Source organism: Peromyscus leucopus, chromosome 2, assembly GCF_004664715.2.
Source record: "Peromyscus leucopus breed LL Stock chromosome 2, UCI_PerLeu_2.1, whole genome shotgun sequence".
Lineage (NCBI taxonomy): Eukaryota > Metazoa > Chordata > Mammalia > Rodentia > Cricetidae > Peromyscus > Peromyscus leucopus.
The window spans coordinates 443,081-515,169 of NC_051064.1; the positions used below are offsets into that span (position 1 = coordinate 443,081).

At 37.9% G+C, this 72,089-nt stretch overlaps 1 protein-coding gene across 1 annotated transcript; it reads left to right on the top strand.

Moving 5' to 3' along the window:
• The first annotated feature begins 34,424 nt into the window (after positions 1–34,424).
• On the top strand, positions 34,425–58,854 carry Pi15 (peptidase inhibitor 15). The gene is made up of 6 exons (XM_028874032.2): positions 34,425–34,588; positions 35,260–35,563; positions 49,684–49,802; positions 50,396–50,528; positions 50,639–50,754; positions 52,841–58,854. Exons 2-6 carry the CDS (start codon positions 35,297–35,299, stop codon positions 52,974–52,976), a joined length of 771 nt encoding a protein of 256 aa, XP_028729865.1. The 5' UTR covers positions 34,425–34,588; positions 35,260–35,296; the 3' UTR covers positions 52,977–58,854.
• The last annotated feature ends 13,235 nt before the right edge of the window (positions 58,855–72,089 follow it).

Below are 72,089 nucleotides of genomic sequence, written 5' to 3' on the forward strand. Positions count from 1 at the left end.
CACATAGAGATGGGAACTACATAGGGAGTCCGGATCCTGTATGTTCTATTGACTAAATTTTTTGATTGCTGATGAGCAAACAATAGCTGCTAAGAGACACTGGATTATAAAAACTACTAAATTAAACCAAACTATACATACTTAAAATGTCTTAACTTCAGAATGGAAGTAAAAAAATATATTACATTGGGGAAGAGATTATGCTTTTGTTTTCACAGAAAATGAAAGGCTGTGGATTCATTCAAGGTTGATAGAGATCACATTTGGTAGGGGATACCCCCTGAAAATCCTGGCTACAGACAAAGAAATAAGCCTAGAAAATTTGTAAGACACATGACATATATTTTAGATGCTCAAACATAAAACAAAAAAATAATCTTTGACTGGCTTATGTACAATACACAGTCCATATTTATGTTAATGAAAATGTGTATATTACTTTTTTATTTTATTTTATTTTTTTCCATCACAGGCAATTTATTCTGTTCTATTCATTCACAGTTAATACAGAAAATACTTGGAAACATTTCCATATAATGTTTAACACAGAAATCATCAAATAGAAGTATACAATGTTGACAGGAGGCAGTACATTTATAATTTATAACCCCAAATGTACTTATAAATTAGAAATGGAAAGATCTACAAATGAAATTATGAAGGTTCACCAAAGTCTTAATCTGTCAGTTTCTCATTCGTTTTTATGTCTTAATAATATTCTATTGTATGAATAAGCCACATTTTATTTCTCTCCAGTATTTGATAGCTATTTGAGTTGTTTTAACTTTTTTACTATTAGCAACACACTGCTGTAAACCTTCATGTACATGTTTCATAGGTGCACATTTTCAGTAGTTTGAGGATATATTCCTAAGGATAGAATTGTTGAGTAACAGAGTAACAATGTTTTGCATTTTGACCAACCACCAAACTGTTTTGCCAAAGTGGCACACCATTTTACAATCTCACCAAATCCTTGTTTTTAAGGCTCTGATTTTTGTACAAAAGCATTCAATCATTCTGTCAGACCAAACCAGGAAAAGTAAGCTATAGTTCAGAGCTGTTCTATTCCATTTACTATGCAAAGCCATTCTTGGCGTTTGCAACTTTCAGCCCTTTTGAGTATTCTTGCAGTGTTCACCTTTTGTCCACCACTTTTTTTTTCTTCTTTTTTTCTGGTTTATTTCTATCTATTACAAATGTATAAAAAAATCCTCCATCAACGCTGCTGATAGCAGCAGAACCTTGAGAAATATACCTTTGGTTTGCCTCAGAAAAGGAACACATATTGCACTGTAAAGTTTATAAAATTGGCGCAAAACATTGTGATAATGTTACAATACCAGTTTTAAGAGTTCAGTGACTAATGGGGAGCCGATGGCATACATGCAGAACTGTGAAAGCAATCTCACTTAGTCAGCTGTACGCGTAGACTGTAAATCTACATTCAGATCATTTCTGAACTAAGACTATCATCTCAGTTTATCTGTTGAGGTCAACCAGGAAACCTAGAATATACTTTGATTTTTGCAAAAAACAAAATAGGGGGAGGGGTTTCTTCAGCATTTCAGTCCACGAGTAACAGTATCCTAACAGGCAAAGTGTTCTCTCACTGTCAACATAGAATGAACTGCTGCTGGAGGTCAACTTGGGCTTTAATTTGCATTAGCACTTACATGCATAGTAGTCCAAGTTGTTGATCTCATGACTTTAAAAAGTAGCTCTAAAAAAGTAAAATGGCCCTTCTTGGAAGACCAAAGAAAGACATCCAGCCACAGTTGTAAAAAGTCTCATCAAAACAATATACCCTCTTATGAATTACGCCTCAATTAAAAAAAAAAAGTGGCCCCAAATAAGAAGCAGCTCTGAAAAAGAAAATATAACTTAAGATATTTGAAAAAAACAAGGTGAATACAGGTTCAAAAATAATTAAGATACATTTTCTTAAGGCTACCTAGAATTAGGCTTTAAAGAATTCTACCATTTCAAGTTTACCACTAGTTACTAGATACCTATTTACAAACAAGATGTCCACTTTTTTTGTTCCTTTATCAAGAGAAAAATCTACCTTCAGACTATGAGGGTGGTGATGGGGAGGGACTAGAAAACAAGATTCAAACAATCCCATGCAAATATCACATTTTTCAAATGGAAGAACTCCAAACTGCACTAGAAGTTCCAATCACTAAGACACTTTCCATTGAAATGATTTTAAATACAACTACATGGCACCAAGGTTTAGGCCTAATATAGGCCTGACAACCAAGTCCTTGTTTTCTGGAAGAAAGGCCTCAAAAGTCCCACTCAATTCCACATAACAATACTTCAAAGATCAATTAGGTTTTCCTTTCCTTAATATTTTTGTTTTTGACTTCTAATCTTAAAGACTAGATTAAAACTTAGCTCATTTCCCAGAAGGCATTGCTTCCCTTTGCTCTATGAAAGAGTCCACCAAGACCTCTTCCTCAAAACCATCTAGCCCCCAGCCTCCAGCCTGTGCTTGTGATGCATCTTTCTCAACATCCTGAAAAGGTAATGTAGGTAAAATATGCTCATAAACATTAAAACTAGTTGTTAGAAAGACGTAACTAGCTTTATAATTTAAGTTTTAAAACATAAATACTTACAGCTTGATCTGCACTGACAATGATTGTCGAAGCCTAGAATTCAACATTTACAAATTGTCATTCACACACACAATACACACTATTATCACACAACTTGTGTCTTGAGAGAATCTTCTGCTTTTTAAATCTTTGGCCTCCCAGTCAATCCCAAGTTCAACCAACTTTAACTAAAACTTCACTCAGAATTTCACCAAGCTTTTCACCCACACATTAATGCTTTCATCAACTGTCAAAATCTGAAGCCTGCTCAGAGATCGCCAGGTATAGGTGAGTTGAGACTATTGATATTGATGGATATTAATGACCAGTGATTGTTAATTCCTGTTATTTTTTGTGGTTGTGTTGTGTTGTCCTTCTGTGGTGTATGTTGGTGTGGGATTATCTATTGCTTGATTTTTCATGGATGTGTTTAGCTTCTTTGGGTTGAATTTTCCCTTCTAGTGCTTTCTGTAGGGCTGGGTTTGTGGACAGGGATTGATTAAATCTGGTTTTATCCTGGAATATTTTGTTTACTCCGCCTATGGTGATTAAGAGTTTTGCTGGGTATAATAGTCTGGGTTGGCATCCGTGGTCTCTTAGTGTCTGCATGAGATTTGTCCATGATCTTCTAGCTTTCATAGTCTCTATTGAGTAGTCTGGTGTTATTCTGATGGGTTTACCTTTATATGTTACTTGGTCTTTTTCCTTTGCGGCTCTTAATATTTTTTCTTTGTTCTGTGTGTTTAGTGTTTTGATTATTATGTGGCGAGGGGACTTTTTTTTTGGATCCAGCCTATTCGGTGTTCTGTAAGCTTCTTGTATCTTCATAGGTATTTCTTTCTTTAGGTTAGGAAAGTTTTCTTCTATGATTTTGTTGAATATATTTTCTGTGCCTTTGAGTTGGTATTCTTCTCCTTCTTCTATCCCTATTATTCTTAGGTTTGGTCTTTTCATGGTGTCCCAAATTTCCTGGACGTTTTGTGTTACGACTTTTTTGTCTTTAGTGTTTTCTTTGACTGAAGAATCTATTTTCTCTATCGTGTCTTCAGTGTCAGAGATTCTCTGTTCCATCTCTTGCAATCAGTTGGTTATGCTTGTTTCTGTAGTTCCTGTTCGTTTTGTCAGGATTTCTATTTCCAGCATTCCCTCAGCATGTGTTTTCTTTATTGTCTCAAATTCATTTTTCAAATCTTGGAATGTTTCTTTCATCTGTTTAATTGCTTTTTCTTGGCTTGATTTGATTTCTTCCCATTTTTTGTTCGTTTTTTCTTCCATTTCTTTAAGGGAGTTTTTTATTTCCTCTTTAATGGAGTTTTTCATTTCCTCTTTAAGGGAAGTTTTTATTTCCTCTTTAAGAGAGTTTTTCATTTCCTCTTTAAGGAAAGTTTTTATTTCCTCTTTAAGGTAGTTTTTCATTTCCTCTTTAAGGAAAGTTTTTATTTCCTCATTGAGGGAATGTTTTATTTCTTCTTTAAGGGCCTCTATCATCTTCTTAAAGTCATTTTTAGGGTTGATTCCTTCTGTTTCTTCTGTCATGGTATGTTTAGGTCTTGCAGGTGTAGAATCACTAGGTTCTGATGTTGCCATATAGGTCTTTATGTTGTTGCCTGTATTTTTTGCACTGGTGTCTACTCATCTTTTCCTCTGTGCGGTGCAGGTGGTGTCTGTGTCTGAGAGTGCCTCTCTTGCTCTAATTTTTAGTCTTGGTTTAGTAGGGGTTCTTGGTTAAATTGGTGCTATTGGGCTGTTTCTTCAGGACAGCTGATTTCAGTCGGTGGATTATATACTTATGATTCTGGTGATCTGGTTTAGTGGCTGGGTAGTGCCTTCTTCTGTGTTCCCAGGTCACGTTTTGTTCATTTGTCAACTCCTCACCTGATCTTGTTTCTTCAGACTTCCAACTGTAGGCATCTGAATCCTCTCCCAGATGGGTTTCAGCTGAGCAGGGTAGTCTCACCAACACCTCCAAGTTGTTGGGTTTCACAGGATCAGCAGTTGGGCCCTGGGTTGTCCCCAGACGGAGTGCCCAGACTTGCCCTGGTTCTGACCCATGGAGACAGCCTCCTCCCCAGGTGTTGGGGCTAGGGGTGTCCCCGTTCCAAGCTGTGTCCGCCCCTCTCTGTCCCCAGGCCTGTCCACCCCTGAGGCCCGCCGCCACAGGCCCACCTGCGTCCACTTGTCTCTGCCACCAGGCCTGTATGTCCCTGTCAGCTGCCGCTGGGTCTGTCTGCCTCTGCGGGCCACCAACGGGCCTGTATGTCTCTGCCGGCTGCCACCGCGGGCCTACCTACCTCTGCTTGTCACTGCTGCCGGGCCCATCCACCTCTGCGGGCTGCCACCGGGCCTGTATGTCTCTGCTGGTTGCCGCTGGGCCTGTATGTCCCTGTCGGCTGCTTCCACCGGGCCCGTCCACCTCCACGGGTCGCTGACCTGCCCTGCATCCGCCTGTCTCCGCCGTGTGGCCTGTCCACTTCTGTGGGCCGCCGCCGCCGGGCCTGAATGTCTCTGTGGGCTGCCGCCACCGGGCCTGTCCACCTCCATCTGCTTATCTTCGCCACAGGGCCTGTCCACCTCTGTGGGCCACCGCTGGGCCTGAATGTCTCCACCAGCTGCCCCCGGGCCTAAATGTCCCTGTCGGCCACTGCTGCCGGGCTCGTCTACATCCGTGGGCCGCTGCCACAGGCCTACCTGCATCTGCTTGTCTCCGCAATCTTGAATCTCCTCCAGCTGTATATTACTTTTGAAAGTGTATGTGTTTCAAGAGAAAGGGGACCAGACACCAATAAAATGGATAGCCCAGGTAACCCAGCCTCTCAGAATGCCTGTGTTGCATTTTCCTCAGAGTTCTATGTCCAGAACAGCTTCAAGGCTGCTGGCTGAGATGGTCTATCCTCCATAGACTATCCTAGCCAGGAGTACAGGTAAGCCTGGCACTTTCCCATTGCACTGAGACTAGACAATAAATGTTATGGCTAGCTTTCCCAGAACTTGGCTATTGTCTCTATTTTCTCAGGGTCCCTTGAATATGCCATTGCCCCAGACAACAAGAAGCAGCCTGGGAAGTGACATTCACATTCCCAAGAGATGGGGTGAATGAGGTTTGCTCATTCAGTGGGTTATGGATAGTTATCATCACTTAGAGGGGCTGGTTACAAGTTGTTATTGGTCATGGTCAGTAAAAAAGCTGAACAAAGGAGATTAGATTGAGGGATCTCATTGTGAAAAGAAAATGGGGAGATATAGAAATAATAGGATAAAAGTGTAGATTATTGAATCTACTTTCACACTAAAAAAAACACTACTAGTCTCAAAAATTTTATATTGGTATGGATTTTTGTATATTGATACAGATTTAAGTTTATTTTTATTAGTCTGTATATATATGCTTCTGTTCTTTTTTAAATATTGGTATTTTTAAATATTGATACAAATTTAAGGTTATTATTGTTTGAATATGTTATACATATTTTTCTACTCTTCTTTAAGGTATTGTACTTATGCAGCTCATTTAACAATGTAATATAAAATTCTAGTCTTGAAAGTTTTTATTACAAACTATTTAGGATAATAAAGAAATGCAGGTTAGTAGTTAATCATCTGTAACAATCAAACTTGTAGTCATGTTAGGTATGCTTTCAAGATCAAGCATAATAATTTAGATAAACAAGTGGTCTTCAGATACTTCAGAGACCTTCAGAATATGACATTTAAGATATTTTTGTAACATAAGGCTTTTCATGACCATGTGGTATGTCTGCTCTTGGCAGCTCCAATCTACTTAATAAGACAATTGGCATTGAAGAACCTCCATATGGAGTTTGCTTTCTTAGTGGCAAAAGTTAGCTACTGTACAAAAATTGCCCTTGCCTCAACAGCTGACAGTATGCTGTTAAAATTGGACAAGCAGGACACACACAAAAAGTGACTGCTGAACTTTGCCAAGACAAGGTAGGAAAACTCTTCAAAATTCCTGCTTCATAGAAAAGTCCGACAGATATTCTAGGTCAATAGGCTGAAGATGAGTGCCTCAACATTGCAGAGAATGGGTTCCAGATAGCCAGTTGTTTCTGTAATTTCTCATAGCTTTGGAAGTTGTTCGCTCGTACTTCCTGATTACTCAAGTAATATTTTATCCTTCTTGGGTCTCTGATGGAGATTGAAGACTAGATAGTAATAGTTCTACAGTTTTCCTTGTTATTAAATTCAGAAAATAAACTTACATAAGAGAGGTAAAATTTACAGAGTTGAGAGACAAAAGCTTAAATTGTTTATCTAAAAATGTTTTGAGGTCTAAAAAGATAGGTTTAAGATAATAATACAAATTATAATGAAAATGATTTAGTTATAAAACTTTAAATTCATCAAGATAAGATAGATAATAGAGTATTTTTTCCAAATATGCCAAATACAAATGGACTGGACATTGTGAATGTAATTCTTACTTGATAATTGTTCTTATTGGGTATAGTTTTACTATGTCAGAGCTAAAACCTTTCCTTTTTGTTTAGACAAAAATGGGGAAATGTTATTAAATATTGCTTTACACTGTGTGAAGATGTGTCACTGTGATTGGTTTAATAAAGAGCTGAATGGTCATTAGCTATTCAGGAAGAGGTTAGGCAGGACTTCTGGAGACAGAGAGCTCTGGGAAGAAGAAAGGAGGAGTCAGCAGCCAGATGGAGAGAGAGTAGCATGGTTAGTACAGAGTAAAGGTAACTGAGCCACATAAAAGCATGTAGATTAAAAGATATGGTTAATTTAAGTAATAAGAGCTAGTTAGAAAGAAGCCTAAGCCCCTGACTTCCCTTCTGGACCAGAGGTGAGTGTTCTGGCTCAGCCCTGACCCCATCCCTGGGCACCAGCCACTCTGGGGAAGACCTGCCCAACTTGGCCCCAGGTTCTGGCCACCTGGCAAGTTCCCTTCTAGCCCCACCATGAAGGATTTCCTTCTCCAAGGCCCCTGGCAAACCCTGCAATCTCCATGCCCCACCCCATGCCCATCCACCTGAGACGCCAGCCAATTCCTGAGACTTAGAGACCAGCCCCCAGCTCCCATCCTGCCCTGGACTTCCCTTCTGGTCCAGAGAGAGAGCTCCCATCCTGCCCCGGACTTCCCTTCTGGACAAGAGCTCCCATCCTGCCCTGGACTTCCCTTCTGGACAAGAGCTCCCATCCTGCCACAGGACTTCCTGTCTAGATAAGAGCTTCCATCCTGCCCCAGAGTTCCCATTTGGACAAGAGAGCTCCCATCTGGACAAGAGAGAGAGACCTCCTGAATCTGTCAGCTCTGTTGAACCAAGTGCGCTGATAAGACCAAAAACGAACCACAAGGAGATGGCCAGACGTCAAGGCAGAAGTACATAAAACAAAATGAAGAGCAATATAGCATCACCATAACCTAGCCTGCCTCCAACATCTAGACCTGAACATCAAAAATTGGAAGAAATAGAAGAAAACAGCCTTATGAATAACATCATGAAGAGGTAGAGGCTTGTGTAGGGGAAAAGACAAAAAATTGGGAAGAATGCTATAAACAACTAGAGGAAAGGGCAAACAAATTAGAAGAAAACAATAAAGTCCTAGAATAAAACAATAAAGTTCTGAGAGAAAATCATGAAAAAGCAATGAAACAAATAAAGGAAACAGTCCAAGACCTGAAAAGGGAAATAGAAAAAATGATGAAGACACAAACAAAGGGAATGCTTGAAATAAAAAATCTGACTAAACAATCAGGAACTTCAGATGCAAGTATAACTAACCGAATGCAAGAGATGGAAGAGAGGATCTCTGGAGTTGAAGATACAGTAGAAGAAATAGATTCATCAGTAAAAGAAAACACTAAAGCCAACAAAGTCATGAACCAAAATGTCCAAGAAATTTGGGACACCATGAAAAGACCAAACCTACGAATAATAGGGATAGATGAAGGAGAAGAATACCAATTCAAAGGCACAGAAAATATATTCAACAAAATCATAGAAGAAAACTTTCCCAACTTAAAGAAGGAAATGCCTATGAAGATACAAGAAGCCTATAGAACACCAAACAGAGTAGACCCCCCAAAAAAGTCCCCTGCCACATAATAATTAAACAACTAAATGTACTGAATAAAGAAAGAATATTAAAAGCAGCAAAGGAAAATGGCCAAGTGACCTATAAAGGCAAACCAATCAGAATAACACCCGATTTCTCAATGGAGACTTTGAAAGCCAGAAGGACCTGGACAGATGTAATGCAGACACTAAGAGACCATGGATGTCAGCCCAGACTAATATATCCAGCAAAACTTTCAATCATCATAGACAGAATGAACAAGACATTCCAAGACAAAGCCAGATTTAAACAATACTTATCCATAAACCCAGCCCTACAGAAAGCACTAGAAAGAAAATTCCAACCTAAGGAAGTCAGATACACCCTCGAAAACACAGGCAATAGATAAAGCCACAGCAGTAAACCTCAAAGAAGAGAAGTACACACACACTACCACCAAAAAATAACGGGGATGAACAATGACTGGTCATTAATATCCCTTAATATCAATGGACTTAATTCACCTATAAAAAGACATAGGCTTACAGAATGGATATGTTTCTGCTCCATACAAGAAACACATCTCAAATTCAAAGACAGATACTACCTAAGAATAAAAGGCTGGGGAAAGACTTTCCAATCAAACGGTTTTAAGAAACAAGAGGGTGAAGCCATCCTGATATCCAGCAAAATAGACTTCAAACTGAAATCAATCAAAAGAGATCAAGAAGGGCATTACATACTCATCACAGGAAAGATCCACCAAGATGAAGTTTCAATTCTGAACATTTATGCCCCAAACACAAGGGCACCCACATATGTAAAAGAAACATTACTAAAGGTTAAACCACATATAAAACCCCACACATTAATAGTGGGAGATCTCAACACTCCACTTTCACCACTGGACAGATCTCCCAAATCGAAACTTAACAGAGAAATAAAGGACTTAACTGATGTCATGACCCAAATGGACCTAATAGATATCTGCAGAACATTCCATCCTAACAAAAAAGAATATACTTTCTCTCAGCACCCCATGGAACTTTCTCTAAAATCAACCACATACTTGGCCACAAAGCAAATCTCAACAGATACAAAACAATTGGAATAACCTCCTGTGTTCTATCAGACCACCATGGTTTAAAGTTAGATTTCCACAACAACAAAAACTACAGAAAACCTACAATCTCATGGAAACTGAAAAATGCTCAACTGAATCACCAATGGATTAAGGAAGAAATAAAGAAAGAAATTAAAGACTTCCTAGAGATCAACGAAAATGAAGACAACACATACCCAAACTTATGGTACACTATGAAAGCAGTGCTAAGAGGGAAATTCAAAGCACTAAATGCCCACATAAAGAAGTTGGAGAAATCTCACACTAGTGACTTAACAGCACACCTGAAAGCTCTAGAACAAAAAGAAGCAAAGTCTCCCAGGAAGAATAGACGCCACGAAGTTATCAAAGTGATAGATGAAATCAATAAAATAGAAACTAAGAGAACAATACAAAAATTAATGAAACAAAGAGTTGGTTCTTTGAGAAAATCAACAAGATAGACAAGCCCTTATCCAAGCTAACCAAAAGACAGAGAGAGAGAATCCAAATCAACAAAATCAGAAATGAAAAGGAGGACATAACAGACAATAAGAAAATCCAGAGAATTATCAGGTCATATTTCAAAAACCTCTATTCCACAAAACTGGAAAACCTAAAAGAAATGGACAATTTTCTGAATAGGTACCACATACCTAAGTTAAATCAAGACCAGATAAACTATTTAAATACTCCAATAACCCCTAAGGAAATAGAAACAGTCATTAAAAATCTCCCAACCAAAAAAAAAAAAAAAAACCACACACACACAAAACCCAGGACCAGATGATTTCAGAACAGAATTCTACCAGATCTTCAAAGAAGAGTTAATACCAATACTCTCTAAATTGTTCCACACAATAGAAACAGAAGGAACATTACCAAACTCCTTCTATGAGACTATAATTACCCTGATTCCTAAACCAAACAAGGATACAACAAAGAAAGAGAACTACAGACCGATCTCCCTCATGAACATTGATGCAAAAATACTTAATGAAATACTGGCAAACAGTCTCCTAGAACACATCAAAACAATTATCTACCATGATCAAGTAGGCTTCATCTCAGGGATGCAAGGGTGGTTCAATATACGAAAGTCCGTCAATGTAATACATCATATAAACAAACTCAAAGAAAAAAACCACATGATCATCTCACTAGATGCAAAAAAGGCATTTGAGAAAATCCAACACCCCTTCATGATAAAAGTCCTGCAGCGATCAGGAATACAGGGAACATACCTAAACATAATAAAGGCAATTTACAGCAAGCCAACAGCCAACATCAAATTAAATGGAGAGAAACTCAGAGATTCCACTAAAATCAGGAATGAGACAAGGCTGTCCACTCTCCCCATGCTTATTCAATATAGTACTTGAAGTTCTAGCCAGAGCAATAAGACAACATAAGGAGATTAAGGGGATACAAATTGGAAAGGAAGAAGTTAAGCTTTCCCTATTTGCAGATGACATGATAGTATACTTGAGTGACCCCAAAGATTCCACCAAGGAACTGATACAGCTTATAAACACCTTCAGCAACATAGCAGGATACAAGATCAACTCAAAAAAATCAGTAGCCCTCCTATATGCAAATGACAAACAGGCTGAGAAGGAAATCAGAGATACATCACCCTTTACAATAGCCACAAATTATATAAAATACCTTGGGGTAACTCTAACTAAGCAAGCAAGGACTTGTATAACAAGAACTTTAAGTCCCTGAAAAAAGAAATTGAAGAAGATGTCAGAAAATGGAAAGATCTTCCATGCTCATGGATAGGTAGGATTAATATAGTAAAAATGGCAATCTTACCAAAAGCAATCTACAGATTCAATGCAGTCCCCATCAAAATCCCAACACAATTCTTCACAGACCTGGAAAGAACAATATTCAACTTCATATGAAAAAACAAAAAAACCCTGGATAGCCAAAAGAATCCTGTACAATAAAACAACCTCTAGAGGCATCACGATCCCCAACTTCAAGCTCTAGTATAGAGCTACAGTAATAAAAATAGCTTGTTATTGGCATAAAAACCGACATGTGGACCAATGGAATTGAATTGAAGACCCTGACATTAACCTGCACACCTATGAACATATAATTTTTGACATAGAAGCCAAAAGTGTACAATGGAAAAAAGAAAGCATCTTCAACAAATGGTGCTGGCACAACTGGATATCAACATGTAGAAGGCTGCAAATAGATCCATATCTCTCAGCATGCACAAAACAAGTCCAAGTGGATCAAGGACCTCAACATAAATCCAGCTACTCTGAACCTGCTAGAAGAGAAAGTAGGATGTAGTCTTGAACGCATTGGCATAGGAGATCACTTCCTAAATATAACACCAGTAGCACAGACACTGAGAGATACGATCTATATCAATGGGACCTCTTGAAACTGAGAAGCTTTTGTGGAGCAAAGGATACAGTCAACAAGGCAAAGTGACAGCCTACATAATGGGAAAAGGTCTTCACCAACCCCACATCTGACAGAGGACTGATATCCAGAATATATAAGGAACTAAAGAAATTAGACATCAAAATGACCAGCAGTCCAATTAAGAAATAGGCTATAGAACTAAACAGAGAATTCTCAACAGAGGAAACACAAATGGCTGAAAGACATTTAAGGAATTGCTCAACATCCCTAATCATCAGGGAAATGCAAATCAAAACAACTCTGAGATACCACCTTATGCCTGTCAGAATGGCTAAGTTCAAAAACACTGAAGACACCTTATGCTCGAGAGGATGTGGAACTAGGGGAACTCTCCTCCACTGCTGGTGGGAATGCAAGCTTGTACAGCTACTTTGGAAATCAATATGGCACTTTCTTAGAAAATTGGGAATCAATCTCCTCCAAGATCCAGCTGTACCACTCTTGGGCATATACCCAAGAAATGCTCAATTATACCACAAGAGCCCTTGCTCAGCTATGTTCATATCAGCATTGTTTGTAATAGCCAAAACCTGGAAACAACCTACATGCCCTTCAACTGAAGAATGGATAAATAAATTGTGGCACATATATACAATGGAGTACTACTCAGCAGAGAAAAACAATGATATCATGAGCTTTGCAGGCAAATGGATGGATCTAGAAAAAATCTTCCTGAGTGAGGAAACCCAGACTCAGAAAGACAAATATAGTATGTACTCACTCATAGGAGGATACTAGAGGTGGAACAAGGATGACTGTGTTGCTACTCACATCACCAGGGCGGCTACCTGGAAAACAGGACCCCAAGAAAGACAAGAGGATCACCCAATGACAGGGAAATGGCTGAGATCTACATGAACAACCTGGACATGAGTGGGGGTAATGAAGTTGAGGGTCGAGGGAAAGAGAGCCTGTGGGAGCAAGAGATCCCAGCTGGATCAAGAACAGAGAGGGAGAACAAGGAATAGGAGACCATGGTAAATGAAGACCACATGAAAATAGGAAGAAACAAAGAAGCCCACAGAAATCCACAAAGATACCCCCACAATAGACTGTTGGCAATGGTCCAGAGACAGCCCGAACTGACCTACTCTGGTGATGGGATGGCCAAACACCCTAATAGTCGTACCAGAAACCCCATCCAATGACTGAGGGATCTGGATGCAGAGATCCACACCTAGGCCCTGGGTGGAGCTCCAGGAGGCTAATTGGTGAGAAAGAGGAGGGTTTATATGAGCGAAAATTGTTGAAACCAAGGTTGGATAAACACAGGGACAAATAGCCAAACGAATGGAAGCACATGAGCTATGAACCAAAGGCCGAGGGGCCCCCAACTGGATCAGGCCCTCTGAATAGGTGAGACAGTTGATTGGCTTGATCTGTTTGGGAGGCATCCAGGCAGTGGTACCGGGTCCTGTGCTCATTGCATGAGTTGGCTGTTTGAAACCTGGGGCTTATGCAGGGACGCTTGGCTCAGTCTGGGAGGAGGGGACTGGACCTGCCTGGACTGAGTCTACTAGGTTGATCTCAGTCCTGGGGGAGGCTTTGCCCTGGAGGACGTGGGAATGGGTTGTGGACTAGGTGGGAGGGGAGGGGGACAGGAGGGAGGAGAACAAGGGAATTTGTGGCTGATATGTAGAACTGAATGGTATTGTGAAATAAAATAAAAGGGGAAAAATAAAGACAGTTCCTTAATTTAGAAAAAAAAGAAGCCTAAGTTATCAGCCAAGTTTCCATAATTAATAAGTCTCCATGTCATTATTCGGGAGCTTGTGGCCCAAAAGAAATTTTGCCTACATTATCTTTCTACCACACATTTATCCATTTGTTTGTCTGTCTGTCTGTCTGTCTGTCTGTCTATCTGTCTGTCTAATTTTTTGAAATAGGGTTTTAGCCATGGCTGTTCTGGAAACTGGCTCTGTAGAGCAGGATAGACTAGAACTCAGAGATCTGCCTGCCTTTGCCTCCTGATTGCTGGGATAAAAAGTGTGTACCAGCACCACCTGGCTCTTTAATTCTAATTGTATGTGAATTATCACGGTTTCTAAAATTTTTCTATACACTAACATCCTAGCATAACAAACCAATTTTTGTCAATTTATTTCAATTACTTTTTACCTTATTCTCCCATTCCTCACATTCCTGTATTTTTCCTGAAGCTGCTTTCTTTGAAATGAGTGGTTTGACTCTGAGTCTTAGATTTCACTTTTTCTTTTCTTATGTAATGTGTATGATTGCCTTTATAATTAATCTGTCATCCATATATACAAAAGGAATACACCTTCAGAAGGATTTACCATTACTTTTTCTAGTTGTTATTATTTGTGGAACATGCAGTCATCAGAGTCTACCACAAAAATAAATTGAAACTGAACTTTGTAAAGATGTTTGTCTGTCTTAGTTTTCACAAGGAAATTAAGATGGAGAAACATGAACATACCTGACAGTGCTTACATATGTCTAGGATGAATGGGAACTAGCCTCTTCATATCTTCTGAAAATACAATGGTTTTGTTCTTAGCGCGATAAAGACTCAATGACGTCAGCTAACAATAATTGTTCTGCTATTGTGGCTCCCTATGCTCGATGCCATCTAGACTGACTTTGCCAGTTACCTTCAGCTGTTCAGCTCCACACAGTATTAGAATACCTTTTGAATAAAACATTCCCAATAAAAATATTTCTCATTTAGATGAAAGAAGATAAAAAGTACAGCTGAGTAGTCCAAGAATTCATGACTAGCCCAGTAGGCTATAACTCTCTCACCAACAGCCTCCATCTATTGCTTTTATATCCTTCATTTCTTGAACACTGAGAACTGGGCTTTGTCCCCCCAATTAACTGATGGTGTTTCCAGAAGATTGTAAAAAGAGTTGCTCTTAGAGGTATGATTATCCCTTTTCAAATATCTTTCAACATGATCCAAGTTAAGTTAAGAACCCCGTCAGCTTTCCCATTTCATCTCATCTAGAAATACAACCTTGTAAGCCAGCTGTTGCCTGAAATAGTCCCTACCTTTCTTCCCTTGATTCAGGTTCTATTATTCATGATTTCTCATCTGGACCATTTCAACATCACTTTAAAACATGTTCTTAGGTTTTCTTTTTCTGTCAATCCAATGTTTATGTTACCAGTACTTATCTTCTTGGATGCAAATGCTGTACCCTTTACCTGATTAGGACTTCTCTAGATCCTCATGTGCTAGGAAATAAAGGTTAACTTTCTTAGGACAACACTGATCTTCTCTAATTTGGGCCTGATATAACCTTTTTGCCTCAACTCTCTATCTCCCTCGGTATGCATTAGCTTTAATAAGATCATTATGCTTTCTGTATAATGTGTTGTTGACTTCCACAGGTATTTTTCCATCCTTTCTACTTTGAATCCATATCCTATCTCTGTTCAAAACTGGCATTTATCTTATGATTCATATAAAAATGCTTCCTTTCTATGATGCTGTCCTTGTTGTACTTGCTGGAAAAACTTCTCAAGAGTTTTTTAGTACTTTTTCTGTTTCATTTACTAGGGTCTGCATGCCTCATGACTTCAGTGTGTATATGTCCTTAATTTTTCTGGAGTCTCTTTATGGAAATGACTTGAGTAATAGCAATAGTCAGGATTCATTTCTAAGTCAGAAGGGAGTTTTTAAATACTCTTGAAATTTCCTGTTGCTATAGTTATTTCTATGATATTTTTCAAAGGTAAATTGTTAAAAATAAATATTTAACATTTTATGTAGTAGTGTATTAAAGAATATCGTACCAACAAGAACAGCCACAATAATGGTCTTAACTTTACTCAGAGTCTATAAAGAACAGGTCAGCATCCACATTATTATAGTTGAAACAATGGCTTTGGGATTTTAACTGAGGATTTTTATTTAGCACTTGCATAAATAAATACTTTTATCAAAAAAAAAGAGAAAAGAAAATTTCATACCCTACAAATCAACACTTAATAGTTAAATTTCTTAACTGGTAATATTTAGAGAAGTTTTTACGACATCAGAAAGAGCAGAAAATTATTATACCTACCTTAATATATCAAAAGTTAAATGCTTGTTTTTGGTTTTTTATTACTTTCCCTCATGGAAGCTGGTAACTTCCTTTCCCCCAAAGGATCATGGGTAGGACAATATATACAAGCACCAAGAATAACTTGCTAGCAACCAATTTCCTTTGGTTGTGGTTCCAGATGGCAAAGCTATCTATACAACAAAATATAGCTCAAATCTTCTTAGAGATCTCTTCTAATGTCCAGCCCAGCCTCAGCCAGGCAGCTGATCTGGGAGCTGTCTGAGGATTATCTTGTCATTGAACACTGGGGAAAGATGGCCTGGGGCCTGGGAACTCCTTGTCATCTTAAAGCTCAGAATCTCAGGGCATCTGCATGAGAACCCCTGCCAGAGTGATGCTGTGGTTCTTTTGGAGACAGGGTCATTGTTGTTATTCTTCCAGTATCCAAGACAAAATACATGGTGTGAGCAGCCATGTAGGTAGTGCCAAAAACCACCTGGAAAAGACCTACAGTTGTCCCAGGGCCAGGTTGAAGTGTGAATCATTGAAATTGCTGACCGCTACAAAACCATGACAGTTTTGTTTTTTACCCTCAGCTGGATCACAGTTAAATAAAAGGACCAAATCAAAGGCACTTAGAGGAAGAATTCAACTTGCTACAGAGACATTTATTTTCTTCTGCCGTACTATGGCCATGATGTTATTCTAACTGACCTATTTAGAAATATTTAAGAGTAATATAACGAGCAGTCGGTGAGGATTGGCAATTTCCTTAAGCTAGTTCATGCGTCACTCTGCTTTTGTTTGTCCAGCTGCCAGGATAAATTATGATCTGTTGAAGTGGGTCTTGCTTGGCGCTCTTTGATGTTGGCTGGAACATTTGGACAGTCACATGTATCTTTCTGAACAAGTGCATCATTTGATGGACTAATGCAGCTCAGATGATGCACAGATATTCTGGAAGCACATAGGAACTCACTATTGGTGGGAAAATGGAGCAAGGGAAAGACCAAAGGACATTTGGAACTGCCCAGTTCTAAATGTTACTCAGTGTGCTAGGACAGTGTGACGTCACCTCCTCACTGATGTGTCTAGCATCTGGGACTTAACAGATGTTACAATTGAATCTCTTTATTTCCCATTATTTCCCATGGCTCTACACATTACTGCTTGTACTCTCTTATGAGTTCCTCCTTCTACCTTCACAAATCTTAAACTTCTTCAGGTTTGGCATATTTACCAAGGAAGCTGGACTGAGCCCTTATGTCCAGGTCAATAAAGACATTTCTGGAAGTTGTGGGAAACTATGTTCCTAATTATAGATAGTCATTTCCTTTTGACCTCTCAGCCTTTCTTTCATCATATGTCATTCATACTTTTCAAAAGTATAGTTCTAGTACTGTCTTTATGATTATCTCCCCAACTTCAAACATTTTTGAATTATAAAATTGTAAGGATTCATTTTTTTGCTTTGTAAAATAATCTGGATATTCTTCATTTCTCTCTCCCCCTTCCTTTCTCTGTATATAATTGCATACTAAATGCTTTTGGTAGATTACTTCTTTTTAATTCTCATAATTACTATTTGAGGTAGATTTCCATTCCTCTTTTAAAGAGAAAAAAATGTTGACTTAATGAGAGCATATAATTGGCTGGTGTGGATGGTTCCGGGGTGCCTAGGAGTCAGACTCACATCATAGTGTGGTTGTGTGTTTCCAGATGACTTCCTCTCATTTCTTCCCAAGATAGAGGGGAATGTGATGCTAAATACAAGCCTGATACTTGAGCAAATTGAAGACATCTCATAGCCAGAAGGAAGGAAGAGTTATAGATCCTATAGATTATTTTTCATTATCTTATGTAAAGAAAAATGTTTTTGTTATGTTTTCGGTTTTTGAGGATCCACTTGTTTCTTTTCAGATCCTTGACAAGTTGGCCTGAAGATGTGGCCTATAGCCAAGCGTACAGCTGTGGAGGAGTTAAAAGATTACATTGCTGATGTCACACTGCTGTGGGAGCATGTACACATCAAATAAAAAAAACATTGCCTAATAAACAACTGAAACTTACAAGAAAAGAGGATAATATTGGGTGACTTCCCACCAAAATGTTGAGAAATTGTTCTCTTTATTTTAATTGGAGATAGCTACTTCAAATCTTGATTTGAGTAGGCCAATTGATTGCAAATGTTCAGGGGAAACAGTCTTTTGTAATAAGGGCTGATGAAGCTTTGTGGTCACTGCTAACCTGGTATGAGTGAGGGCTTATGTTTGAACCCCAATACTATAAATAATAGGTCTTAAGTGTTTCTAATAACCACAGTTCAAATATTTTATATAGGTTTCTTTTGTCCCAAGGGTTGTGGGCAAATACCAGGATCTGATGAATATAGATGACTATAAGAAGCAGTTTATTAAGACAAAATGCACTTCCAAAAGAGGATTGGACCAGAGTTGGAATCTAGGTTGGAAGCTAATTGGCCTCCATGCCAGTGGCCTGGGATCCTTGGCAGTCATTTGTACAGCATGCACATTTTGCACATGCTCTATTGTGGGGCTTGGTTAGTGGAACATTGCATCTTGCTCTCTGCCAACTAATTTCTTTTATATGCTAATTTTGATCTCATCCTTTCTCTAGTCTCCCACCATGATAGTATATAATTATTCCTTCCTATTAATAAATATTCTTTTTAACTTTTAATGTCTGATTACCTCCTCAAATAAAATTGAGTGTTTGCTATGTATGAATTGCTTTTCTTGGTACTATGGAGATATAGAAGATTACAATCTTTGTACTTACATGATATATAGATGTGGCATAGAAGATTCACCCTCATACTGCACAAAATGTGGAGCAAAGTGTTTAACCAGATATAAAGTAAAATAGTGTGAGAGAAGTTAGATAAATATTGATGTGCACTTGCTCACTGTGTTCTGTAGAGGAATTGAAACCACATGTCAGAGTGTTTTAGAAGCCTGAAAAACAGGATCTGCACCCAGAACAGAGGTTGTGACACTGATGTCACATTGCCACCAGAGGTGCTGAGGTTGTACTGAAAAATGAGCATTACTTCATGCTGAGACAAGTGATGTGACTGGCCTGATATCGATGAAAACGAGTTGATAACATGACTGAGAATGAAGGATTTCCATCCATTGAGTGGGATTCTTTCGAAATTTCAGAGGAATCAGAAGCCAGAAGGGCATTTCAGAGATTCTGGTCATGTTTGTTGGTTACACAAGCATTAGAAAAACTAAAGTTGCCTGGCTTCTTATGCATTTATTTGAGCATTCCATATTATCAAGAATGCCCAAGATGACTTGATCTAAGTTCAATTTGAGGGAGATAAATACATAAGCAGCTTTTTGGGGAGAAGTTGGTAGGTTGGGGTATACTGTATTAAAGAGTGAATAGGAGGCCATTGAAGACACAGATATTGAGACACAAGATAAAAACAATTTGTATAGTATGGAATAGATGATTCGTTGTGGTCTTATTCTGTTTGAAGTTATTTATTAAAAGACAGTGTAGGATATAAAGTTGTGATTTGAGTGAGAGATTCATATTGAAGGCAAAGGTGAGACACTCAAGGGCAGAGACTTAAGGTATAGATAAAGTACAACAAGGTGTTAGGAAACGGTGTTTGAAAACTGTTCTAACAAGAGGTCATGTATGTGGGGATTTGAAGGGGAAATGCTCCCCATAGACTCTGATATTTCAATGCCTGGTCCCTAGTTGGGAATATTATTTGGGAAATTTGTGGAATCTTTGCAGGTAGAGCCTTGTTGGAGAAAGTATGTCACTGGGGATGGCTTTGGGTGTTCATAGTCATGCCCCATTTTCTGGTTATGCTTTCTTCTTGCATTTGAAAATGTGAGCTCTCGCTTCCTGTTCCTGTCACCATGAGTGCTGCTTGTTGTCGTGTTTCCCGGCCATGATGAATGTATTCCTCTGGAAGCACTGGTTCAAATCAACTCTTTCCTCTGTAAGTTTCCTCAGTCACAGTGTTTTATCATAGTGACAGAAAAGTAACTGATACAATGAGTAAACTTTTAATTTCTGGAAAACTAAATGTAGTAGAAAAAAAATTCTGAAAACCATGGGAAGAGAAGATATATTTGTGGTAATGATTCAGTGTCACACATCCCCAAGCATACCTTCAAAGTATGCAAGAAATCAACACTGCAAGTTTGAAGATGGATTCTTAAAAGAAAAATAGGTAACACTTCTCAGAATAAGGATGGAGAAATACTCTCTCTCTCTCTCTCTCTCTCTCTCTCTCTCTCTCTCTCTCTCTCTCTCTCTCCCACACACACACACATACACAGATACAGAAACAAATATATAGAGACATACACATACATAGACATACAGTTAAATAAAAAAGTTTTGTGATAAAATGAAGGTAAGTACTTCATTTATTCAGCTCAAGTTTATTATTGTGCCAAATAATGTGTTCCCTTCACTGAGAGATGAACGAGACTCTCCCGACTTTATTACTTAGTTCATAAAACAAGCATGAAATTCATAGCTATAACTATAAAAGGCATTGGCTTCTTTTAATTCAGGTATTCTCATATGCCTCAGACCAACAGGATCGCCAGTATCTACAAAAGTAATAAAAGCAAACCCTGCCAGGCAGTGGTGGCGCACGCCTTTAATCCCAGCACTCAGGAGGCAGAGCCAGGCGGATCTCTGTGAGTTCGAGGCCAGCCTGGGCTACCAAGTGAGCTCCAGGAAAGGTGCAAAGCTACGCAGAGAAACCCTGTCTCGAAAATCCAAAAATAAATAAATAAATAAATAAATAAATAAATAAATAAAGCAAATCCCATAGTCCACCCAAGAATTGAAATGGGTTAATGATTCCTCTTGGTGACTCTTCAAGTGCTTAAGGTTTGAACACCTCTACTTAAAGAGAATTGTGGGGGAAGGTAAGTAAGCTCAAGGTGAGGTGCAGTGAGACATGGGAGACCTTTGGGGACAAATTACCTCAGCCTCTAAGATACAACTAAACAAAATCATCTCATGATGTCAATTTTTTAAAACTTTCATTGATTCTTTACAGATTTCACATCATGTATTCCAATCCCACTTAACTCTCCACCCCCTGTGCATGCCCTCTGCCCTTGTAACCCCTCCAAACAAAACGGAATTTAAAAGAAAAACCAAAAGCCAAACAAAGTGAACAAATAATGAAACAAAACAAAACAAACAGAAGAAGAGGAAGAAGGAGGAGAAAAAGAAAAAGAGGAAGAGGAAGCAGGAGGAGGAGGAGGAGGAGGAGGAGGAGGAGGAGGAGGAGGAGGAACCATCTTGTTGTGGAAGCTGCAGTGTAGTCCAGTGTCATACTGTTCACCCTTTAGTCCTTTCATAATCACTTGCAAGTCTTCATTTCCATGAGTCATTGGTCTGGTTCCATGGTGTCATCTGGGACAAGGCTCCTGCCAAGGGCCATGTCTGGGTCCATGACTCCACAGCAGCCAGGGTCTGAGTTGATGATGTCTGTGGCCCATGTTGCCGCCAAAGGTCACACGGATGCTCAGGGGCTGGTCAGCCTCCTGAGACAATGTTTGTGTCTGAGGGCCATGCTACCAGGGCCATACTGATCTGGGTGGCCTGTCCTGCCACCAGGGCCATGGTGATGCCTGGGCCTGAGCTGCTGCTGTTGCCATGTCTGGGTCTGTGGTTCTGCTGTGGCTGGGGTCTGTGCTGATGCCCATGGCCAGGGGACATAGGAACCTCAAATGTTGTAATTGGAAGGTCATGTTGAGCTGGACCCACCCCTCACTGGCCCAGGGATAGCTCACCCTGCCTCTTACTGGACACTGTATCAGGAGAGCTGGCTCCTGCGACAGGGAAAGATGGCCCCATCACACACTACAAGTGTGCACCTCACCAGGGCAGCACGCTCGAGCTGACCCTGTTGTCAAGGACGCAGATGGGCTGGCCCTGAGGGTGTGAGAGATGGTGTCATGAGTGAAGGAAAGATGTCCCTACCTTGCTACCCGTGGTGAGTGAGAGGGATGGCCCTAGGAGTTGGAGAACCATCCTCACTGGCTGTCCCTCAGTGGCTGCGGCATGCAGGAGAGAAGACCCTGCACCCTTCCTGGGCAGTGCATTAGAGATGAAACTGTTGGCTGTGGCATAGGTGAGCTAGCCCTGAGGACTTGAGAGCACTGACCCAACCATCCTTATGCCATGTGGCGGCATGGGCGAAGGAAAGATGCTCACCCCTCCACTCCACCCCTTGCTACCTGCAGCAGGTGAGAGAGCTGCCCCAGAGGCCATTAGAGTGGGAGACCTAGGCCCTCGCCAGCTGCAGCACACTGGAGAGCAGACCCTACACCCTGCTAGGGCAGCACACCAGAGCTAACCCTTGTGTTGGGAGTGCAGGTGAGTCAGCCCTGAAGAAGTGAGAACAGGAGAACTGACCTTGCCCTCTACTTTGTATGCCCCCTCTCACAATCAAGGGGCAGGGTGGGGGTGTTGCACTTTGCCTGGGCAAGGCCATGGAGCTTGCTCTGGTGGTGTGAGTGTGGGAGGGCCTAAGAGCAAGAGAACTGGCCCCACTCCTTGCTGCAGGCTGTGCTGGGTGAGCTGGCTGAGACAGTGCCAGAGAGCTCACCTGGGTGGTGATGATGGGGGAAAGCTGGTTGGGTGACCAGCCCAGCTACCACCCAGGTCCAGAACCAGAGTTATAAGATAGCTCACCCCAACATCCACCTCATTTATGAACCGTAGAAGCCTGTGAAGGGGATGGAACTACAGATCCAAAACTGCAGGATCTCCATCACACAGGACAACAACAGGATATCTAAGAGGAGCCCCAGTGAGAGTCCATTATCAATGATGTCAGTTTTATTAGGGAAACGAAATATGATGCTGATTTGGGGAATCACAAATGCTTCTTATCACTGATGCTTTGTATGTATGTATTTGATTTGTATTTCTTGTCTATTTTATTAAGATTGTTAGCGTTGAGTATTTGCATCAGCAAAAGTGCAAGGAGCCACAACATAGTAAAAAGGGGGAGATAAAGTAGTGAACAGAATCTTGATGTTTCTTCAAAATGCAGTTAATCTCTATCCTTGAAACACCAGCCTGATACAATAACGTCTTTAAAATAGCTCAGTCACACAGAGCTCAGTATATTGTATTTATTTATTTGATATAATCTTTTAATTTATAAATCTTTAAATGCAAATAATGTGGGGTGAAATGAGATGTGTAGTCCTTCTCCTGTCCCTCCATCATTCAGCCCGAGCTTTCCTTGATCTTCTTTGTTTTTTCCCCAGGTTCTTTTCCTTTATCAAGAACCACTTCTGTATATAATTGCTTTCTGTATCACTGCCTCTTAAATGTCTAGTACACTTTCAAGGATTTTATTAACACTTCTATCTAAAAGATCTATGTTTATTTATAACCTTCCAAGTATATGTTTGGAAGTCTAATGTTTTTTGCTGTAATCATAGCTTACTAAATCTTATGGGATGGCATCTTTGTCCACTTCCAATTATGCATATTTTTCTCCAACCACTCACATAGAGTTGGCAGCAACCACTTCAAATGAGAGATTCCACAGTCTGGTTTTGCACCCCCTCCCGTATTTACTTCATATTCTTCCTTCCATCTGTGCAGACTTAAATTTCATACTTGCTTAGCCTAAGAAGATGTACTGACTTATTCATGTTAACTAATTCTCTGGTGTTGATTGATTGTTGGATAGAACTTAACCTTCAGTGTATTCTCTGCTCTCCCCACATCTGCACTGATGAAGAAAAAATCCTGACCATTACTCAATTCCCAGAACAAAGTCTTTAACTCTCCAACTTGACACTTCCAATTAGAAATCATTTCAAACTCAACACGTACAAATTAAGCTCCTTACTTTGACGACATTTAAATCTCATTATCAACCTCCATGTGAAATTCCATTTTTTTTTACCACACCTACTCCTGTCCCACAAAATTCTAGCTTTAATTTTATTCTTGTTTATTTTCTATGTGCTTTATATGGAGAGCTCCTATTTTGAAATACTAATTGCTTTTATTTTATTTCCTGAGAAGAAAAATTCTAATTATTTTTACATTTGTTCTATTCAAAAATTACAGATGACTTCTTATAGTACTTAATAACTGGCATATTTAGTTGTGAATTCTCTTCTTCAAATTTTAACTGTTCACATTTTATCTTATATTCCTAAAATCAATATATGAACAATTAATAAGGTAATCTTAGGCCTGTGAAATGCCTCAGTGGGTCTTTACTGCCAAGCCTGACACCTCAAGTTTGATTCCTAGAACCCAAATGATAGAAGGAGGGAACTAGTTTTTCCAGGCTATCCTCTAACCACCACACTTGCACCATATCATGCACACACACACACACACACACACACACACACACACACACACCCCAAATGAAAATGTAAACAAAATTTAAAAGAAGACAATCTAATATTTTTAAAATGCTGTTGTCATCTTTAGTACTCAAGAAAGAACTGGAAATCAAGTTTTCATATAATTTTCAGTTGTTTAGTAGTTAATGATATTTACCAGTGTAAACCTCACTTTGCTTCATATGGACAGGATAAATGAAACCAGGATGCAGACTTTGTCTTCTGAAAAGTAGGGCAATGAATTCTAGATTGAACTTACTATGTTTGTAAACCAGAGGACCTATAATCATTTCACTAAATCTCATGATTTCTAAAACAATATAGTAGGGATATAAAAAGTCATAATGTCATATATCATGATGAAGAAACTTTATCTTAGAACAACTTATTATTATAGGAAGTCTCAATATGCCGAAGGACATATTATTTCTATCATTATTTGTTAGTGTTAAGAATACTGGGTAATATGTACAAACAAATAAGAGTACTAGTTGTACAAAGCAATAGCTTAAAAATCATGGCCAGTCAAATCACAAATATATATATATATATATATATATATATATATATATATATATCACAAATGCAGATATATAAAACACTAAGGATATATAAGTATGGTGTCTAAAGATTCAATGTTAAAGAAAAGATGGCACCATTAGCCGTGGCTCCAGGTTTCTCTTGATGGAAGTGGAAAAGGATTTCCATTTACAACGTTTGCAATGTTATAAGAGGAAAAAATATTACACAGACTTTGTAGGAGGAAGGAAGTTCTTTCTATTTCCTTTAGGAAATGAACTCTTCATACTGAGACAGCTGTTAGATAGCAGCAAATGATGTTGACCACACCTTTAATAACATCTCCAGAATGATTAGAGTAGCACCTTTCCCTTTTCAATCATGGTCTTGCATGCTTGGCCCAGAAACAATAAATAAGTCACTGACAGAAATGCTTGAACAGGCTAAAACAAATGAAACCCAAAAGTGGGACACACCGTCATCTAGAGGAAACTCTTGGGCAATTGATGTGTCTTCCAAACAATCTTATGCAAATGTCTATCACATATTTGAAAGTGTGTGCATCACAATTCAAGGTTATTCCCAGACCTTACTCCCCCTAAGCTTTCTCCTACATCCTGGTGGGTAGTGAAGGAAGATCTGGAGGTGAGCATAAGAAAGAATAGCATATATTCACAGATTAATTACATCTCTTTTGATTAAACATTTCGTTTCCCAGGGTTTTTTCTTTCACCCTACATAAGATGGCATCATAAGATACATTAATGGTTTTTCTTAGAACTATAATGGCAGAAAGCCTTTGTGGGAGGGTGGTTTATGGAGAAAATAATCATCATTTTAGTTTATTTTATCATCAAAATATTAACCCATTGTATGTAATTTTGTTTGGTAGTTACAAGAAAAAGCTTACAATTAAATAGATGGATTAAAATATTTTACTGGCATTTAATATTTGTTCATCACTCCACCACAGCCACTAGATGTCACACCTCTAGCCTTGGTATTAGTGGATAATGGGTGATGGATTTTGTGACACTCAATGTGCCTGCCTAAAGGCATGAGGTAGCATACCATGTGTGCACTTCTAAGTTTTGGGGGGCAGCTAGTCAGACTTTCCCACAAAGTTTGTCCAGACTTTATTCACAGTGAAGGCACTTGAGAGAATTGATGACTCTGGCCAGAGTGCAGATGGCTTTTGGAGAGCCCAAGTTTATTCTGGCTGTGTGCCCAGGTCCTAGATTAGAAAGAGGCTATGTTAACATAATGTTTGTTTATTTATCAAATTTAACAAACATGTTTTGTATATCTGCTATAGACAAAGTCTAACATAATTCCACAAGTAAGTATGTTAAAAATCTGTCTACCTGGCCACTGTATAGATAATTGCCCTATTAAGGTCTTTGTGTTACGTTCTTGGCATAAAGAGAATAAATCTACTCTGTCACTGTTTTGTTATTCTTTTCTAGCATTGGCTTTATCTTAGATTAACTAGAGTAAAGCTTCAAGGTTCACTATCTCTACAGGGCTTCCATGTTTCTAAATGGTCTTTTCCCCCTGCATCTTATACCTAAAAAGCATCACCTAACTCCAACTCTTTACTTTTGAAATATTTATGCTTCAAAATGTGTGTTATTAAATATAACTAGTATATTCTAAACCCCAATTGACTTGATTTCTTACTATGAGTGTGATTTGTCATACACCCCAGAGACAAGAGATAATAAATTAAGCTACTTTTTCAGGTCCACAAATACCTATTGTATCTACAGTTCTGTTAATGAAAAACAATATAGATTGCCAACTGGCTGTTTCATTGCTGTTTGTTGGTACCATTACAAATGTAGTAGTTGTTTGAAGAGTCTCTCCATGCTTGTCTTTTTTCAAGGTTGGCACAGTCCATAGATTTTCGAAAGCTAGTCCTCCTTTGGGACTCTGCTTGACTCATCAAATATTTCGGTATTATTGAAAACATGTAATTTATTATTTAGACATTGAAAGTATGTGTCCAGTGGATATAATATGCGTGCTCACTTTAATGATTGACTAGAAAACTGAAGAGTTAAAGCAGTCTGTCTTTTTGATGGCCTATGAAGCATCTGTTAGTAACTACCCTATACCCGTTCATTCAGAACATCATTTTGTCCATTGAACTGGAAGATAAAAATAGCCCGAAGAAGATTAAGCAAAAAGGGAGACAAGGTTAATTTAAAATACATAAGAGTTATTGTAGAGAATTATTAAGATTAATGTGTTCAGTCAGGGGAGTGGAGAGATGGCTCATTGGTTAAGAACACTTTAATCCCTTGCAGAGAACCCGAGTTCCTTTCCCAGCACCCACATCAGGAGACTAATAACCAACTCTAACTCCCTCACCAGGTGATCTGATGCCCTCCTTTGGCTTCTACAGACTCCTGTACACATGGGCTCTCTCTCTCTCTCTCTCTCTCTCTCTCTCTCTCTCTCTCTCTCTCTCTCTCTCTCTCTCTCACACACACACACACACACACACACACACACACACAAAAAAAAAAAATATTTGGAAATGAGTTTCAATTAGAAACTTTTAGCATGGGCAAGCACACTGGAAAGCGGTGCTGAGGAAGAGCAGATGGGCTTTAGCTTCCTTCGTCTTCATCTCGGGGTGTAGCTTCTGATTTCTGATCAGTGAACCCATTTTTTCTTAGAGTATTTAAAAATTAATTTTATTAGATTTTTTGGAATAAGTTCAAAATGCATATAATTTAAAAACTCAATAGTCTGTCAAGTTAAAATTAGAAATGTGGCAGTCCTATGCTGTTTACAACTACCTGTTCTACCCCACCCCCAAGAAACTTCCTTTTTAGCAGTTAACTCTGAATTTCCAAGTAAGATACATGTTTCTTGACTAACAAACAAAATTGTGATTTATTTTTCTTTTTACTCAAAATTTTGTGTAGCAGTGGCCTTTATTCATTAGTTAGTTAATTTATTTATTTATGTTTTTTTTTTTTTTTCAAGACAGGGTTTTTCTGTGAAACAGTCCTGGCTGTCACTGGAACTCACTCTAGACCAGGCTGGCCTCAAACTCACAGAGGTTCACCTGCCTCTGCCTCCCAAGTGCTGGGATTAAAGGTGTGGGACACCACTGCCATCTTTTCAAATAGCCTCAGTAATTTCCAAAGACTGATGGGTCTTGTATATTCTCCTCTCACATTGCGTAACAGCAGCTTGTGCAGTCAATGGGATTCTGTGGACGTGCTGACACCTGTGCTATAGAAGACATCTTATCGCCTTCCTTGCTCTTTACTCGCTCATCGCTCTGAAGGAAGCCAGCTTTGGTTCTATGAGACTGAGCAAACAACTCTTAGAATGACACAGGCAGCTACAATCCTATCGGTGAAGAACAAGACACATACTGGCTATTTAATGGACAGCCGCACAAGTGCAGTAGCGTTTGAAAAGTGTGTTGTGGTCGTCCTCAAGGATGAGCTTTCATAAAGCTAATCTCATCGCCATTTAATACCTGGCTGTTGTTTTAACTGCACCACCTATGACAGACCTTGCACCAGCTCTTCTGATCCTGAAGTCATGTCACACAAAAGTGGTGTAAAGTAGTAAGCATTTGTTTTTGTAACCTCCAAAGTGGGAATAATTTGTGATCTAGTTGTCAATAACTTAGAGTCTGCTGAAGAGCGTGGGTGTTTGGCTTTCTCTCAATCTCCATACACTCGCCAATAAGGGTACAAATTTATACTGCTTCTTTCTTCCCAAAAGAGTAGTACCACATACTTAGGTTGTATTAATAATATATATATATATACACACACACACATATATATATTAATATTAGTAATTCTTAGGTATTATTGATAACATTTTGTACATTATAATTATAATGGTATATTACACATAATAAAAATTAGTAATCATTAGTAAAATGTCATTAATTAATGATATATATTACTATTATTAAATTATATACACGGACACACACTCATTTATACACACACATATATACATACAGTATGTATACTACATCTAGACACATATATAGTAGTTTGGCCACGTACTATTCAGTTATTAAGCTCTCATTGTCTAACAATAGTTTCTAATACAATACAGGCATCTTATAAATGTCGTGAAACCTGTCGATGTGACTTTTCCTCCTCGAGAACACCATGTTGAAGCCCTTGGATTTCTCATTTTGAGTGCTTGCCTTCTGTGCTACTAGAAGCTCCTGCAGGGATCCCTTCCAACCCTCCTTCCCACACGTGCCATTCAATGTGTGATCAAACAACTGCCATGTGTTATTGCAATACTTTGAACTGTATAGTTTAGAATCAAGCTATGTCTTGGGACTAAAAAGGATGATCTTGAACCATGTTTTTAGGACTTTTTACAGTAAAAAAGTTCAGGCTTAAGCACACTTAAAACTACTAGTTTCTTATGTTTTACATATCCCTTAGTGTATAAAACATAACTTTATTTACTAGAAGGAGAAATGAAACACACAAGTTGGAATGATTATACAAATATCATTATGATATTTAATGCCTAGTCACCTTTTATAAGAAAAATAAAAGAGATAATACTGTTAAAATATGAATATTGTAATTAGTTTTCACAACACTTGGTAATATATGTGGGTATATGTAGTTTTATATATATTTTATTGACTGAATTATTTTTAAAATATAGCATTTTGGTTCTTATTATGATTATAATTTTATTATATGAAGGACAAGTTCATAAAATACATTCTAACTGTATAATATACACATTGTTTATAGCTTATTATACCTTACAGATTTAGATCTTGTATTATGTATAATAAATATTAAAACAAACAGAAGACTTAAATTTTGACAATATTTTCTGTTTAATTTACATATTTCTGAATCCAATAAATTTAAAATTAGAAATAGAAATGTCTAATGCATTACACATCAAACTTTTTGCAATTATTGTAAAGTCTTTGCTTTTCACCAAATGATTCCCTACATATATCCTTAATTTATTAGTGAGGATTAATACCTAACTTATTACTAAAACTCAGTTATAAGTATGTGCTGATGAGTAGAGATGATATGAGATTTATAATAAATAAAAAAGTAATGTATTTACTAAAATTAATAGAGCAATACAATGGCATCTTACTGTTGACTAATCTGTAAAGTACATTGTTATGTAGACAATAATTACATTATCTGAGTCAAGAAACTTATCACATACCGAATTCACAGGCATACATGAATTTAGTAGCTCAGTAACCTTAACAGAAGAAAAAGAGTGGCTATGTGTATTTGTAGCATAAAGGATGGTGAGATAGAGAAATAAAAATGACCATAGAAAATTAGGTTTAAAAGATTTTGATTTGCATCCTTAGGGTCTTTGTAAGGCAGGTAAAAATACATTGAATGCAATGGAGACAATAGCAAGTGACATGTAGATGATGAAATTATTAGTTTTTTTTTTTAGAAAGATATTTTGTCAGTACTCTCTAGAGAAAGAATCCATAAGACATATGAGAGGGTTTATCAGTGAACTGACTTATTGATTTAGAAACTGAGAAGTCTCCTGATAGTTACTTGTATGCAAGTTGGAGGACCATGATAAATTACAACATGGCTGTATGTAGGCCTGAAAACCTGCAAAACAATGGAGCTGATAGTGTAATTCGCAGTCCACAGCTGAAGGTGCCAGGGCCTGGAGGATCAAGTGAATCAGGGGCGAGCAACAGAACACCAAGGCTGGAGAAACAGTAGCTCTGAGAACCCCTGTAGCAGAAAAACGATATTTGGGTTCTGACAGATTGGTTGATGGTCACTTACACTGAGGGTGGAACTTCCCCACTCAGCCACCAGCTTGCACACCAATGTCACACGAAAATACCCTCAGAGCCATAATACAAGGGCTCATTCCTTCTTAGTGTGCGTGGACCACTTGGGTTTCCCCTTTATTTGCAAGAGGATGGAGTTAGTGCCTACTAAAACATTATAAACAATTCACTGATTGATTGAGAATCAATAAGTACATTTTTGCTAGCTATTTCTTAATTGAGTCAATTTGAGGCCCAATGTTAACCATCACAGAAGAAACAAGGGAATGAAGGCAACCAAAGTCAAAACTGTCAGCTACAAAGTGACTGTACCAATATGAGATGAAGATACTGAGGTTAATTTTTATAGGCATGTGATGAACGGATGTGTGAGTGACTGTGGCTTATACAACAATTACAAAGGCTCTGATCATTACTGATTTCTATGTAACATGCTATAGGTGGGCACTTCCTGATTCAATAGACTTTTCATATATAATAGAAGTTGCCCTCTTTTCTCCTCTTCAAAGATATATGTGTATACTTACATTGTCTTTGATAATCTCTTTGTGAGCAGATAAGTGGACTTTTGCCATTTTGCTCAGTGGGTATATGTGTGGCTGAGTCTTTACACTTTTGTTAAAAGAGGAATCTAGTTAGTATTTCTCACATTTAATATACATGTTAATAATATGAAAAGTTTGGAAGATTCAGGGTTTTGGATGGTGCCTTAAATTCTGCATTTCTAATGTGTTCCTTGGGCAAGATATCTCAAGTGAAGCAGATTTTGAAAAGGAAGAGGGGAAGAAAGTGAATAAAGTTGTATACTGTGTACATAGACATGTTTATAGACACTTTCGATCAAGCAGGTGTGCCACTCAGGGTCACCAATAATGGATTTGATTTCAGTTTAGAACCCCAACCATTTTCTCACAGGTTCCAAGGTACTTCTGATTGTCTGCGTATTTCTTTTCAGTATATAACTGCATTCCACTTTGTCTCTGTTGGCAAACAGTTTCCTAAAGGTTTCAAAACACATCACTGGACCTTTTCAGGAAGAGCTTTGTAAAGAACCGCCTCATTGTTAGTTGTTCATTAATAGTTCTCTTACTGACAACTTGGATGCATGCCTCTTAATTTTGCAAGTATTTTAAAATTAAAATCACTTCCAAAGTATTTCAAATTCTTCTGGCAAAATGTCTGCTTGGAAGCGGAATTCTCAACTCTCCTCCCACAGGTCTTTTCTCTTACAGTTCTGTAGACTTGTGGGTTCTCTTAATAGTCAAAAATTCCACGGTACAACCCATGTGTGTTGAAAGACATCTGAAATCACTGACATGCCTCAGGGTCTCAGGATGAAGCAACTATCAGCTTTGCCTCTGTGTAATTGGGTTCTAAATGGAGATCTTCTACTTAGGTTCATTAAAAAAAAAAATCCTCTTTCTTCTCTCCTCCTCCACCCGTCAGTTCTTTCTTAGAGGAAATCCATTTATGGTTTGGACACATTTCACAGGGTTCATATTTTCATCTCTCTGGAACTTTCCCAAGCCAAACTCCAAAAGGGGGACAATACCTCTTTGTATACATGGCAAAGAAGGTAATCTTGAGGGCAATGAGTGGTTTTTTTATGAGACTTTAAGAAAGACTCCAGCTGCCTCGGAGAAAGAAAGGGTCATGCTTGCTGTTCAAGCACAGACAACCCTCTCCTTATGCTGGGCAGCTAAGCTGAGATATGTAAAAACAAAACAAAACAAAACAAAACAAACAAACAAAACTAGAGAAACCTAAGCTGACTTTAGTTCTCAGAAAGGCTGGGGAACAGAGAATCAGGGATCTTTACTATCACACACCAGATATCCACTCAGATACCATCAAGAATTTCAGAAGGGCTGTGAGCCTCATTGGACAGCTCCTGCTAAAGTCTAGAAGCTGTGAGTCGGGGCCCTAGTTGGCTTACTGCTTCCTGTTGCTACCAGTCACCTTCTGTACTTGATGTCCTGTGGATTTTTTAACTGTACTGTGCTTATGAATTCATTGTTTAAACTTTTGAATATTACAACTTGAGTTCTCCTAACATCATTTCACTTTAATTAGGAGTTCAGTCCTCATCAAAACTGGAACTCCGAGACGCACCCTTACGATCTCATCACAACTCACTCAGACGTTTCTGATTCAGATCATTAACCACCCTCATCAGAAATCTGCTTAAGTCTGCCTCACCAAAGAGTGCATATGTTTTCCCTGCCATTTAAAAATTTGCCCACAAAGAGTTAAAGGCATGCATTGGGCCACACAGACTGTGGGTGATCTGACTGGGAACAAATCCTAGGAAACTTGGCTCCTGGTTCATCCAGTACGCCACATGCTCATTGGTTTGATGGCTGTGAATTCACACAGTGCTCATCCTGCAGAAACATGTAGAGGACAGTTCCATTAGCAGGCTGAACACTTCAGTTTATGTTTTTCAGAATCCCATTCTGACTGATGGTAAATGGACCATATTTTGTTAATGAGAAAATGACCCATAGCTTTACGGTGTACCTTTTTATTACAGATTACAACAGAATTTACATTTGTGTCTCTGCCTTTGCCAGGCATGAGTTTTGTTCTTTTGCTATCTTCTTAGCAAGTTCCTTTGGATTGCTGCTGCTGTTGCTGCTGCTGCTGCTGCTAGATTCTTCATGGTCTGCAATATTCTGTCTAATATTCTGCCAGGGAAGCTCAGCTGTCCTTTGCCTAAAATTTTAGCTATATGCTACTAAACCTAAAACAGATGTTACCTTGGCTGCTGTCATTTTCTGTGAGTTTCAATTCACATTTTATACAAGGCAGGTAGAAAGCAGGTAATTTGCTGATTGTGCTGTTTTGGAGAAAGGAAAAATGAGGGGAGATGGAATGAGAGGAGAATAATATATAAATTATAGGAATGAAACCACTGGGAGACAGAGAGCACAGTCACTGGGGCATCCATTATCCTAACATCATATGCTATAGTTTGGCTACTACTGACTTGCCTGGCATCCTCCTGAATCATTTTTGTGGCCACCCAGATTAACTGTGTGAGTTGATCTCTTGATTTAATATCAGCCTGCTTTTTTCAGCTTCTATGTCATTTGCTGCCATTTAAAAGAAAAAAAAAGTTGTACTACTGCTTGTTACTCAGCCATCTGTGTTTTCAAGAGTCCATAGTCTTTTAATCCTCCCCTCTTTCTTCCTTTCCTTGTCTTTTTGGTTTGGGAACCAGGAGCTAGAGAACATGAAGAAAAAAATTTAACCACTCACAGAAAAAGGTACAAGCTCAGAGAGAAGGGGGAGGGGTGTCTTATGGTTTGTGCTTTGTAAGCTGTGGGTGTGACTCAATTTCCTCACCACCCACATAAAGAGGTTGCCACCCAATCACTGTTTTTTTCCCCCTCTGTCCCAAACCCCTCCCCTTGGATTTTGGCTGAGAGACCCTAGGAGAGCCTGCCCTTTCTGGACTTTGCAAACTGACATATAAAAGCTGTTAGCTGCTTCTGTAGCCAGCAGCATTCAAACCTTGCAGGCTTTTGCTCTCTGAGAGCTTGTAATAAGACACACGCCTCTTACAAGAGTTCATGCTACAGCTTAACAAAGAAACTTACATTGTTGGAAGAACAGTGTATTCATTTTGGCATTGTGCAGAGGTAAGCTATTTGGCACAACCAGATTCTATTGCATGCTCTGTCTTAAAGCAGCTCAGAAATTTTTATTTTTTTATTTATTTTTTTTAGAATGACTTTGTGTGTTCTGTCACTCAGGGTACAGAATGTCTGGGACATATTATCATATTATCAGAACATTTTCTGTGACTACCTGTATTTCTCCTTGTCTGTCTCAAGGTCAGCTTGCATTGCTCAAGATTCCTGACTGGAAACAGGCATGCAGAAATATAGCTTGCAGTTCAGGCATTTGGGAAAAAGGGGCAAAGGGCTTCCATTCATTTTAGGATGAATGGTCACGTGGTTCATTTTTTCCTCTAGCTCTAGAAAGTTCCTCTTAGGGGGTTTGATTCATAGCACAGCAAAATGAGTAGAAACTACAGCAGGTTCCCTTCCAGTCAACATTTGTTTACATTTTGGGAGCATGTCAACCCTAGCTGTGCTCCCAAGTGATGATGTTGTAAATCAATAATCTCTCTCTCTCTCTCTCTCTGTCTCTCTCTCTCTCTCCTCTCTCTCTCTCTCTCTCTCTCTCTCTCTCTCTCTCTCTCTCTCTCTCTCTGCCTCTGTCTTTCTCTGTCTCTCTCTCTCTCCTTTTTTTTGCTTGCTTGCTCGTTTTTGTAAGGATCCTAACTCTACACTTTTTTACTTTAAAGCAAAGCAAACCCGGTGGACTCTTTTCCACCCCTCAAAATGATAGCAGTCAGCCTTGCGATCCTCTTGTCCCTTTTCTGTGAAGCAAGTACCGTCGTCGTCTTACTCAATTCCACTGAGTCATCTCCGCCAACCAATAATTTCACTGATACTGAAGGAGCCCTCCGCGCACCACTCCAGTCTGCGGAGATCCCTAAAGCCAGGCGGAAGCGCTACATTTCGCAGAATGACATGATCGCCATTCTTGATTACCATAATCAAGTTCGGGGCAAAGTGTTCCCACCAGCAGCAAACATGGAATACATGGTAAGAGGACATCCTTCTTCCTTGAATTCTGAGTGAGAAAGCTTTAATTGCGTGGTAGTGGGATATCAATGGACTGCAGTGCCCCTATGCCAGGGGATGCAGGGAACATACTTGAACCTGGGAAAGGTTTTAATGTATCTCATAGTGTTAAATGGTATTCTTTCATGAATTGATGTATGTGAGAGAGACAGGGGAGGGGATCTACATAGACTTTACTTCTGTGAGTTCCATAATCCCAAGGAGCCACATTTTCTATAAGGAGAAAAAAAATGGGGTATGCTGACTGCCCACATTTGGAAAGTCATCTTTCCAAGCAGAATTCACGAGGAATTTTTTTCTGTGCCTTCTGAATCTAAAAGTCATATTTATCAGTTAAAACATTTCTTGAGAATATTTCTTGAAATTAAAGGTTTCATGTGCATGATTTATTCCTGGCTAGGTGTCTCTCCCATTTCTTGGACAAAGCTCTCACCCACACTACTTTATTTGTATTCTAAGAGAACATGCTGGCTCTTTTCTTTCTTCCTTGTGATTTAAGACTTAGTCGTTCAGATAAGAGTGAAGCCAGTGCACTTACTTGCACATGGTTCCAAGTTGCCATGAACACATTCTTTGCTCGCTCTTAAAAATAGACTATGTTTAAATCATTTCACTTTGGAGAGCAAAAATATTAAGTTGGTATTAAAAGGAATGAGTCTGGCTGAGCTTTATTTTTGGTTTTGAAGTCATGCAAAGTTATGATTTAAAGTTCTGCACTTTACAAGATGACAGTGTAGAGTCTGTTTAATGCAATGAAGACCACCAGTAGTTATCAGCTTCTTGAACCATCTGCTTTCTCTAAATAGGTTTTTTTTTGTGCCTGTGTCAATGTCATAAGAAACATAGACATACCAAATTAATCTAGGGGAATCAAAATTAATGAAAGTAGTCTAATTTAGATCTTAAAATGCCCTTTACTAGGATTTATTAAATTAACAAAAGACATAATCAGTCCTGGGAATTATCATGTCATGATTAAGACTGCGGATGCAGGAGTTTAAGTGTGTTCCAATTCTAGTCCTGTCCTTTTAAGTGGCATGAGCTCTTTATTTAGTGTGTCCCACTCTCATCTTCTCTAAGATAAGGATAAAGTTAGTATTTGCCACCAGGGGTTGTTGTAAGGAATACATGAGTTGAGGGGCAGAGAAATAAGTCCAGGACTCACAGATACATAGTTGTTCATCAAACTTTAGCCTTTATGACTTCCTTTGAACTTTCTGTGAAAGGGGACCCAGTAGTTATTCAAGATCTAAAAACAGAAACATTCCCCCACATGAAGAAGGGCTGCAGTTATACATAAAGGAGCAAATATGTTTCCAAAGCTACTATAGATTGTGAAAGAAGTAGACATTGAGTTCTGTGTGAACTCAGAATGGTACAATACCTAGACTACAAGGTCAGGGAGTGCATTCTGGCTATGATCCCATTGATACAAAAACTCAGATGATGGACCAAGACCACTGAGCCAGGTATGGTAGTAAGCTCCTCTTGGTTCATATTATGACTGTGCTACTCACTATGACTTCACATGTTACTCAGTGGCTCTAAGACCTACTTTGCTTGTCCCATTGTTATAATGGGAATAATAGTGCACAAATAAGCAATCAATAAATAATGAAATAATGCAAGTCACTATGCTAATAACATTGAGGGCAAAGAGGTCAACAGGCACAGAGGCATAAATGGTCACAACACAGTAGAAATCAGTAGAATTTTTTTTTCTCATTAGATCTCCCCTTATCAATGATTAAATCACTCCATATGCATTTATTTAATTGCTTCTATGTGCCAGAGTCCATGCTAATTGTTTCCACAGATGACCTCATTTGATAGCCCACATTTGCTATCTGAAGTTGAGATTGTGATCACAATTTTCCAAATGAAATCACTTAGACCCAGAGATGTTAATGACTAAACCAAGATGGTGTGATATTGTTCAGATTGACATTGTGGTGGGGATGGGTCTCTTCATTTGTGAGATACAGCACATGTCCACTGAAGAGTATATCTGAGAATATCAGGATATGCTGATCACCTCCATAAAAATTCCAGAAGAGATCATAAATTATTCTTGTCTTGTTTATCATTCTCTCATTGTTTTCTTCTCAGGTATCAGAATCCCTACATCTGATTTATTTTGCAATAACCCAGCACAGGGCTAATTATATAGTCTATGTTCACAGATCCCCCTTAGTTCAATGAATGCAATGAAAAACCAGACCCACAACACTGTGCTCTATAAAACAAAACAGGGACAATTTGAAAATCTGTGTTTTGCAGTCTGTATTTTCACTGTTTACTTAGCATCTACTGTATGCTGGCACTTTTCTAAGCCCCAACATACATTCTTGAACAAAAGCATCAAACCTCCTTGGCCCCTGGATGGTAATAAAACAACAAAGCAGATAAATGAATCAACTAGAACAGCCTAGAAAGTAATGAGGTCATGAAGATAAAGCTTGTGTCTAGGATTAGGGTTGTTGGAGAGTGCGAGCTGGGGACAGGTAGAAGAGAATTCCAATTACAAATGAGGGAAGTCACAGAGGAAAGAGCAGGACAAAGAGCCAGAGGCAGAGAAAAAGGACAAGTTTAGAAATATCCTCACTTTCATGATTCTATGGTTCAATCCATCAATAGACATGCTTCAACTGGGTCCCATGCAGTGAAGTTCAATGGCAGGCATATATTAATAGGTAGCATGAAAATTAGTGCAATTACTCTGAGTGACTCAACTATTAAGCTAAGTGAAAATATGGATCTCAGTGGGACTCTGTTACCTTTACTTTAACTGACTGGACACTGATTTGAATTGGCATCAGCTGGAAAGCTAGATCAGTTCCTAACCTCTACTATATACCTCAGAAATGCACGGCATGTTTATTGCACTACTTAACAAATACTTGCTCTCTGAGTCACCAGCTGCATGCTCAATTATCCTCTCCGGTGTGTGTTGCTACTCTGGAAAGCTTCACAAAAAGTGAGCTTAGGCTCAGTGCTTTCTCTAGTTTCCCTAGGCTGCCTTGCAGTTCCTTTATTCTCCTCCAATGCTCTGAGCCTTTCGTTTAGTTTCTCTCCACCCAAGGTCTCCTCCTTAACTAACTCATGTATGCTATTTATGATTTTTGCGTTGCATTAGAATACCAGTTCCTTTAAGGATATTTTTATGCCCACAACAGTGTGCATCTTATCTTTTCTTTAACCTGCTATGCCTTCTGTGCCATCCATGTCTATAGTACTGTTCTCATCACCACCAAACTTGACAAATGGTCATCTGTTCACTTATTGCTCACTTTCTGATTTTAGGGCTACAGAGTGCTACGTTAATAATTATTCACCTTGTCTCTCTATTGAGTTTTGAAAGTCTTTGTGTACAAACAGTGAGCACCCATTATTTATTGCATTTAGACAAAACCCCCAATTGTTATAAGTTTATAAACAGCACCAGTTTTGATACCATTATAAATAATTTTAGCATTTTCCACCACAATATTTCATCACACACACTTGAAATAAAACAAATATTTTATGAATTCTTTAGAACCTCTTAAAATTAAATTCCTTAAGTAGTTATCTTAGATCATGTACAGTTAAATGAAACAAAAGAAATTTGATCACCAAGATTTACATTCACAAAATGGTTATGTTCCATTTTTATATAGTACCTGTGACTCTAATAAAACACACATTGTATGCAATGCTTAGATTTCTGAAACAGAGTTTTTACACAAGCAACAGTACAGATAGAACATAAAATGTGCAAGGGAAACCTTTGCACTCTTGGCTCCCATTCTTCAATTAGCTTCTTGACTAATTTCCAGGGTGCTTTGGACACCAGCTGCTTTTCATTCTTCATAAGGGCAGCTTAAACTATGACTCTAAACCACAAACCACATTAGTTTCTTAGAATAAAAATTATCCCCCAAAGAATGAATTTGCAAAACTCATACAGAGTTTAGTTTGTAGGATGTTCTGATTCAGAGCAATTGAGTAAATTAATTTTAAAAACAACTGAAACCTCTCCATGAGAGGAAGGAATCCAAAGATAGGAATCTTTGTCTTTATAACAGTGCAGTAAAAACAAAACAAATAGGGGGTAAAACCACCAAGCATATAATTCAGTATAATGCCCTGCTGATGTAATAAACATGAAACAGACAAACCCTGTGAAAGAAGGGATGGAGCTGATAATCTCCAGCTGGAAAATGATGAAGAAATCTGTGGAAGAGGATCATGGGGCACTGATATTCTGGAGGAGGTGTGGTGGCTGTGATGGAAAGCAAAGCAGTGGGTGACCCAACCATGAGCACAGGATTCCCAGGAGGGGCTGAACATGCCTGATACAAGAGAAATGAAGAAGAGCATGGCATTTGAGATCAAGGGCAGAAGGGAATCCTAGACAGATGGCTTCAGCAGACATAGGAGGTGGTGACTACTGAGGAGCAGGACTTGATTTTTAGGTAAGAGTAAGGAACACTAGAAGTTCCTGTACACATAGTGAGAAGTAGAAGGAAATAACTGAATTGCAGCACATGTGGTAGGAATCTTCACAGAAAGGCAGGTTGAGGACAACATGCTAGCAATGCTGGACATGAGCTGGAAAAGAGGATAATAATGAAATCTCAGGAAACTCAAATCACTTTTGTCAGATGATGATTATTATGCTTGTTTGGTGCCTGCAAATCTGAGCTGCTGAGATAAACATGAAAGGTTTCTTGTGGTCTTCTGGAAAAGGAAACATATCTATTACCAAATAGTAGTAGGTAATAAAGTAACAACATGATTCAGTGAATGAATGCGGCAATTAATCCAACTTCAGTCAAGGCCAACACATTGTTGGCCTAGAATGCTAATTTGTGACTTGGGAATAACGAAAATGCTAATTTAATTTATCTGGACTTTATATGGAAGAAAATATGAATAATTTAAACCACTATTTTTTTTCCTTTCTTTTATAGTTGACTAAGCATTATGGAGTCAGGTCTGAGGTAGGAAAATTGCTGAGTTCAGGGCTAAGTTGGGCTATACAGTGAGTTTTAGACTAGCCTGAGACACAATAAAAATCTCAAATAAAGTTATAACTATATCTATCCTTGCCCTTTTTGTTAATGAAGCAATGCTATGTGCCAGGCAGCACATTTCTTCTTATTTGGAAAGGATAACTCCATTGATTTTATCAGGAACACATGAAATTTGCTGTGTCTAATCTAACTCTCTTCAATGAGAGCTTTTATAGCTTCTAGAAGTCCTGTGAGAACCACTGCCAGAAAGTCGTGGGCTGAGCACGCTGACAGACAGGAAGGCACCTGCCAGAACATTCAGGACTCTGTATTCCTGCTCTCCTGGATAGGGACTTGGGTGTCTGGGCTTCTCAGGGAGACCAGGCAAGTTTTGTAGGTGCTTTCTTCCCAGATAGACTCTGTTGCAGGTTACACCAAAGAAGGTCGTACTACCTTGAAGTTTGTGTCCTTGTGTTTCTCTTTTCCACATCCGAAGACAAGAACATTTTCTCACTGGAGACTGTAAAAAGTGTGCATGTTACAAATATTGAAGTTACATGACTCTGAACCATATCATTGGGGAGCAGAAAGAGTACCTATGAGTAACGTATGGTCTACCTTGTGGGTGGCTATGATTCTTAGCATCCATTACTGCAATCTTAGTGGCAAATGATATTTGGTCCCAAACTTGGCAGCAAAAAATAATTTTGTGTGTTTCTGTTGAGAGATTTTATAGAACCTAGAGTCATATCTTGTCCCACAATTAACAGTTAAGAAACAAGTGGCTTTTCTGGTTAGAGTGTGTGACTATGATGAGGTTGTAGGCAAGTCTTTTAATACTCAGTCTCTCTTTCCACTTTATGTATTTTCCTGCCACTTTCCTGGGGTGGAAAGGAATGAAGAACAGAGACAGAAAGTAGTATGTATATCAAGGAAGTGGACAGTCCAGTGTGCTACATGCCAAAGCAGAGGAACTACTGCCTAGTCTAAGAGTACAAAAGGAGACCTATCCCATGCATGCACTGAAACAGCAGAGTATTGCAGGCTTCCAAAAGTAATGTTGCTAGATATTAGACTAAAATATGTTATACAGAAGAGAGATAGGGAGAGGGGACTGTGTAGTTAGTATATAAGGGTTCTAGAAGATATGGGTGGCATATTGAAGACATAGAAGCTGTATGACTTAGATTTAATGTTTAAAAGAATTGAATTTTACAAGGTTGAAGTTGGGGGACACTAAGCAACTTGATTGGACCTTGTTGTAAGACCAAGGAAAATATTAAAGGGTTTAGCTAGGAAATTACATAATTATATTTGAATTTTAGAAAGGTCATTCTGGCCATGGGGTGAGGAAGGAGTGGAAAGAGGCAGTGGTGGAGACAGGCTGCCTAGTCAGAGGCCGTCATCATAGTCTCGGTGAGAGATAATTGAAACCTGAAGTACATTTGAGGCAACAGAGTAAGCTGGGGCTGTGAAATATTTTGGAAATCAGGCCAGGAAGCATGACTCATATGAAGTTGCAGAGAAAGATTTATAGGATGGAGAAGTCAGGACCCTGTCTCTGTCTTCAGGGGGGACAACTGGATTACTCTGAGTCAGAGAACACAAAGTACAGCAAATTTTAGGAAGCCAAGGAGTGGTAGAGGATTATTGTCTGGGCAACATGGCTATGGAGGTTGAAAAGCAGATAAAATGTGAAAAGGTGCATAGGTGCATTCTTCCACTGAGAAAATTTGGGATAGGAAACACTTTGACAGTTAGACAGATCATCCTTTGTAAGGTAGGTAGGGAAGTGTCATGAAAACTGGATTAAAGATGTTGTCTATAGGAATCTACTTAAGAATGTTTGCAATAAAATGCCATCCTAATCCAAATCTATTTTAAGGACCTACTTGGTGCCAAGTTACTTCAGCTCACTTGGGACAAGACATATTTTGGAAAATAATCAAAGGGCTTCTAAAAATATAGAAAGCTTCTAGTCTAACTATCTGGTATCTTGAATTTAATAAATCTGAAAACTGTATCACAAAGAGCCCATGGGCATTAGGTGGTTATAAACTTGAAGTATTTGATTGTCTCTGAGAATTTTGAAGGATGGCATTGTAGGAGAAGCAAGGAAGATTAAAAACTAATGTCTTACACGAGCTAAGAAAAATTTTGGCACAAATGCTTCCTAAACTGAGGTTTGGGATATGGGATGTGAGTCCTCCCATGCGATGCTATCCACAGCATTTCAAATCAGGTGACAAACATTTTGACACAAATAGGTAGGATGCCCAACATGTTGACTTTATAACTAACTTTTCATGAAATCTTTTAAATTCCACAGCAATTAATGCAAGCAAAGATGTTATTTAAGGACACAATATTTTCTGCTAATATTTCATATTGCATAATTTGGTTAAGCATGAGCATTCTACCAAATCTGTCTCTTGACATTCTTTGGAAATCATTTTTCAGTGGACAGTAGGTATCCAGACAGCTTTCCCTGAGGAGTGGACAGTTTAAGATCTGGGATTTGCATGTCTGCTTTGTTATAGCTTCACAATCAAGAAATCCATTTTTAATGTATTGTGACACTGAATCGGTGAAAGAAATTGGCCATTCATGAAAATGCCTCGAGAGCCTAAACTTCACTGTCAGATGACAACTGGCATATGTATAACATTCCACCCCCTCACCTCCTGAAGAGTAAGACCATTGCTAGATGGTCAACAATTACTTTCAAACTTTACAATAAAAAGCAGACATTAAACAATGCTTGAAGGATGGAAAATACTCTTACAACTTCCAAAATATTCTCTAATGTTATCTTTCCTTCTGTCCAATGTTATTGTCCCTACGAGCAAATGCCTTGTTTCTACACAATTCTACTGCTGATTTTTCAGTGGCTTCAGGCTTTATCTGTCTTCTTTTTCTCAGACTTCCTGGTTAGTAGAGATTAATGGTTGATAAATTGATGAAAAGCATTCTCAAACTAATTCTTATTTCAGGTGTCTCCCCAACCCTCCAACCTTACTATCATTTTAAAATTCCCAACAATAGTAACAGGTGTTATTCAGTGAACTCTAGCCCTCTTAGAGCTGTGATAAATATTCTTCAATCTCTGTATCAAGCTTATTCTCATCACAGTCTTGAGAGATGAGTACATATTTCTTCATTTAGAGACAGAAACTCAAAGCTTGGAGAGGATAAATTCTCTGTCTTTAACAAGTTGATCAAAATGCTCTGTCAGAAAGCAAGCATGCTTCAGACAGCAGCACACTACAGCACACTGCAGTACCGTGTAGTGTGGTATAGTACAAGCTTCTTTTTGTCTACTCATTTCTCCTGTTCTCAGGCTCATTGGACAGCAAGTTTCCCTACATGCACTTCACCTGAGAATATCAGAGAGTATAAGAAATAGTTTTAAACATGAAACAAAATTGTTCTTGTACTCTCTATGCTTGGAAAATAATATAGGTAAGCTGTTTTATGATACTGCTAATCATCTTTGGATATCTGCTAAGAGAGAATAAGTAACCACGACATTGACCCCGGCCTCCCAGTCATCAAGTTTTCTTAACCACGAGCCCTTTAAATGATGCATGGGTACATAAATCTGCTCCCCCATTCCACTGTTGCCAACACAGACTCTGAGAGAAGGTTCCACAAAGATATTTGGTTTCTGAAAAATCCTGGAAAACTAACAAATATGTAATTCAGGAAATTCAAACTCAAGGTCCCTTCCTTGCCAAGGCACAAGTGTCCACAAGAACAGTGTCATTAGTCTTCTTGAAAACTGGAAGCTGTGGAGCTTTGAGCAAACAATGGCACTTCCTGCTTGTCCTCCTTTAGATTAGGTTCCAACAAGGGTGTGTTCTACTGTAAGTGAGATGCTTACCAATGAGCAGGCCTGAACAATAAAGAATAAAAGTCACATATTATTGCCTATTATCCTTAGGGCGATTGACCGATTTCATAGACATATTCTGCTGATTCACATTTTCATATCCTGAGTTGAATGAAGATCAAATATCTGTTTTAAATTCAGACTTGATGGAAAGGTATTGCCACAATTTTTAATTTCTTATCCTTAAGATTTTGAGATTTTGGAAAGGTATTTCTCTGACATGTCACATCTGAAGTCTTGGTTAATAAAGCCATCTATTGTTGGCACGGCATGTATGAACATCCAAGGTCTCTAGTCCAGGAATTTGACTCAGTAGGTCCAGTAGGGCCATATATGCCTTCTTAAAGATCCCAGAAATATTCTGGAAGTATAAGTCTGGTGAACACTCTAAAAGGTGTTTTAAGAACAGTAATATAATAGTTCATGACTTGAGACCCAGTTGAGGTTATGGTACATGGGTCAAATATCCACCCCTTTGTCAAGGGACTATGAAGGGATTAATAGATTAAAACAAAGAGTTATTCCAGGGATAATTTCAACATTAACAGGCAATTCATTCCAATGCTCATTTAATTCCTGACTGAGAAAATGCATGGACCCTATTACCAGGAAATGTCTATAACACAGAATGATCCTTACTTGGAAATGTGTTTCACTGACTAAAAGAAGCAAACTTTTTAAGATTCACGTTTTTTGAGGGATAGGGCTTCTTTATGTGAGATAGTATAATTTGAAAATTTTCTTGTTTGAGCTTTGAGTTAAAAATTGTTGAGAATCATTCTTTCTTTGCTATCACCCATGGACATGAGGAGAAAAAGAAATACATCCATATTAACATAATACAAATAATATTACATTTTGCAGATCATAAATGCTGACAATATCCAAGCTCCCAGGCCCTAAATAAGTACATCTTTCTGTACATAGAGGCCTTTCTGTGAATCTCCTTGTGGTGGTGCACACCTGCAGTTCCAGCTCACTAGAGATGTTGACAGAATGGTCCTGAGCTACATAATGAGACCCTGCTCAAGAAATAAAGTAATCCCCACAAGACAGTGCCCACTATTTCCTATCATCTTCATGTAATCCATCCTTACAGTCTTTTCTCCCTATATAGTTCTTCATGCAATGGAGAATATATGGTATTGCTGTTTTTGAGGCTATGGGAGGCTACATGCTGTCCTAATCCATTTCTTTTACCTGCCTCCTTCTGCTCTTATAGGTATCATCTTTTGAATATCATTTAATTGATCTAGCAAATAGACTGAATGCTCCCTTTGAGGGCCTATCCTTCCCTCTGTTCTTACCTGTCTCTGCCCCAGCCTAACCAAGGCTCATTGCTGCCTCCTGGATAGTTTAACCATGGTTCTTATATGTTTATCTCAGTTTCCTTCAATGGCATTTCAAAAACATTTCTTTCTAATAAGAGTAAGTCCACCAATTTTAATACAGCCCATGAACCATGTTGATGCTTTTGGCTGCCCTCCAGAAGAATAATTTTGTCATCACTTAATTTGTCTATGGCTTCTGCAAGTCAGCACTCTCCTCCCAATCTAACAAAAAGGATCAAATCTCCCAAGCTGTTAAATAGAAAAGAAAACATGTTCTGTGTAAAAACGCCAAAACCAGTCCAAATATGTAAGACATGCCCACATAAATATCCAAGAAAATAAATGTCCTAGAATATCCCATGCTTATCTCCCATGTTGTTTCTATGCTATTGTCCATGTTCATATCCAATTCATAATTCTATCTCTAAAATTTCAATGTGATATTTTTATTTCTAGCATGTTGTTTTTTAACATGATTGCACTGTGCACAATAGCTTTTCCACTGTTTACTCTGGTGTTCTAAATTATTGTTCTTATTTCTTCCTTAATTTATCTTCAATTTCCTTTTTTTTAGGAAGGGTTTTCTTTTCATGAATGTAGAATATTTTGAAAAAGCATTTTATTTAATGTCTACCTCATAAAAATTAAATGGCTAAACTCTATTTCTAAATTTAATACATTTATTTTTTGTTTTAGTATTTTACTTAATTTAGATAATTACCCTTTCCATACATTTAAGAAACTCATACAAGTCACAAAATACAGACTTAATACCCTCTTACATTTTACTGGAAAGTAAAAGAAACAAAATGTTAGAGAAACAAAACCAAACTTCACAGTACTGGTTTAAGAATTTATCAGATTTTTTATCATTTTCAACTTAAAATCACAACTGACAGTAATGGCTTATCTACATATTATATTGAAAATAGAAGACTATATGCTACTGTGAGTAGCTGTGGTCTCCTAATTACTATAAACATTCGCAAAAGGCTGTAAGCCCAGACTCATTACCTGAAAATTTTCATCCTTTTTAACTTTCAATTTTGTCTCTTTGCACACTTCCATACTTTATACTTTGTAATTAAAAATATTTTTAAACAAGTCTACAGTTATAATATCAAGTAAAGTTTAGGGTTACATTCCAATGGTCATTGTTTCTTAGTGGCCAGAAATACTGGCTGGGACACAAGTACACAGTCATAGGTGCCGTTATGTCCCATGAGTACAATGAAGATCTTTATTAGTACACTGAAGATCTCCAAACAGGACAGGACATGTGGTAGGACACCCTTTTATTTGTGTTATATTAATATTATCTGATTCTTCTGACGACTTACATAAGACAGGAAATTTCTCCCAACTCTCTCCCATGAAGCAACATTCCTTGTCTCAATTTTGTATCTCTGGGTCAAGCTCAAAAGATCTCCCAACTTGATGAGGATCCTGCATTCTTTTAATTTTCCTCTTATCTCTCAGGGTCACAACTCTGCCAGATAGTCAGATGACATCAGTTTGAATTCTAAGTTTGTTTTCTTGTCTTAGGCTAAATGTTTCCAGTTTCATGTGATTTACAGTCAAGATACTCTGCTTAGCCCAAGCTATGTCTTATTAATAAACAGAATAACCCATGTTGAATATTTTAATTCAAAGCTAATTTAGAGCATCTAAGATCAACCCTATGTATGTCTCTCTCCCCTCTCTCACATTAAGAGGATGAAAACAAGCTAGGGTGGTTGATGGCATGCAAGTATGAAGACTAACCCTAGTTAAATTCCCCAGATCCCTCATAAACTTGTCAGGTGCATTGACACATGCTTGAAATTTCAGAGCTCTGAAGGTTGGGACAAGAGGATTCCTAGGGCTTCCTAGCCATTCCCTCTTGCCAAATAGGTCAGCTCTAGGTTCAGGGAGATGACTTGTCTAAAGAAACAAAAACAAACAAATAGGTAGAAAGTGACTAAGGAAGACAACTGATGTCAACCTTTGACCACACATATGTAGCCTACCCCTAGATACACATAAACATACATGTACAACACACATACACTTACACTACAACACACACACACACACACACACACACACACACACACACACACACAAAATGAAGGAAAGACATTTCTTGAATATTTTGAATTGTTTTGTGTAGAGTGTACGTTCTCAGTAGTGCTGGCCAATTACTGGCCAGTACCATATAGTACTTTCTGGCACTGATTCTGCGGCTATTCATGTATATCCAAATCATGAGACTATGAATCCGAAGATGACATCACCTCCAGTCTTCTAGTTTTATGGATGACTTAACTGGCAGACAGATGGTGAATGACAGGCCCCAGTCATTGATGATCTCAGTAGCATAATTAAGGAGAGACACAAGATCACTGTGTTCATATCAGTGCTATATGTGCCATGCTGCACTAGCATATTTAGTTGATTATAATAAAGTGTTTTTAAAACTGAAGACACGGTACATGTTAATAATGTGTACATGTATTTTTTTCTCATAAAACTGTGATAAACAACTTTTCAAGAGGTGCAGCTGGTTGAAGATATCATTCTTTTGTGAATTAATTGTACAGTTTTACATTTCAATAAACTGAAGCCAATGTTTCAGAAATCCATATTTATTAACTTTTGATATAAGAACAAATGTTTGATAAGTCCATTATCAGTCAAACAAAGTATCTTTTAAATGTTTATTTAAGTACTAGGTTAAAATAGTTTTATATCAAATTTGTTAGTTTAAAGTTCTGTGCCAATTTATGGAAGATGTCTTTTGTATACAAAAATTATTCATATTTGTGTCTTCATACTTTAATATAAAGTTGAGTATCTTTACAGAGGTAATTTGTTATTGATAGATCCACAATGCCTGGCTTGTTTGACCTCTCTATGCAAGTATTGAGATGGGAATGCCAATCCATGCAGTGATTAATATTAACGTTTATGATATCAGAGTCATGCAAATTTTGCTCTACATTTTTCAAGTAACAATGACTAGCTATATATGAGTAACTCTCTACTAATTTTTTCTCAAAAAAACAATTTTTCTTAATTTGATTAAAACGTAATGTAATATATTTGTATTGCACCCTATGTAACACTTGGAAGTTATTTTATTATAGTTATGTTTAGTTCACACTGATTAAAACAGTACATTTTCATATTATGTTTATTGATAATATAGATTCTAAGGCTATCAAATGTGAGAATTCATGAAACTGACTACCCTATAGCACAATCTGACCTTTGAAAGTTGCACTATACTTGACATTGCTGATTTTGGCAAATAAATTTGAGTAAATATGATCCTATTTATTTAGGAAAATATATGGATGGCATGGCTCTTTGTTTCTGTGAAAAGGACTTTGCTAAATCAGTTGATTTTGGTGCATTCAAATTTCATGGGTCAATTTGTAATGTCCCCAAGTTATCGTTAGATGTAATTCTTTTCTTTTTTTTTTTTTTTTGGTTTTTTTTTTTGGTTTTTTTGAGACAGGGTTTCTCTGTGTAGCTTTGCACCTTTCCTGGAGCTCACTTGGTAGCCCAGGCTGGCCTCGAACTCACAGAGATCCGCCTGGCTCTGCCTCCCGAGTGCTGGGATTAAAGGCGTGCGCCACCACGCCCGGCTGTAATTCTTTTCTTTTAACCTATTCCTCCCCCAAAATGATGTCCATATTGCATTAACTTTAGGTGAATTTGTCTGAAATTGTTTTGTTTTAGTTACAGTAGTCACAGTACCCTGAATTGAAAGAATTCCTGGAAATTGTATGGAAATTCCTGGGCATTGTATCTTTCCTGTCTTTTTGTTTATCATAACAAATTCAGCAAAACTAAAGGACTATTTAACTTCCACAGGTCTGGGATGAAAATCTTGCAAAATCTGCTGAGGCATGGGCAGCCACCTGCATTTGGGATCATGGACCTTCGTATTTGCTGAGATTTTTGGGTCAAAATCTATCTGTACGAACTGGAAGGTAGGAAGCAGATAAACAATGAAATTAGTAAATAGGCAAATTGACAAGATAGAAAAATCTGCATTTATATAAGTATGCACACAGGCATATATGTATATGTTAACTCTGAGACAGTTCTTACTTACAACATACTTCCTTCTACTGTAGAATGTCATGACCAACATTCTGTAACTCCATTCTTATGGTCACTTTCTTTAGAGTTAAAGTATTTTAACTATTCCCATTTGCCTAATAAATCTAAATTATTTATAAAATTCCAATAGAGTAAATTTTCTGCATAAACTAAACAAGACTTAGATGATTCCTGAGTAATTTGTATTTTTCTGTTTTTGGAATAGCCTGGCATGTACTTAGATGAATGAAGCCTCACTGGGCATTACCATGCTTTTTTCTTCCCAGAGAAATCAGTAGCTTTAGCAGAGAGTGATTGTAATTGTCAGGAGTGGCAATAAGCTTGTTATAATGAATTATTTTTAACACTTTTATGGTGTAACAGGAGTTCTCTAAATAGCTCCCCGTTGTACTGAGTTATTTATTTATTTATTTATTTATTTATTTATTTATTTATTTATTTGCTTTCTTTTGACATCTAGATATCGCTCTATTCTCCAGCTGGTCAAGCCATGGTATGACGAAGTGAAAGATTATGCCTTTCCTTACCCCCAGGATTGCAACCCTCGCTGTCCTATGCGATGCTTTGGTCCCATGTGCACTCATTATACACAGGTCATTTCAACTGCTGTCTTCCTTTTTGATTCTTATCTTAAAAATGCTTTTCTTATTTTGGTGACTTGATATTTTAAGCAATATTAAAATATATTGATTTATTTTTTCAGATGGTTTGGGCCACTTCTAATCGAATAGGATGTGCAATTCACACTTGCCAAAATATGAATGTCTGGGGATCTGTATGGCGACGTGCAGTGTACTTGGTCTGCAACTATGCTCCAAAGTAAGTACCAAGTTGAGTTCCATTTCCTGGATCCTTGACTGAAGGAGATCAGCCATCAGATGGGCATTTTTGGTAGCTATAGAAGTAAAAGTGTTCTGCAGTACTTCTTCATCTTCACCTGCCCTTCATCCCCAGCCTCATCGTCATCCCCACAGACCTGATAAATAGCAGGGTGGAAGACTTCTTTTCACAGGGACAAGGGTTAAAATTGTGAAGAATACACATTGGGACACCTGAACTCATTAGGTTCTCCTTGCTATCACTGCTCTGTCATCCTAAGTGTACGCACTGTGTTTCATAACCATTCATACCTGCATCAACGGCATCAGAAAGCATCCTCTAGAGATGTTATCAGCACGATATTCTGAATTATCCGCACTGGAATGTTGCCTGACCTGTTTCACTAGGAAAGCAACATATTGGAAAAGAATCCTTCCTTCCTGCTCTCATTTTTAAGATTAAAATTTATATAATATCATCATTCTATAGCCTACATAAATATAATACCAATTTGTCAAAGATTACAAAATCCAGTTGTATATTTGAATATTTCCCATAAAGGTCAATAAACATTTGTTAACATTTAATAAAATGTCTTCCTGATAACTGTAACTCTGAGGATGATAAAGTGTTCCAATATTTACACAGAGTTCTCTTCCCATTTGGAATAAGTACCAAGTATGCAGGGGATTTATGATACTCATGGTGTCTTCTAAAGTGAGTCTCAAAGGAAGATTTTCTCCAGCTTTTCCAGCACACAGAGGGAGGGGGACAATATGTCATAAGTAACCACGTGATTCATTTATATGGTGCTGGGCCTGGGCCAATCCTTCTAAAAGGTTAGAATAGTTGTGATTTTCCATCAGAATTATTGTAATGAAGAGTTTGGAAAACTATTTTTCAAAAGATATTTAAACCCTGCATTTTTCTGATATTTTTACTTTTATGCCTTTTATCTGCCTATGAAGCACTTACCCTTTCTCCATTATAAATTGGCCAGGTTGGCCGGGCAGTGGTGGTGCATGCCTTTAATCCCAGCACTTGGGAGGCAGAGGCAGGAGGATCTCTGTGAGTTAGAGGCTAGCCTGATCTACAAAGCGAGTTCCAGGAAAGGCACAAAGCTACACAGAGAAACCTGTCTCAAAACAAACAAACAAACAAACAAATGAATAAGTAAATAGGCCAGGTTGTAATGAAATGACCAAAGACAGATTTTAAAAATTCATTTAGCTCTTTTGTTTCCACCAAATAATAGAATTTCCTAATAATGTTAATTGATTTATAGACTCCAAATGTGAGGCATTGCATTAACATTAATGTATTATAGCACTAACATTAATGTATGATAGTCTTAATAAAAACATTAATGTATTATACACCTAATGTATTATAGTCTTAATAAAAACATTAATGTATTATAGTCTTAATAAAAATCACAGGTGATTAAGGCTTTAAAATCTTGCCTTGGAGGTGAATATTATTTTTCCAATTTCAGTATTTAGTTTTTGGTAGGGTAATGCTTTCAGTGGAAAAGGAGAGAGGAAGAAAAAATGAAGAGAGAATGAAATAATACATGAATATGTGGATTTGAACAAAAAAATTAAAGAATAAATGATACATGAATTGACTAACTGTTGAATAATATTATCCTCAACTCAATAATAAATGTGATTTTTGTAAAAGTTTGTAATGTATGACAATATTATCAAGTTAAGGAGCACTATGCATGCAGAACTGTGACCTGACCTTGTGCCTTACAATACTGCTAGAGCAGAAGACAGATGTGCTAGATGGATTGAGCCTGGTGTCCATGATCTATAATATCACCAGTAATTGCAAATAGGACTTTATTGCTTACCTGTCAGTTAAGATTCTGTTCTTTCTCAGAGAGAAAGCATTTTAAAAGCAAGAAATATGGGAAAAGCTGCTTTGGAAATTAAAAAAAAAAAGAATGTAACTTTCAGGGCCTTGCATACTCTTCAAAATGACCATCATGTGTCAAGAGTGTGTGAGGACATATGTAAAAGTAATTTGGTTTGGGGTTGAGCGAGCAGCACTAATGTCACCTTTTCCTTTTTCCTCCAAGGGGTAACTGGATTGGAGAAGCACCATACAAAGTAGGAGTGCCATGCTCATCGTGTCCTCCGAGCTATGGGGGAGCCTGTACTGACAATCTGTGCTTTCCAGGAGTGACGTCAAACTACCTGTACTGGTTTAAATAAGCTTATCCTTTTTCCTCTGGGAGATACATTGGTTTTTGGACTCATAAGCATATATATATATTGAAGTCTGAACATATTATACATATTTTATTATAATCTTGTTCTCATTTTAATGGTCAGTTGTCTGGTGTTTATCTAGGGTGCTAAGTCTTAGATACAAGCAAAACATCAATTTCTACTTTTCTGACCTTAAATTTAAGTTAAAATATTGTATATGTAGTGATGACATAGTTGTTGCATCCAATTCCAAACCTGCATTCCAGGGAAATTATGTTATTGTGTCCCTAAGGAATGAAATGTATGTTCAAGCTGTAATATGTGTGTATTCATATGTATACATATGTATATGTATGCACACACATATGATGTGTGATGTGACACACACAATATGATGTGATAGTTAATAAGGAAAATGAAAAATATATTTGGGTTTATGGGACTCTTTCAGGATCATTTCTACAACACCCAAAAAAGGATAATTTGCAACTCAGTGATATTTGGAAATAATTTCTTCAAGCAATCGTAGAGTTTGTTCTGGAGATACTTTATTTTATTTGGGTCTACAAAATGTATTCTGGATTTATGGAAGTTTCCATAACACACTTTTTGTGTAGTTTCTTTTTTTTTGAATGAGTAAATCTGTTGAGTATTTACTTTGACTAATTCACTTTGCTGGTTATGTTCTGATAATGCAAAGATGATTACATGTGATTCCTGCCTTTGAGAAGATGTCAGAGAGGTCCACAAAACAGCAGAGCCTAGTAATTTGGCTATAATTTTTTTTTAGCTAATTATTTCTCATATATCTGGAGGAACAGACATAGTAACCACTTATAGGTGGAATGGACAGTAAGTACTGCTGTCTCACATGTAAAGTATCTGTTTCCCAGGAAACTCCAATATTTAAATGAAAAATGGAAGGTCTCATAGTTATAGTGCTGTGAATAGACACCAGGGCCAAGGAAGCTTATAAAAAGATAGCATTTAACTGGGGGGGGGGCTTGCTTACAGTTTCAGGGGGTTAGTCCATGATCATCCTGGTGGGGAGATGGAGGCAGGCAGTCAGGAGGCATGACACTGGAACAGGAGCTGAGAGTTTATACCCTGATCTGCAGGCAGGAGGCAGGGAGAGTGAGACTGGGCCAGACCTGGGTTTTTAAAACATCAAAGTCAACCCACAGTGACACACTTCCTCCAATAAGGTAACACCCTCTCCAACATGACCACACCTCCTAATCTTTCCCAAATAGTCCACCAAGCAAGACCCTGTACTCAAATACATGAATCTATGGGAGCCATTACCATTCAAATCACCAAACCTCCTAAGAATCAACAACTTCTCAGAGATTTCTGAAGAATAGGCTAGGCTGAAAACAAGATCCTCAGAATGCTGAGGAGGTCCAAGAGAAGTAAGAGGTATGAATAATCACATGATTAGCATGATGGTACAAAAAGACCAGGCAGAAGGCTACAGAAAAGTTTAACGCATCTTGGGACCCATTAACAAAAGTTGAAGGGTTTTATAAAGAAATGTGTAGGGATGAGGGCACATTCATCTCGTTTTCTCTGCTATTAATTGGAGAAGGTCAATCTATCTATTATCTTGAGCTTTTGAATATCATAGTCAAGATCCTCCATAAATACCACATGTAGTCAATTTTCTTAATATAGTCCCCCCTCGATGGATGTTTTTCAAAGAACTAATTATGAAACTTTATTTTTATAGAAGAGTAATTTTCAGTTCCTCATTAACTTTGTTTATGAAAATCAAGTAAATCATTGCAAAAACTTCTCTCATGAGATTAGGAAATACACGTCTTAATTTATAAAATCATTTTCAGAGAGGACAATACAATATCTGGGCCAAGACATGGAGCAAATTATATTTCAAATGTGTGTGTGTGTGTTTGTGCGCATACATGTGAGCATGAGTATAGACTTACAGAGCAAGTAAACATGGTCATTTTAGAGAGCAAATAACAGAAGAAAGTTACTTTTTAAAATTCCATACACAGCTGCAGTTTCTTAGGTGGATGCATTGAAAGATGGCAGATAGTTAATTAGATCCATTCAATGGGAGAAGAATCCACCATCTGGATCCTGGGCCTACTTGCTGGCAAACAAATGGTCTAATTACTTTCAAACACTGACAATTGGAACAAAATGTTTTGTTATTAAGTGACCCTGCCTTGTGGAAACATATATGGGCCTTATTTAAATAAGTATTTCAGGAATGCAATAGAGAACAGAAGTATTATATAATATAGAGTTGATCCAATTTTCTTTTCTTTCTTTAATTATATTTCCCTTGAGGATGTCTCACATATCTCAGGTTGACCTTAGACTCACTATGTCATCCAGAATGACCTGACTCCTGATCCTCTTGCCTCTAACTCTCAAATACTGGATTTTCAGTGTGTGTCACCTGGCTATTGGAAGGGATTTCACTTTGATGATACCAGCTTGACTCACCCAAGAATGTTTTCATCCTTAATGTTACTGAAGTAAAAAAAAGTATATAAACAGGAGTTTGTAGCTCTCATTTCTAGGTTTCTTTCTAGCTTGCATGGGTAATTGAGTTTCTCAGATTGAAGGCATAATAGCGATATTTGATATGTAGTTCACAGACTTACCCATGAATGTTAATTCACCATATTAACAGAAATATATGAATATTAATATAATCACTGCCAGAACTTCTCTTTGGCATGAACTCCATGTGATTCACTTTGTTTATTAGAGTATGTTATTCAATGGCAATAGTTTAACAAATGTTTAGTAAAGTGGAGTTTTCAGAATTAGTTTAAAAGTCTAAGCCTGAAAAAGTTGAACCGAATTCTGCTATTCTAGTCTTTTAAAGACCCTAAATCATCTAAAATACAAAGGTTTGAATGTAAAAACCCTCAAATAAACCATCAAAGATACGAAATTGAAACTAAGGTTGACAGGCTTACAAAACAACTCTTTGAAAACTGCAACCAGAACCAGTAGCTTCTTCCTAACTTAATAACTAAGCTGAAAATACAACGGGTATATTTGTCATTCTGTCTGTAATTTTTAATGTTGGTTATAAAACGGCTATGTAAAATATTTTCCTCCCTGGGCTAATGCAAATGATAGTTTGCTTGTATCAATGTAGCATCATACATTTTCACAGGGGTGCTAGGTGAATGGGCTTGCACTGTAATTCTCAGAGGCAGGACAGGCCTGGCTGTAAACTGTTTCATACAGGCAGCTTTAAATAGTCAGCATAAAAGTTTTTAGTTTGAAATTTTTCATTAAAAATAATATGACTGGCAGCATTGATGTCCCCTAGTGCTATTTATTTAGTAGTAAAGTAACATTTTGCTACAATACAATTTTTTTTTTTTTGCCTTCACGGGGGAAAAACAACTAAAATGAAATCCACTATTTTGCTACAAAATTGATGCACTACTTTCTAGGGATGTATGTGAACTGTGTAGGTGTGGTCTTAGCATTCTTGTAATGACAGATCAGCTTGCTTTAATAACATAGAAGCTGAGGTTATCAGTTCTATTGTTTTTGCTTCGGGCATCATCACGGCTGTGGCCCGTTAAAGCTTTGGTAGAAGTTTTGACGGGCTCTGCTGTCACCAGCACTGAATTCTAATTTCTATGCAGCCCTAGCACGAAGCAGACCACGAAGAAGGACAAGTCCAGCCAATAAAGCCTATTCTGAATATTTTAATGGAAACAATATATTTCCCATACTTTTGTATTAAATAAACCCGCGGAGTCTACACTACTAAATCCAGTGCATATTTATACCACTTTAAGTGTTTTGAGTTTCTTCCTTGCTTGGTAAATAATGCAAAATAAATGGCTGAGCTGAATATTTTCCTGCAGGCAAAGCAATGCTGAACCCCTGGGCTGTCTTTCCCCTTAGGTTTCACAGTATCATAGGATGTGAATCTTAACATAGATGGAAGGCTCTACCTACTGAAGTATTTGGGGGGGGGGTAAAGTTATATTTCTGGTGGTTGCTAATATTGTCTTTGTTTTTATGAAGGTTTTGCATTGTTATATTTGTGGGTGAAGACATTTAAATGAAAATGCCTTTTAAAAATTGTGTCATGGCTCAACTTCCAAATGTAAAATGTTGATTAAAATTGAGAAAGTTTAACAATTCACTGGTTAAAGGTGCTGAAAAATTACAATCACCATATGGTTACAATTTTGAGGTTTCTTTGAAACTACAGTTGTTATTATTAAGTATGAACTACCAATATTTATCTATTCTGGTGCTGAATATATGGTGCTAAATGAATTGTTAGTGTAAACAGTTTTAAAACTACTCCTTTTTATCCACTAAATTCTTGATTCAGAAGTAATAGCAAAAATTCTATCTTATCTTCACTTCACCAAAGTATGACAGTTGAGTCTGTTTCCTCTGTTTAACAATACAATGTTATTACATATAAATATATTTCAAATATATTTTCTTTAGAAGTGATTGGTTTCTTCAAGTGGGTATTCTTTCCTTTGTGTGTGTGTGTGTGTGTGTGTGTGTGTGTGAGAGAGAGAGAGAGAGAGAGAGAGAGAGAGAGAGAGAGAGAGAGAGAGAGAGAGCGCTGAAAGTTAAGATTACCCGTGTTAACCATGCTGCAGGCCCTGGCGCCCTCTGGTGTTTCTAAAAACAAATTTGTAGTGACTCATAAACCTTTGGTAAAAGCCCTTTGTGCTTAGTGAAAATTTGCCTTGCACTGTCCTGGAGTTTTTCTCCCTAAATATCCCAGCATTAAAACCACAATACAGCAAGCTGGACTCCATGGACACCTTCCTTAGAGGTGGAGAAGCCAATGCATCCTTCATTCATTTACTTACTTCTTTTTTGACATGATTGTCTACTATAAGGTGCTCAAGTTTTGGATTTGTTTGTTTTTAGAAAACAATTTATTATTGTGTCTTATTTTAAGGAGTGGTTGTTTAATTTAGCTTAGGGTATAACATAAAAGGATAACATTTAAAATAGTCACTAGTTACATTTATAACAGAGTGGTCCACTTCCATTCTGGTCTATGACTTGATGTGTTATGCTTTTACACTATTGAAGTAATAACATTTTATTATCATTCTAAAGGTGAAAATTAAGATGCTAGTGTTTTGGTAGATTTCATAAGTTATCTTAAAGTGTCAAATAAATTTACCTGAGGTTATTTTCAAATTTGTTAAAGCAAGGAGAACTCTTCAATGATCTAAATCATACACAAAGCTCCAAAGTACAAGAAACATAATATGAACACACTCTCTCCAGATCTAGTGCCCAGAAACTTTCTTTCCTGCCCCAGGATTCCATTAAACAAAATAATAATACTCAGCTAAGTTAGTGAGCTAACTTACTCTAAAACAATCAGCAAATGAAAGAGCAAAATTTGAAAGCCTAAAGTATTTCTGGAGTTCTTTTAGATAACCACTTTCTCTCTGAATGTTCTGGCAACCTATTAGTTCTGAAGGGAACCAAACACTGGGCTCATTTTGTTCCTGGCTAATTATTACAGCATTTGTGGTTTGTTAATGTTTACGGTGGATTTTGATAACATAATATGAATTAAATAAAGATGGTGCATACATATATGAAGAGTGTGTTTTTAAAAAAAATATGTTACTCTTTCAAGTATTTATATAATCCTAAAATTCAATGTATCATTTCAGAAATTTTAAGCATTAATTTGGATGGTCATAATTCATGATGTAGTGCTGCATTGGTAAAAAGGTGACCCTTTATGTTGTGAAATATTGTTATGAATGGATATATATTTAACCTCTGTCCCTAAGAAACATAGCAAATGTAGCTTTTTTAGCCATACTGTACTATGTTTTCCAATAAAATATTATTATTCAATATTTTGATTTTGAAATCTGTCGGATTGGTTTTTGTTCCAGTATTGTTAGAACCAGATGAAAGAATTTTGAGGAGAAATTACCCCCTTTTCTAGAGCAAAAATGAATGTAACATTAACACATCGATGGTTTTCTTCTTCTATTTTTTCTCCCCACTCAAATTTCCCTTTTTTTCCCCTAAAAAAGCTCTAAAAATGAAACATACACAGGGAAAACTTTTGTAGAACAATGTATCAAGATTTTCTGTGTGTGGAAAATTATAGTAGATGGCATAACATCATATCTTGTTATCTACCCTTACAAAAGTTTCAAAGCATTCTACAGACTGTCCTGGGGACAGGAATCTTCTCAGTGGTCTTTGGCTTGTGATTCCCAGGGTGTCACCCCTCTGAGGAGTTGGTGGCTCTCATAGGCAAAGTCCATTGAACTAACTAACAATCCAGACGTTAGTTAAATTGATTGTTGGTGTTTTACTCTATGAAAAAGCCTCACTAATTTACGTCATTTCAGACAGTGTCTCCCACACAACCCAAAGCTCCTTCTTAACTCTCTTTCTCTTGCTAGGCATCCTTTGTCTCATTTCTGCCTCTTATTTCAATCCTCCAGTCTCCAACCCATACCTCTGGGAAGTTCTCTCCACCAGCAATGGTTACAGGGGTATGTTAATTGATCTGTTTATTAATTGATTGATGGGTGTGTGCGTGTGTTTGCAAATTCAATCCCCACAGACTAAGCTGACCAATATCAATAGAAGTTGTTGCTTCTAGTTTTGTAGAAGGGAAAAGTTTCTGAAGATGAAGGCATCGGGTGGTGGCAGGGTGATGATTACTTTTGGTTGATTCTACCCAGCGAGAACTTTGGCACATGTCCTCATGAAAAATAAACATACCTCCACAAGGTACAAATCAGCATTATTGGATACAGCAGAAAATGGTCCCTTTGAACATAGTCTCTTTCTGCTGCCACCTCATTCTAACCTAGTGCCTTTTGTGACAGTAGCCATGGCATGGTGCTTCCAGAGAACATCAATTCCATCCTGAGTGTGGTTAAACAAAGCAATACTACCTGCTTCAGTCTTAGCAAACTCTACAGGTGACAGGCATCTGACTTCAATCTCCTTGATTCCATTTTTCTCCCCACAGAAGAGGTGATGTCTGGAGTGTTTCTTCCTGGACAGTCTATTCATTTGAGGGAATATGGTGGCCAGAGTGAGAATGGCCCCCATACATTCATATATTGAAATACTTGGTCCCCAGAGTGAAGAACTGTATGGGAAAGATTAGGAGGTGTCGCTTTGTTGGAGGTTGGATAGCTTTGTCTGTCATTGAGGGTAAGTTTTGAGGTTTCCAATGTCTATGCCATTTCTAGTTAGCTCTCTCTGCCTCATGCTTCTGGATCAGCTGTAAGCTCTCAGTTACTGCTCCAGCACCATGCCAGTCTGTCTATTGCCATGTTCCCATCCACAAAGGTCTATCTCGGAGGAACTTTGAGATCTCAAATTAAATGCTTTCTTTTATAAGTTGCCTTGGTCATAGTGTTTTGTCATGGCAAAAGAAAGGTAACCAAGACAAAGAACATGACATCCTTTGAAAAGACAAGAGGTTTAGTAATGTTGAATTCAGAGAGGAACTTGATCCATGAATTGCTACATAATATGTCAGACATTGTATTTAATTTGTACATCCAAAATGATTTTCTAGAAGTAAAAAGTAAATGAAAATGATACATCCACACTTGATTCTGAAACATAAAACACATAGAATAATTCTATGAACCCTAGATTTTGTCCATATTTTTAAAATTACAGATGTGTTTACACTTTGGTTTAGCAATTTCTCTTCTACATTTTTTTTCAGCGATACACTGGCAAAACATTAAATTACAGGTCTAAAAGTTAATTGTTAGAACATTATTTACAATAGCAAAAGGCCAGACAAAACCTCAAGCTCCATCACAAAGGAATTGATTATATTGTACATTCATGTGAAGAAATATTATTGTCTGAATCTGTTCGAGATATTATAGCAAAGTGACACAGATTAGATAGTACAAAATCTAAAGAAATATTCTCAGAGTGATGGAAATTGTCATATCAGAGTGCCAGTATGGCCAGTTTCTGGTGGAGGCTATGATCAACACTCATGAACTCACAACAGCCATGGATGAAAGAACAAGACATTCTGAAAGTCAAGCCAGTCAGCACTCTAGCATGGAGTGGCAAGAAGATCATTAGCTCTCACCCTTGGCTTAGAAGCCATAGGCAGTTAGCAGTCACTGGGAGAGGGAGAGTGCTTTTCTGCAGCTGTGTGGCCTAAGGTAGGTTGGCCATGCTTAGTAAATGGCACCCTACAAACTTGCCAATAAGGGAAGCACTGATTGAACCCAATGGATAATAAAATGAAGAAGAATGCATGGAGTTAAGAGGGAAACATAAAAGGATCTCTGGGAGGAGAGGGTCCTGAAAGCAGAGGATAGATATAATCTAAACACACTTAGTGAAATTACAAAAAATAAAATTAAAAGAAAGTTAAAACGTTTGCTATAGGACAATTGATTGACAGTGGTTGGCCTTATTTGCTCCTTAAGTGGAAGGACCACCACATGAATTGGAGGTGGGGCATCTGAGAACCAGGAAGTGGTCCAAGGCAGGTACCCCTGCGCTCTCATTTGTTGGTTCACTTTCAGGGTTTTCCCATGTAGCTGCATTTAGCGAGTCAAAGGATTAAAATTTTTTTAATTAAACTTACACCAAATATTGACAAATATGACCAGAAAATCCCTGTAGAGCAGTATGAAAAACAATATACTAGCAAAACTTAATGGTCAAAAATTAATTTCAATGGTAAAATGTTCTCTGATGAGGATTTAAGTGATGTGCTAATCTATTGGTATGAAGATAAGCACTTGGGGGGAAGTTTAATATTATGTTTACTTAACTGAGTAATAGTGTAAGGTTCTCCCATGGGGCCTGAGACTTAGTGATTGGTTCTGGCCTGGTTAATGGTACCAAGCAAGAGTTATAGCTATGGAGTCAGTGAGGAGCTACGGGCAATTGATGGCTTCTGGGAGAGAGAGAGAGAGTCGGTTTTCTTTTTCCTTCAGGGATGTGGGTCTTGAGAGAATATCCATGTTCCAGTAGACTGATGTCCATGCACATTTAGGCAGAACCAAGTAGACTTAGTGGAGTTAAGAAAAGAGAATATGAGTTTGGGATGAAAAAGTAGTCATGGAGAAAGAAAAATGGGAGGGTGAGGAGTAGGGGTTAGATTTGATCAAATGCATCATTTACGTGCATAGCGTTCTCAAACAATAAAAACTAAAACAATAATTTAAGATTATTTGGAATAACAGTTATACTATCACTAGCACATGGGTAATACATGTTTGTCAATTTGCTATAAGCAGATAAATTTTCATGATTAACCATTGTTTTTAATGAGTGTATACAACTTGTATAAAAAGATGTTTTATTATATTTTCATATATGCACATCATACAATTTAATCACATTCATCCCCACATTACCATCTTTTGACTGTCTTTGTCCTTTCCACTGATTCCATTTCACTTCCCCAGCTCACTCTGTGCTGCATAGTTTTATGTGAACTTGACATAAGCTAGAGTCATTTTGGTAGAAGGAATCTCAGTTGAGAAAATGCTACCACCAGATTAGGCTATGGGAAAGTCTGTGGTGCATTTTCTTAAATGGTGATTGATTGGGTGGGGGAGGCAGCTAACAATGGGTTGTGACATTCTGGGCTGCTGGCTCTGGGGTTTGTAAGAAAGCAGGCTAAACAAACTATGAGGATAAAGCTAGTAAGTAGCATCCCTCCATGGTCACTGCATCAATTCCTGCCTGTAGGTTCTTTCTTGCTTTGAGTATCTGGCCTGACTTCCCTGGATGCTGAACTACAAACTGTAAGATGAAATAAACCCTTTCTCCTGCATGTTACTTTTGATTGTGGTGTTTAATCACAGCAATAGAAATTCAACTAAGATGTTAATTGGCTCATTTCTGGGTCCTTTATTTTACTTCAATGGCTGAATTGAAGTCTGTATTCATGTTTACACCATGTTGGGCTTGCTACTGTAACTCTGTTGTATAACAAGAGATTAAATGCTATGAGGCATTCAGCATTACTCTTTTACAATGGCTTTGGATATTTGAATTTGGATATTGAGTATAATAAATTTCATATTGGTTTGTGTATGTAGAAAATGACATTGAAATTTTGATGAGGATTGATTTAAATTTGTGCATTGCTTTGAGATGCTCTCTATGCTGTGAATGTATTACTATGACTGATTGGTAATAAAATGTTGATTGACCAGTAGCCAGGCAGGAAGTTTATAGGCAGGACAAAGAGAGAGGAGAATTCTGGGAAGTGGAAGGCTGAGCAGAGAGACGCTGCCAGCTGCCATGATAAGAAACAGATATAAAGATACAGGTAAACCACGAGCCACGTGGCAACTTATAGATTAATAGAAATGGGTTAGTTTAAGATATAAGAACAGTTAGCAAGAAGCCTGTCATGGCCATACAGTTTATAAGTAATGTAAGTCTCTGTGTGTTCACTTGGTTGGGTCTGAGTGGCTGTGGGACTGGCGGGTGAGAGAGATTGTCCTGACCATGGGCCAGGCAGGACCAGGAAAACTTCAACTACAGTGCATGGCTTACAATAATGTGGCAATTTTCATAATACCAATTTCATTGACCCATGAACAGAGGTTGTTTAAATCCTCTTTGTTCAATGGTGGTATGTCATATGTGTCTAGAAATTTATCTGTTTATTGCAAATTTTCTAACTTGTTGGACTGTACATTTTCAAAACATTTCTTAACTTTAGGATTTCAGAGCTATCAATAATTTCATTAATTCTGGTTTCTCCTTTCTTCTTGACTAGTTTGACTAAAGATGTGTCAACCTTGCTTATCATTTTATGAACCACTTTATTACTTTAGTGAGTCTTTCTGTTGCTTTTTAAGTCTGTTTCAGCAATTTACATCTTCATCTTCATTATATTTCTCTCTGCCTACTAATTTTGGGTTAGGCACAATAAGCTAAACAATAATTAGCACCAGTGTTTTGGATTTTGAGGCATAAAAATGCTTTTCTGAGGTAAAAGGTCAGACTGTCAGACCAACATTTCCTTAGGTAATTTTCCTCTATGGTACCAGTAAGAAAGCTAAGAACTGCAGGAAGCCTGTTCTCTAGCATCTCTGTTATGCAGACTGAAGACCTGCTTTGAGGTGCCTCGTTAGGTTATTTACTCAAATTTTGAAATTGGGCTCTTAAAGCCATAAAAAGTTTTTTTTTTTTTTTAACTATGCCACAAAGATTTCTACTAAGCGATCTTTTTGTTTTCATTTGATTAGAGGAATAATTTGAACTTTCTCCCTGATTTCCTCCATGATCCATGATTACCAGTAGAACCCAAGGCATCTCCAGTTGGATGCTTTCTTGTTCCAAAGCCTTCTGCTTGTGTGGGTTTGGTGACTGTTTCCCATGAATCTCTCTGTCCCCTCAAGAGTGTGCAAAGCAACCCCAATCTCCACTGAAGGGACAAGTCACTGGATTGCCCCTAGTCCAGTGTGCCTTGTCCATGCTGTTCTCTGTGCTAGCTGCTCTGCACTGTTTCTTCACCGAGAGTATCTCTTCCAGTACCAGAGTCTGGCCTTCAGCTCCACTTATTTGTCCTTAGCTTCCTTCTGCAACATAGCTCATATTTCCTATATAACTAGATCTGTATTTGTGAGTCTGAGTCTACGTCACAATTTCTTTGTTTCATATTGATTCTTGGAGTGCCCATTCTTCTGATCAGTTGGAAGGTAGCACCAATCTTTTTAATTTGGAGAAATTAAAATGCATGGTGTTTTGCTTTTCTGAGGTGAAAGCTCAGACAGTTGAGCAACCTCCTCTTAGATAATTTTGTTCTATAGCAGCAGTAAGAAATCTCAGAAGGTCAGAGGCCCATTCTCTAGCATCTATTTGCTATTCAAGGTAAAGATCTGCTGTCTTGCACTACTTTTGTAGATCATCAATTGTATACCTGTGGAGTTTCCAGAGTCATTTCTTTTCCCTTCAGCTTTTACTTCTGCTCTGAAGTACCACTGGCCCCTTCCCTGTTGTTTTTCTCAACAGGAAAATGCTAGGGGTCTTTAATCTACCATCTTTCCAGGCCCTACCAAATGTGCTGAGTCTCAGATAAGCGCAAATGATTCTTGAAAGCAGATACAAAGAACAGGTTTCCAATTGGGTTGCATTGGTCTGTTAGAATGATAAATACCAATAATATCACTACTAATCACAATAGAATCAGATTTATGCAAATAGAAATACCAAAGCAACATAATTTTATCACATTGAGAGAATTTCTAAATTGTCTGAGAATCACATATGTAAATATATTTTTATCTTTTTATTTATTCTTCTCTCATACAGTACATCCTGACTTCCCATCCCTCTACACCTCCCAGTGCTCCCCTCCCTTCTCCTCCCCACCCACTGCTCCCCTGTTCCCATTCAGAAAAAAGCAGGCATCCCAGGGATATCAACCAAGCTTGTCATAACAAGATGCAATAAGACTAGGCACAAGGCCTCAATCAGAGCTATATAAGGCAACCCAGTGGGAGTAAAAGGGTCCCAAGACCAGGCAAAGGAGTTAGAGACACCCCACTCCTACTATTAGGAATCCCACAATAACGCCAAGCTAAACAACCATAATGTATATGCAGAGGACCAAATGCAGACCCAGGCAGGCTCTGTGATTGGTGCTTCAGTCTCTGTGAGGCCCTATGAGCCCTGGCTAGTTGATTCTGTAGACCATGTTCTCCTGGTGTCCTCGATTCCTCTGTCTCCTTCAATCCTTCCTTCCCCTCTTCTGTGGGGTTCTCAGAGCTCCACCCAACATTTGGCTGCCTCTGCTCACATCAGCTGCCTGAAGAAGCCTTTTAAATGACAATTGGGCTAGGCACCAGTCCAGTATAGCAGAATGTCATTAGTTCAGGAGGCTGTGGGAGTATACATCAGGTGACAACTAGTGTTCAACAGGTCGACCCATCAGACCCACCTGATGGAGAGGCCTACCTGGCAAGGCCATGGAGTCACTGAGTGTAAATAACTGGTTGTTTCTGTCTGTTATTTTTCTCAAGTACCACTTCATTTCTTCCCTAATAACAGGTATGGGTATTTTCCCCACTACTTGTGGTTTATCTCACAAAAATATTCCATCTTTGGGCACACATATAGCTATGATAGTCAAGAAGATGATTTCTGTTTAATGTGTATAATTCTGATGAATGAAAATAATACTAGAATATTTTTCATAACTGACACAGGAAAGTAACAGTATTCTCAATTACAAAGACAGCCTTTTACACATTTAGCTAAGACCTTAGAGCAAATTCAAGACAGACTACCTGCCCCTGCAAAGAATACACAAAGATAAGTTCCCAGGTATTTATTGCTGAATCAAAGTCAGACAAGAAGCAACTTTGGTAAATGTAACTCCCTGCAGTAACTCTCTTTTTTAATATACCTCAGCCACTCAAGGTTCAACCAACTAATTGTTATTGTTAAATCCTGAATTTCAATGTCATTCTCTGTCTGAGAACTCTAATCACTCAGGCTACCTGCATGGCCAAGCATTACTCACTGGCCAGTCGGTGCGACCTTCCTAACCCGAGAAAACCTGTGTGACTTATCATGTGTTATGAGAATGGGTTGGACCCTAAAAATGTAATATATAATTGTCCAGAGTTTGGCTATATATGTGTGTGTGGGGGGGAGAGAGAGAGAGAGAGAAAGAGAGAGAGAGAGAGAGAGAGAGAGAGCTGTGTGAAAGAGCTGTTGCTATGTGGAGGAGCTGTGCAAAGAGCTAGCTGTGAGTGTATGTTAGAGTGTGTGTAGAGGTGTGTGTGTGCAGAAAGAGTTGAGGTGTCAGAAACTGATACAGAGGCCATGAAGGAGCACTCCTTACTGGACTGCTCCCCATGGCTTGCTCAACCTACCAACCAGGACCATCTACCAAGGTTGGTCCATGCACATTGGGTTAAGCCTTCCCACATTAATAACTAATTGAGTAAATGCCCTACAGGCTTGCCTGCAGACTAATGTGGTAGAAACATTTTTTTTCTCAATTGAGATTCCCTCTTCCCAGATAGTCTATGTTTGTGTCAAGCTGACAAAATACAACCAGAATGGAAATATGTGAGTTAAGAAATATTAGCTAATGAGTTATATGAGTGTGTGATACATAGCTGTAAATTTCCAAAAATGGCTTTATGCTCTATCATATGTTTTATTCAAGAATTTTTTGAGATGGGATCTCACTGTTTAGCTAGCTGGCCTAGAATGTGCTATGTAGACCTGGCTGGCCTCAAACTCATAGAGGTCCATCTGCTTCTGCCCCCAGAATGCAATACCACACAGGTATTGTGGTAATGTACACACAGGTGTACAATACCACACCCAAACAAAAGAATTTTCAAAGGTGAATCAACTAGAGGCAGTTTTTCCTTACAGTAAATTTAGAAACAAATTACGGTGAAAGAGCTGCTATTTTTTGTGAAGTAGGAATTTTGGAAGAATATTTTTGTATAATATACATGTTTGAGTTTGCTTGTTTGTTTTGTTCAATGGAAGTAACCAATCAACTTGGTTTTTCTTTATTTGTATATAATATATTATTTGTATTTTTAATTTATTTTTTGAGAACTTCATACATGAGCATTGACTCTACATCATCCCTGTATCTCCCTCCATCTAAGTTCTCCTGTGTTCCCCAAATTCATGATCTCTTCTTTTAAAATGTGTGTGCGTGTGTGTGTGTGTGTGTGTGTGTGTGTGTGTGTGTGCAATTTAGTGAGTCCATTTAGCATTGATCACATGTATATGTATCCACAGTTGACTACTTGGGTCTGGGCAACCTGTGTGGCAGCTTTTCTCTGGAGAAAACCAATTCTCTCTCTCTCAGGAGCCATTGACTAACTGTACTTCTTCATCTAGAGATAAATGTAGAGTTTCTACCATCCACATTGGCATGTCAACTGGCATTGCCATTATGCTCTTCTTGTTCAGGTCACCACATTGTTGAGATTTCATACGTACATTTTCCCAGTCATGTCTTGGGAACACTTTCTGGCAGCAGGTGTCCTGGTTCTCTGGCTCTTGTCATCTTTTTGCCCCCTCTTCTTCCACAATTACCCCTTGAACCTTAGGTGCAGAGGTTGTATGGCAAATGTATCTACTAGGGCTGGGCCTAACAAAGCGACCTTGGGGTCACTTATTCTCTGCCTTTTGATCTCTGCTTTTTTTCTTGTAAAAAGAAGATTATTTGATGAGGAGTGAGAGTTACATTTATCTGTGGGTATAAGGACAAGTATTTAGAATGCAGATATGAATTAAATTGGTTTAGAAAATGGCAATCATAGGTCCTCATCTAGTGTCTATAACCTTTTCAGCCATTTGGTAGTTGTTGACATTTACTGTACTAGGCATGAATTCCCTCCCACTGATGTACGTACCTTAAGACCAATTAGATAAATGTTGGTTGTTTCCAAGATGGAAGCATCACTAAATAACTTTCAATGCTTTCTAGGAAACAAATATTATTTAGTGCATTTGAAAATACCCATTCAATTTCCTAGGTTTTTTAAAAAATAAATATAATATATGAACAAAAATGAGTCAAGTAAAAGTAAGTCATGATAATACTCAGCCCAGCACATAGATTTTCATGTTTCTCATATATTTCTATTTTTACATATTAAATAAAATGCCTACATTATTTATATTCTACTATGTTCAATGATAATCAATATAGCTGTTTATAATCTAGTATGAAATGTATTTTAAAACATTATTCTACCTTAGGGAAGACATTTGTGGGCAGGCATAATGAGAAGACATAGGACTATTCCCTGCATTATCTCCATTATCTCTCTTCTCCATGATCCATAATTATAGCTCTAGTTAAAGTTCCATTAAATTGTTCCAAATCACTTCAAATTGATTAAGACATCTGCCCCCTGACTTAAGAAACTCTACAGCCCATTTCTTAATTGGACTGTTGGGCATTTTGATGTCTAATTTCTTGAGTTCCTCATATGTTCTGGATATCAGTCCTCTGTCAGATGTGGGGTTGGTGAAGACCTTTTCCCATTCTGTAGGCTGTTGCTTTGCCTTGTTGACCATATCCTTTTCTCTACAAAAGCTTTTTAGTTTCAAGAGGTCCCATTGATTGATTGTTTCTCTCAGTGTCTGAGCTACTGGTGTTATATTTAGGAAGTGATCTCCTATGGTAATGCATTCAAGACTACTTTCTCTTCTAGCAGGTTCAGAGTAACTGGATTTATGTTGAGGTCTTTGATCCACTTGGACTTAAGTTTTGTTCACGGTGATAAATATGGATCTATTTGCAGCCTTCTACACGTTGATATCCAGTTATGCCAGAACCATTTGTTGAAGATGCTTTCTTTTTTCCATTGTACACTTTTGGCTTCTTTGTCAAAAATTATATGTTCATAGATGGCCAAATACCCTAATTGTTGTGCTAGAAATCCCATCCAATGACTGAGGGAACTGGATGCAGAGATCCACGGCTAGGCCCCGGGTGGAGCTCCGGGAGTCCAATTGGTGAGAAAGAGGAGGGTTTATATGAGCGAGAATTGTTGAGATCAAGGTTGGATAAAGTACAGGGACAAATAGCCAAACGAATGGAAACACATGAACTATGAACCAATGGCTGAGGGGCCCCCAACTGGATCAGGCCCTTTGAATAGGTGAGACAGTTGATTGGCTTGATCTGTTTGGGAGGCATCCAGGCAGTGGGACCAGGTCCTGTACTCAGTGTATGAGTTGGCTGTTTGAAACCTGGAGCTTATGCAGGGACACTTGGCTCCGCCTGGGAGGAAGGGACTGGACCTACCTGGACTGAGTCTACCAGGTTGATCTCAATCCTCGGGGGAGGCTTTGCCCTGGAGGAGGTGGAATTGGGGGGGGTTGGCTGGGGGAAGGGGAGGGGACCGGGAGGGGGGAGAACAAGGGAATCTGTGGCTGATATGTAGAACTAAATTATATTGTAAAATAAAATAAAATAAAGAAGCTCTCCAATGCTAGTTACATAGAGACAAACCTTATGCCTAATACACCATGGACAATGAGCTAAAAATAAGAAATGGTGACAGTTTCTGAATCAGCAGAAATAAGCTGGGTGTGTGGCTGACTCCTAGCTCTGCCATTAGGGGACAGAGAAGGAAAACCATCACAAGACGTAGGCTGAATGGAGTTTCAGAACATCCAGTGCTAGAGAGTGACATCCTGTCTCAAAGTTTAAAAATTAAACACACACACACACACACACACACACACACACACACACACAAACACACACACACACACACACACACACACACACACACACAGCTAAAGCTAAGTCCTTTGTTGTTAATAGAACAACAAAAGGCTGTATGGGTGATTTTTCTTAAATCTCATGTTATGGAATCTGAATAGTGGTCTCAACGCACAAAAAGAAGAATCTCTCTCCAGTTTAAAATTCCAAAACTGTAGAGACTATCCTTCAGAAATAAATATTAAAAAACACTTTCAACTTAAAGGCACAAATTACAAGGACTATTACTTGAATGGAATAATGGGAATTTCCAAACACAAAGAAGGTGAAACCACAAAGAGAAAAAAAAATTACCAGGAGCAAGTAAATACAGAATGATTTTCAATAAATACTGTTAAATAACAATAACAATGACGCATTGTTTATAATGTGCATACTATATATTATACATACAATTGTGTGTGTGTGTGTGTATGTGTGTGTATGTGTGTGCAAAGATGAGAAGAAAAATGCAATTAAGCTCATGTAGCATTCTTTCACCCAGTGAGATGACTCCGGGGGTAAAAATGATTGACAATCTGAGTTTGATCCTCAGGTCTCAGGGTGTAAGGGGAAAATCAACTCCCAAAAGCTGTCCTCTGACCCCCCTCACACATGCTATAGTGTGTGCACATCGCAACTCACATATACATCACATATATACACAAGTTTTTTAATCATCAAGAAGATCTTGACATTGGTTAGGAAACTGTAGGTATACAAATTTAAATAATTTAAGAAATTGTGCACTCTGTAGAACAATCTTTGAAGGAATATTAAAAGAAAAATGTAAAGATAAAAACAGAATAGGGAAATGGGAAAAGATCTGATTAATTGAAAGGAATCAGGAATGGAGGGATTCAGAAACAAAGAAACAAATATAAACATCTATACAGCATGCTGAAGTCCCGTGTCAGCAATTATATCCAATGGCCAATTTATATTGAATTTGCAGGAAGATATAAAACTTTTAAGGACTTATGTACAAAAATAACATAGCTTCAATGTCAAGGATGGAAAGAAATCATAGACAATCCAGCATTCATCTGGAGGCTTTTAAGCCATCTCGGTAACTAATAGCGCCAGTAAGCACAAAAGACAGACAGCCACAGAAGGTCTGGTTAACCAGTACAATGTATCTGGTACATTTAAAGATTTCTGCCCACAATTGTCGTAGAATAATGTTTGAATATGTGTCAACTGACCACACACTAAGTTGGACTATTTAACAGACACAGAAGCAAAACTAAAAAAATTCCAAAGAACTGAAACCATTCTTATTATATTCTTTGATCAAAATGTAATTATAAAAACATATGAGTAAGGAGAATGATTATAAATTCTTAGAAATTTACTAAAACAATTTGTCAAGGAAAAAAATCACATTAAAATTATAAATCCTTTAATGTTAACGAATGGATGATAGAAGCAAAGTAATGTTCAGACTTACATTTATAGCTTTAAATTAATATATTGGGCTTCAAATGTCAAAAATTATTTAAAGTTGCATTACAAGAAAAAAATGTGAAGATTGTAAAGTAAAACTCAACCTTGAAGGTTGTAAAGGGGAAAATAATAAAGATATATCTAAAAATCAATCAGAGAATCAAGCATATGAAAGAAAATATGGATTAATCAGACAGTGGCTTTTTTCTCTGAAGAGATTGTTAAGAATGACATACTGTTATTAAGATAACTAAGAGTGAAAACTGAGGACCCACTACAGCTCTGGCAGATAAATATATGATACAAATAGATACATGCCAATGCCTTTGAAAATTGTAAAAAATTAGACCAATACCTTGAAATAAAAAAAAATAACGTGGGGAGAAAATGTAAGAAATATCATGCTTGTTGGATGA

Excerpts from the sequence above, each read along its gene's own strand:
- Pi15 (XM_028874032.2), top strand. The coding sequence starts at position 35,297 with ATGATAGCAGTCAGCCTTGCGATCCTCTTGTCCCTTTTCTGTGAAGCA. Across the intron at positions 35,564-49,683 it reads CAGCAAACATGGAATACATG|GTCTGGGATGAAAATCTTGC; the intron begins GTAAGAGGACAT and ends TAACTTCCACAG. Across the intron at positions 50,755-52,840 it reads GTCTGCAACTATGCTCCAAA|GGGTAACTGGATTGGAGAAG; the intron begins GTAAGTACCAAG and ends TTTTCCTCCAAG.